At 31.7% G+C, this 72,089-nt stretch overlaps 3 protein-coding genes and 1 long non-coding RNA gene across 5 annotated transcripts; all 4 read right to left on the bottom strand.

The window, feature by feature from the left end:
- Positions 1-2,675: 2,675 nt before the first annotated feature.
- Positions 2,676-4,166, bottom strand: LOC124895747. Its single transcript, XR_007051868.1, has 2 exons — positions 3,535-4,166; positions 2,676-2,805 (listed from the first exon to the last, which is right to left on the bottom strand). It is a non-coding gene; the product is annotated as an uncharacterized LOC124895747 (long non-coding RNA).
- Positions 4,167-32,210: 28,044 nt separating this feature from the next.
- On the bottom strand, positions 32,211-33,685 carry LOC124895745. The gene is made up of 2 exons (XM_047406177.1): positions 33,347-33,685; positions 32,211-32,521 (listed from the first exon to the last, which is right to left on the bottom strand). The coding sequence occupies exons 1-2, from the start codon at positions 33,609-33,611 to the stop codon at positions 32,349-32,351; spliced, it is 438 nt and encodes a 145-aa protein (XP_047262133.1). The 5' UTR covers positions 33,612-33,685; the 3' UTR covers positions 32,211-32,348.
- Positions 33,686-34,455: 770 nt separating this feature from the next.
- Positions 34,456-35,442, bottom strand: LOC124895744 (putative glycine-rich cell wall structural protein 1). The gene has a single exon (XM_047406176.1). It carries the CDS (start codon positions 35,330-35,332, stop codon positions 34,631-34,633), a length of 702 nt encoding a protein of 233 aa, XP_047262132.1. The 5' UTR covers positions 35,333-35,442; the 3' UTR covers positions 34,456-34,630.
- A 19,895-nt stretch (positions 35,443-55,337) lies between these two features.
- Positions 55,338-61,734, bottom strand: LOC124895743 (glutamate dehydrogenase A). Of its 2 annotated transcripts, XM_047406174.1 has the most exons (9): positions 61,252-61,734; positions 59,272-59,385; positions 57,600-57,821; positions 57,420-57,494; positions 57,192-57,308; positions 56,848-57,098; positions 56,492-56,567; positions 56,328-56,414; positions 55,338-55,706 (listed from the first exon to the last, which is right to left on the bottom strand). In XM_047406174.1, exons 1-9 carry the CDS (start codon positions 61,357-61,359, stop codon positions 55,521-55,523), a joined length of 1,236 nt encoding a protein of 411 aa, XP_047262130.1. In that variant the 5' UTR covers positions 61,360-61,734; the 3' UTR covers positions 55,338-55,520. The 2 variants fall into 2 exon arrangements, with proteins under 2 accessions (XP_047262130.1, XP_047262131.1); XM_047406175.1 differs by lacking the exons at positions 59,272-59,385; positions 61,252-61,734 and adding an exon at positions 58,110-58,357.
- Between the last annotated feature and the right edge of the window lie 10,355 nt (positions 61,735-72,089).

The raw sequence follows: 72,089 nt of genomic DNA, 5'->3' as shown, positions 1-72,089 counted from the left end.
TTGAAAACCAGAAAACAATTGTTTTTGTTGTTAAACTTGTAGACTATTCTTCAACTATGGCCAACATACAGTACGCATACGTCTAATATATATATATATATATATATATATATATATATATATATATATATAGTAATACCGTGCATGTTTGTTGTTCTCTTGGATAAGGTAAAAAGGGATCTTTGTGATCAGTCTTTTTGAAGGTTTCTGGTTTATTTTTTTGAAGCCAATTTGAATAAAAAAAATAATGATGAAAGTAATTATTAGCCAGTCATTAGATATCCTAATGCCAAGGTTATGTTCTTAGGGAATTTAAGTGTGCAGAATCCTAAACTCTCAGTTAATCCATGCATGACCCTTGACAGTGTTCTTAAACTTGCGGTTGACATCAATACTCGATAATGTAAATTATAAATAAGCTGAGTAATAACTCTAGACATGTTCATATCCACAATTTTGATAATGGAGGTTTAGGTTTAGAATTTTTAGAGTGAATATTCTTGACTTGGGGCCGAATAATAACCCATTTTAGTTGAAATTTGACATACTAGTTCATACTCTTATGAGGGCTATGTATATTTGAACAGATTTTGAACATTCTGAATTTATGAGGAAGGACAGGACACTTGTGTACTAGTATCATTCGGATTCGTTGGTTGAGATAGGTTATGGTTTAATTGGAGTTTAGACTCAATTTAATTTTGTGTAAGCTCCTAAATTATATACTTGTTAATTGGTATTCAAATATGCTTGAAATTGTTGATGTTTGGACTGTTGATGCGTGTATAAATGATTATTAAAATTTTACTTGATGGAACTCTCTTATGACTTTAAGTGTACTTGTAAACTTGGTACATTGTGTTGTATGTTGTGAGGTTGTGTAAATTGATATTGATAATACTTGTTTATATTTATGTTGGATTGGGTACCACGCCGGTACGTTTAAATTTATGTTGGATCGGGTACCATGCCGGTACATTTATATTTATGTTGGATTGGGTACCACGCCGGTACGGATATGTTTATGTTGGATCGGGTACCACGCCAGCAAATTTATATTTATGTTGGATCGTGTACCACGCTGGTACATTTGTATTTATGTTGGATAGGGTACCACACCAGTACATTTATATTTATCTTGGATCGAGTACCACGCCGGTACATTTATATTTATGTTGGATCGGGTACCACACCAGTACATTTATATTTATGTTGGATCGGGTACCACGCCGGTGCAGTACGTGAACATAGATTGTTCCCTGCAGGTCCAGAGTATTTGGACAAAAATAAGTCCCATAGCATGTGTGTACGTATTTGTGTTGATTCTGTGGATGTTTATAATATGGTTGATGCTCTTGATGGTTATTTGGCTTATTTATGAGTACTGTTTGACCTGTTGTTATTGTATTGTTGATGCATTGAGTATTTGTTATGTGATGATGTCTGTCTACTTGTTATCTAATTTATGGTGTGTACATGCTATTAAATTGAGTTGGCCTATGATACCTACCAGTAAATAGTAGTTTGTACTGATACTACCCTGTACTCTTCTTTTGTTGATTGCAGAAATTATTCTAGAGGTTCATACCTGATCTCACCTCTAGAGTTTGATAGCAGATCTTGATCCAAGGGTTGGCACTCCGTCTCCAGGCTATCATGGGTCATCTTATTTGTTCTTTTCCATCTTTCGGGCAATGAAACATTCTTTACTTACTTTATTTATGAATATCTCTTTAGACACAATCTTTGTTAGTAGTTCTTGTACGATGACCTTCGGGTCTTGGGGATTTTAGTAAGTAGTTTATTTGACTTCTACATTAATAATAATTAGTCCTAAATTATTGTATTATGTCAATTTTATGATAATATCATCTTAATAATGACTAAGTGATAGGGTAATGGTTCAATTTAGTTAGTTCTCCCACAGGAAGATTTGTATGGGTGCCACTCATGGTAATTTGGGTTATGACAGAGGCCCCCACGATGAGCCCTGTGCCAGGACCATCGTAAAACTTTTGAGAAATTGCAAAGAAGCCACCTCGCGTGATTGAGAGAGTTCCATGTAGCTGGAAACCCACGTGGAGTCTGACGCCGCGAAGCTACCAAGGCGCAATGGACCTTGTCATACCCGATTTTTACCAAAGGTCAAACGAGCATGACATTATGGACTCAAAAAGAATTGATTTTGCACAGAGTCGCCACCTAATTTTTAAGGAAAAATAGGAAACCTACTTATTTGTTTAACAAGTGTGACTTTATTTAATCTGCGAAACCATTTTAGATTCCAGGTAAGGGTTAAAATTATTTCAAAGGGAAGGAATTAGGCACCCTTCAGAATCCACAAATGTGGTTTCTAGCCAGACTTAGGTTTATTAAAAGATGAAGGAAAAAATCGATGTTTAAAATATAAATATAGAATGCATTTTAAAATAATCTTCATTTAAAGTGTGTATAAGTTACATATGTCATTGTAAAAATATGAACGTGAAAGTATGTAAAGACATGCAATCAAAGTACATAAGAAAATTGTTTGAAAAATGAAAAAGAATTCATAAAAGAAAGTATTTTTAATTCTGTTTGATTAAATATCTAAATTAATTTAATTCTTTTTTGTATAAAAGTTAACGGCCTATGTTTGCATATACACGTGGTGAAGTTTGTATAAATAAAGAATATGCCCGTCCAACGCCCCAAAAAATAAAATTTCACTATGATAGTATTTGTACAAGTATAAAAATATAAAAATACAAACACAAAATTTAAGGTCTTCTTTGCATGCCATTCCCAACGAGTATTCCCAATAATCTGTATAAACATTTCTAATAACAAAGTTAGTAACAAATAACTAATTACAAAATAAATTATAAAGGTATGTGTGCATATATGTATTTAAAAGTATAATTTTTGTTAAAAAGCGGGCTCAGATAAATTTTTAAAGAAAATTATAAAAATTTCATCATTGCCCGAATTAATTTATTTTATTACATATTTATATACGTAATATCCGTCTCTTTGTTTGCAAAGGCCTCAAAAATCGATGAAAAATTTCTTCATCGTCCAAGTGTCGATCCTTGATATAAAATAATAAATTTGAGAAAATAACATCCGTCTTTTATAATGGAATGGCCTCAAAAATCTAACGGAAAGATAATGTCATTGGTCATATCAAATTAATACCAACGATAACAACATATCTTGAAAGGATAAATTAATCAAAACAATAATTGACACAATACAACTCAAATAGGATAATCAAAACTGCAAACAAAATTTAACAAAAGAAAAAATCTTACAATATAATAATTAAATAAACTAAAGCCACAAATAACATAAAGCTATTAAAGTAAATTGTTAATAAATGTCAATACAAATAAAGAAACAATTAGTAAATAGAGTCAACAATTCAAAACTAAGCCGAAACCATACGAAACAGAGGCACTTACTGAAAAATATTATCAATCACCACAAAATTCAAAAATATCAATTTAGATTATAGAACAAAATGACACGGGCAATTCAATAAAAGAGACGTACCAACAATTTAACAAAGAAATAGAATAACTTCAAATTGCGATGTCATATTTTGTATTGTCATAGTATTGTCGCCCAGATCTGAAAAACTGATAAATAAACCGACAATGGCTCATCATTTCCGATTGAGTTTAGCCGGAATCTGACATGGGTTTGTTCTTGGTTGGCCGAAATAGTGATAAGGAAGAGAAGGTGGTGGTTTGTGGTGGTGCAGCTATTTTAGCGGTGTTGGGTGGCGCGTAGCGGTGGTACGGTTGAATCTCGCCGGCCACGACCTTCGGCAAGGCAGCGCAAAAAAGGAACAACGAAAAGAGGAAAAATTGGTGGTGTTTTGCTAGAAAGGGAGACAAGGGGTGGCACTGATGGTTTCTTGGTGATTGTCAAAGTGGTGAGGCAAAGGAAGGGGGATTCCACCGAATCACCGTTGGTTCGCCGGTGGCGGTTTAAGGCTTTTGGGGAGTGAGAGAAAGAGAGAGAAAAAGGGGAGAAAAAGAAAGAAAAAGAATGGTGGAGAAGCAATAGTTTTTGTGTGTATGTGTGGTCTGAGTATTTTGTGTTTATATGTGTGGAGGTATATTTTTGTGATAAAAAGAAAGGAGATAAAATCAGTAGGTAGTTGAAAAATGCATCTCAATAATTGACCCCTTTTTCTTTATATTATAAATAAAAGTGACCCCATGTTTAACCAAAAAATAAAAATTGACCCTTTCTTGTCTTCTTAAGACTCTTCTCAGCCGTAGGTTATTGTTAGAGTTAAAACAATTTACTTATAATTAATTAATTATGCGAAGACCATTTAAAAATAGAGAAGCTTTTAGAAAAATTAAAGAATCTTTAATTAGTAACTATTCAGAATATATAAGTCTAAATAAAACAAAAGAAAATCCACAAAAATTAGCCTACTTAATTACATTAATATCTAGTATTGAATCAAAATTAATAACACATTTAAAATCCAGAAGAATAAAACATATACCACCTAATTATGATAAAATTAGATTTAGATATCCACCAAGATATTAGAAATATAATTAAAATGAATAAAATACAACAATATAAAGAACTAAAACAAATTATCTCTGAAAAACGTAAAGAATTAAAAATAAGAATAGAAAGACTACATTATAATATATTTGCCGGAGTTAGTAAAAATTCAATAGATACACAAAAAGATGAAATATCAAAATTAGAATCACAAATAAATAGTTTAGAATATGTATATCAACATGAACTATTCACAATAAAATGAATAAAGAAGAATTTATAATAGATGAAAAAATATATGAAAACTACGAAGGATCAAAAATAAAAATAGTATTTTCTAATCTAGGACGAAGATATAAGAAAATAGGCGAACATTTATATCTAATGTTAGAAAAAGAAGAATTAAAATTAGAAGATAAATTAACAGCAATGGTAAGAATAGAAAAAGAAAATGAAGAGATAGATAGGAAAAAAGAAATAGAAAAAATAAGACAACACACTACGGAAGAAATACGAAAAATAGAAGAAACCAAAAATAGTAGAATTGCTGAATTAGAAAAAGAATTACAAATGTTAAAAGAACTGTATGAACAAAGACAAAAAGAAAAAGAAGAAAAAGATAGAGAACAGAAATTACTAAATGAGATAAATCAATTTAAGGAAAAATTAGAAATAAAAAACGAAGAATTAGAAATAAATAATATAGATATTGAAGAGACAGATAATTATGAGTCCGAAGATAGTGAAACATATACAGAAATATTAACAAATACAAAAAATTTAGAAATCAATGAAGAACAAAAAGAAATTAATGAGGAAAACTTAGAAAATACCCACACAGAAATAAATACTCTTGATAAAAAAGAAAAAGGAAATATAATACCTAAAACAACAGAAACAAGAAAATCCATATATTATAAGAATAAGTTTAAAAAATATAATGAATATGATAAATGGATACCAAAACAAATAGTGAATAAAAATTATAACTTTTTAGATCTAGACTGTGTAATAGATTCAGAAAAAACAATACAATTATGGATAGGATATATGACAAAACAATTATTAGATAATAATATAAATATAACAGATGCACCGGAATATATAGAAAAAACACTAATAGGATCAGTAAAACTATGGTTTGCAAATTTAACCGAAAATAGCAAAAAAGTATTAAGAACTAATAAACCTATAGAAGGAACATCATCGACAACAACTAAACTAACACCTATAGAATTATTAAAAAAATATGAAACAGCTATAAAAGATGAATTTGGTAGTACGACAACAATCGAAGAAGAACAAAATGAAGAAAGAGATATGAATAGAAATTTAATGTTAAAATTAGCAATATGTAATATGTGTTATATAGATGAATATACTTGCGCATTTAAAAAATATTATTATAAAGGAGCATATAGTATAGAAGAAAGTAAAGAAATAAGAAAATTGTATTTTAATAAATTACCCGAGCCATTTAGTTCGAAAATAATAAAAAGTTGGGAAGAAGCAAAAATAGTAGATACGTTAGGAGCAAGAATAAAATATTTACAACAATGGTATAGAAACTTATGTGAAAAATATAGAGAAGAATTAAAAATGAAAAAAACATTAATAAGAAATTTAGCTTGTTGCAAAAATAAAATAGCACCCCAATTTGGATGCGAAGAAAGATATTATAAGAAAAGAAAAAGACATAAGAAATATAAAAAATATAAAAAATCAAAATATAAATATAAGAAACCAAGAAAAAGATATTATGTAAAAAATTATACACATAAAAGACCATATAGAAAAAAGAAATCTATAAAAGAATGTACTTGTTATAATTGTGGAAAGTTAGGACATTTAGCTAGAGATTGTAAATTACCTAAAAATCCAAAAAATAAACAAATATCAGAAATAAGAATAGATAATACAGAATATATGCAGATAGATTATATAGATTATGAATTAGAAAGTGAAGATAGTATATATGAAATTTCAGAAAACGAAACAGATAATGAAATAGATAGCGAAATAGATGAATCAAATGACTGAAGAAGATATAAAAATAATAACAAAGGAAGAATATTTAAATGATGAAGGAACGGAACAAAAAATAATATTTGACAGTAACATATTTGATGAAATAAAAGGGAAAGAATTAGATTTAAGTGTTAAAATACCAACAGTAAAAAATATTTTTATTAGGAAAAAAGATGAATATTATGTAGTATGTCAAAAAGAACATGTAATAGACTGCAGATATGCAAAAGGAAAAGCTAGTATACCACTAGTAACAAAAAGAATAATTAATAAAGAAATAAATGATATAAAAAGTAAAGGAGATCCAATAAAATATGTACACCTTGGAGGTACAGAGATATTAATAAAAGCATGTTTTAGGGAAGGAATAGATACACCAATAGAATTATATTTAGCAGACGATAGAATTATAAAACCTATAGAAAAGAGCATAATAACTGCCGTAAAAGGAAATCTAATATATCAAAAATTTAAATTTATAATAAGTGCAAATTATTCAGTAGCAGTAACAGATAGAAATATAGATAAATCATTAGTATTATATTGGAAAATATCAGGAATAGAATTAACCCCAGGAAGTAAAATATTTACAGCAAGATGCAAAAATCTATATGTATTAACAACAAAACATAAAATAACAGGAAAAAATAAGATTAACAAAATACAAATAGAAAGCCCATTCGAACAAATAGTAAAAACAATAGATTATAATGACTATACCTATAGAGACATAGATACAGAAGAAAATTTAGAAATAGTAAATGATAGAACAAGTACAACAAAAAGAATAGCTAATGAAAAACCAGAATCATCAAGCTCATCAAAAAGAACAAGTTATGAAACAAATTCAATAAGTAATTTAAACCAATATTACATAACAGGAAAAATAAATGAAAAAGAATACCTAATACTTTTAAATACAGGACAAGAAGAAAATCATATAGCAAAATATCTAGTAAAAAATGAAGAAATAAAAACTGACAATGATATATGCCCAGATCTACCAAGAAGTTTAATAAATAATAAAAATATAGCAGAAAAAGAAATAATATTAGGAGTGAGAAAAATAAAAATAGATTTCGAAATAAAGGAAGAAATGCAAAAAGCAGATATAATATTAGGAATAAAATGGTTAGAACAAGTAAAACCATATAATATAGAACATACACAATTAACCTTAACATATAACAAAGAAAAGTTATTCTTAAAAATAGCCTTAACATGAAATGAAGATATATGTATTAATGAAGATAGTAGTAGAAGGATATTACACTAGATATTATACGCCTATGATAGATACAGAAGCAGAAGCTAATTTATGTAGATATAATTGCTTACCAGAAAGCAAATGGGATAAATTAAAAACACCAATAATAGTTAAAGGATTAATAATGAAGGAAGCCTAATTACTTATAAAGCTAAGAATGTAAAAATACAAGTATGGGATAAGATATTAACAATAGAAGAAATTTATAATTATGAATTAACATCAAAAGATATACTTTTAGGAATGCCATTTTTAGATAAATTATACCCACATATAATAACCAAAACAGACTGGTGGTTTACAACACCATGTAAACAAAAAGTAAAAGCAAAAAGAGTTAATAATAAAATAAGAAAGAAAACTGATTGGATAAAAGGAAGTGAAAAATTACATAAAAGTTAGAAAATATAAAAAATACTGAAGATACAGTAGAACTAGTAGTATTTTCGATAAATAAAATAGAAATAACTACATTTTCAATAAATAAAATAGAAATAATTCAAAAAAAATTAGAACAATTATATAGTGAAGATCCATTAAAAGGATGGGAAAAACATAAAACTACTATAAAAATTGAATTAATAGATAAAAATAGCATAATAACACAAAAACCATTAACATATAATTTTGATGATTTAAAAGAATTTAAAATGCACATAGATGAATTATTAGAAAAACAATATATACAAAAAAGTAATAGTAAACATAATAGTCCAGCATTTATAGTAAATAAACATAGTGAACAAAAAAGAGGAAAAAGTAGGATGGTTATTGACTATAGAAATTTAAATGCAAAAACTATAACATATAATTATCCGATACCAAATAAGATATTAAAAATAAGACAAATCCAAGGATATAATTATTTTAGCAAATTTGATTGTAAATCAGGATTTTACCACCTAAAGCTAGAAGAAGAATCTAAAGAATTAACCGCATTTACGGTACCACAAGGATTTTATGAATGGAACGTGTTACCATTTGGATATAAAAATGCACCAGGTAGATACCAACATTTTATGGATAATTATTTTAAACAATTATCTAATTGTATAGTGTACATAGATGATATATTATTATATACAAAAATCAAAGAAGAACATTTAAAATTATTAGAACAGTTTACAGATATAATAGAAAAATCGGGAATAAGTCTAAGCAAAAAGAATGCTGAAATTATGAAAAACCAGATAGAATTTTTAGGAATACAAATAGATAAAAGTGGAGTAAAAATGCAACAACATATAGTACAAAAAATAATAAATTCGAAAGAAGAATTAGATACAAAAAAGAAATTACAATCATTTTTAGGATTAGTAAACCAAGTAAGAGAATATATTCCAAAATTAGCAGAAACCTTAAAACCACTGCAGAAAAAATTAAAAAAGGATATAGAATATAATTATGATGAAAAAGATAAAAAACAAGTTCAAAAAATAAAATTACTTTGTAGAGAATTACCAAAATTACAATTTCCAGATGAAAATAGAAAATTTATATATATAGTAGAAGCAGATGCTAGTGAATATAGTTACGGAGGAGTACTTAAATATCGATATGAAGCAGAAAAAATAGAACATCATTGTAGATACTACTCAGGTACATTCAACGAGACAGAAATAAAATGAGAAATAAATAGGAAAGAATTATGTTCATTATATAAATGTTTATTAGCATTTGAGCCATATATTGTATATAACAAATTTATTGTACGAACAGATAATACACAGGTACGCTGGTGGTTAACAAAGAAAATACAAAATTCAGTTACAACAAAAGAGATTTGGAGACTAGTTTTAAATATATTAAATTTCACATTTACAATTGAAGTGATCAGTACTAACAAAAATGTTATTGCAGATTACATATCAAGACAAAGCTACACAGACTGAAATAGTAGAGGAAGATACTCTAGAAAAAATACTTAACACCCTAACTACGCTTTCAATGAAAGTGGACAGTATGGGTAATGAGATAGAAAAGCTAAAGACTAATGAAGATAAACTGAAGTCTATAGCTACAAATCAGCTAACTCAGCAGTGTGTAGAGCTATGTCGATCGAAAGACATTAAAAATCCAGAGCTAGAAGGAGACGTTGGGACACTCCATAAAGCCCATAACATTTATCAATCTACTTCTGCAGGTACAAGCAAAGGAGTTAATAGACCAAGATACCAGAATGTAAATATGAATAAAATATTTGAAAAATCATTTACACCAAAAACACAAAAAGACCATTTATTCATACCCCCACAAGTTAACACATACCGAGATAGCCTAAACAAAGATAAAAAAGTATACAACTACACCGCCCAGAAATACATAGAAAATATATACAGAGTACAAACCTTTCTAAACCATAACCCCAGAGCTACAGACATCAAGGAACCAAATACCAATTATATAACGCAAAAATTACAAGGATATAATAAATTAATTGCACTACCCAAAACTAACCCAAGCCTAGTTAAAACCTGTTTTGACTATGGACTACTAAATACCATATATACCCAAGACGGAGAAGAGCTAACAACTATGGAAGAATTTTACAAGATATTCACTACCTACAAAAGAATAACAAAAGGAAATTTATTTTATATAAAGTGTTATACTGCACCAGCAGAGATATTATATGATGAAATAAAACTAGTTATACAAGTTGTAAAGATAGGACTAACAAGAGATATGATTATACCAGAAGATATTACGCAACAACTGGAGATACCCAGAATTGAGATACCAGATTTTTATGCAAATAAACGACTTATTGGACTAGCTACGATCATTCAAGAATTAGCAAATAATTATACTAACGGAAACCCAATATGGAGCTACTATTCAAGAGATCATCAAATGATATATTCAAATTCGAAAGAGCTACGACAAGCAGATATGGAAGATGTAAGACAATGGATAATGACGCTACTCAACCCAGAAAAACAATCTACCGCAAGAGCAATCAAAAAAGGATTTATTTCAGACGGACTACTAACAAGATACTGTAAAATAATTGGACACAAATATCCAGACCACCAATGTTCGAGGTGCAATGGAGAAGATAATATTATTCCAGAGGTACATCTAGAATAAAAATCAAGAAGACAAAATGCCAGCTGGAAAGATAAGATAAAGAGCAATAATGGAGCAGATACGACAACGGAAGATATTTGGACTTATTGTACAAATTTTTCTTATGATACAATAATGTAAAGCAATTATTACTTTTCTTACATTTATGACTTTTCTTTAGAGTAGGATAGGCCATAGGCCATTTTTGTTGACTTTATTTTCTTTAAGTTTTAAATTTTTAGTTTTTAGAAAACGTGTAAAGAAAGTTTGTAAATTTTCGTTCTATATATAACAAAGGCAGAAGGCATTGCAAAGGCAAGCCTTCATGCGTTGAAGCAACTTTCCTCTCTCCACTCCATAAAAAATATTTTACTCAGTTAATAAAATAAACATATTCCAATAGAAAAAGCTATGGAGCAACAAACTTCAGAAATATCAAAGCTACCTGAACAGGTATATCCATTTATGATTATGAATAGCTAATTTCATAATTCCCAACAATCATGATATGATAAAATAAATTCATACTAGTTACTTTATAGTAGAATTATTCGAAGAATAATATGTTAAGAAGTTTATTAACAAAGAGGAAACGGAGAAATATCCCTAAGTACTATGCCATCCTAAAGGTGAAACCAATGAGGCAAGAAGCCGTGGCGGGGAGTAACCAGAGTAGAGGCGTTGTTTAAGGGAAAAAGTATCCGGATTACCATGTTAATAGTGACGGAAGAACATATTATTTAAGAATAATCTAGTATATAGTAAGCTAAGATGACCATATTTTGTTATGTACATGGTTGAAGGAAATATTTTGAAAAAAGCAATTTTATGAAAATGAATGATAATTTATCTGATGTGATGGTAGATAAATTCAAAATACTTATTTTGTATGCACTTAGAAATATAAAAGTAGCAGATATAAGAAAAATCATATTAGAAAAAGCTTTTGGTAAATATTACATGACTAGAGTAAATTATATACCATATCTACCTAACTACTCTTATAAATACTTACGATGATAAGTTACATAAAATTTTTAGAAAAAGATATAAAAAAAATAAAAATACAGTTACTAGAAAAACAGATAAAAATAAATATAGATAAATACATGGAAAATAAAGATATAAAATTTCTTAATAAAAATATGCAAAAACTATTAAGGCTAAAACAAACAACTACAAAACACTATAATAAAACCAATTTTAAAAGATAGATTACCTAGATTATCTTAAAGTTTTAATCTTATATATACTCAAAGATATAGAAATAATAGATATTAAGAAAATAATATTAGAAGAGGTAATAAACTATGAAATTGAAACTACAAATTGTCTAGAACAGTTATACGAGGAAATTTACCCAGAAGGATATTATTCAGATTAAAAAATGTTAGAATATATTAGACAAACTAGAGAAAATCAAGAAAATCTAAATAATGAAATTAATTATAGAAACCGAATTAGAAAAATAATGGAAAACCTAAAAGAAAAATTAGTATGGATAGAAAAAACCTTAGAAAATTTAGATAAAAGTACATGTGATAGTTTATATAATTTAAAAAACTCACTACGAGAAGAACAACACAAGATAATAAATAACATTGAAAATCTAGAATTAGATATACATTATAGCACAGATAGGATAAATTATTATACAGAAATTTGTAACTCTGCAATTACTACAGGATAAAATAATTAATGAATATATCTTACGAAAAAAGTAAATTATTAAAAGATATTGAAACAAAATTTAAAAAATATCCACGCATAAATAAAAATAGATTCACTAGAGACCTAATCAATCTATTAGACCTATTAAATCCGCGCACCCCCCTACAAATGGTAATAATATCTACTGTAATATCCTTCTACTACTATCTTCATTAATACATATATCTTCTTTTAATCTATGTACAAAGACTTTTTATTTAATGGACAAAAATATCAATCTGTCACCTCAAGTGTCAACTTTTAAAAAGCAACGAGACCTTGACTTGATTTATCGCTCTGTGTATAAAAATAAGTGAACCGACTTACGTTTATGGATTATACAAGAATATGAATGACAATTTATAATTACAGAAAAATATAAATAATAAATAAAAAATATAATTATCTAAAAAACTATATTACACTATAAACATTTAAAATTATAATATGTAAGAAAGAATTGCAGTGTTATGCTATGTACGTATGTAGATAACTATGCAAATATATGATAATAAACTGATAAAAATTCTAAAATTTACGAAATTAGGGATAATTATCAATAAATAATGCAAAGTTAAAATATGACAATAAATTAATAAAAAATCCTAAAAAATGATTATTATCGTTAAAAAATTATAAAAAAAAAATGTGTGAAAAACAGCATTTTGTGTACTTTAACGATCACAAAGCCTAAAAGTACTAATTTTAAGTATGGAGAGCCAAAAATAGATGTCAACAGGCCTCACAGCATGAGGCAGCCTATTCTAGACAAGATTTCCCAAATTCATTTATTTAAAGGGCATTTCAGTCATTATACCCTTTTGAAATTGTTTTGTTTCCGAATGATAAGTGGTATTGTACCACTGTTCTGCCCCCTTTTTAAACTTAAAACAACTCGTACGACTTATGAGTTAGACACTTTGGGATCTTTTGTAAGATAATAGGGCGTATTAGTGTAACACCCCGTAGTTTGCCTAGCTTAAATTCGTTCCTAGAATGATAAGGAATAGCTTCCAAAAAGAAGAATAATTATTTCATATGGAATTTTCCAGATTTATACCTTCCATTATGTGGGAAATTGAATAAGATTTCCATCAATACCAAATTCTCCCAAATTCGAAACTCGGTTGAGGAGTTAGTGCATTTTTAAGTTGACAGTGTCCCACCTGAGCAACCACCGCATCACGGTGAAGGACAATTTCATAATTGTCAATTCCAGTAGACCTTCGTGATATTGGCACATCGCAGAGAGGTCCAAATATTCAATTTTCAATTTCCAGTGGCGCAACGCAATAGCACCGCGTCGCGCCAGAGTGGAAATTCGCACTCGTCCTTTTCCCGTGGCTTAACGTGATTCACTGCGTCGTGGTGAAGGTTTAATCGTCGTGTTCTTAATCCATCATTCGAAAATTTTTTCCATGACTTTTATCCTAAGTAAGTGAATTTCTTATTAGGTGAATAATATTCATAGAATTCACTTAGATCCAAGTGGAGCTAAGAACATTATATTCATTCAAAGTTTGGTGTTTAATTCTACAAGGGTCAACTTTGAAAGTGTATAGATTTTTATCAATGTAGAATCTTATATCTCAAGACCCACCAAATTTTAAATAATTGAATTATCTTTCCAACGATACCAATTTTGTCTTAATCCATCACCCGAGCAAAAAGTTATAGCCATTTTTATGTGAGGCAGTAAGCTGCCGCGATGATACCGCGTCACGGTGAAGAGCAAAATCGGGATACAGGTTACGAATTTCTGATTAAGATTAATGAGGGACAATGGGGTCTTCCATCCCCTCAACTCAGGTCGCAATATAGCAATAATAGCCGCCATTGGGGCATTATTTTGCCTCCATTATCCTACTTTACTCCCAAGAACAAACCTTAATCAATTCTCTTCGAGATTCATCCATTACATCACCTTCTATTCATGAAAACAATCAAGAATTAAGCTTTCTATTCCAAGAAGTTCAAGAAGAACATTCCCAAGAACATCAATTTGAGTTATCTTCTTCAAGAAACAATATTCAAGAACACAAATAGGAATTCAAGTGAAACTTATTCATCAATTTTTTTTCAAAAGAAAACCCTAAAGCTCAAACTTACTCTCCAAGAAATTCAATTTTCCTCATCAATTCTCCAAGATAGTTCAAGATTAAGAATTTCCAATTCAAGAACTCCAAGAACTCATCTTCAAAAGCATCATAGGAATTTAAGATTCAAGATTTCTTATCTAAGATCATCAATTAAGGTATGTGGGGCTATGAACAAGGACAATTATTTCGTCCTTGTGCCCAAAAACTTATTTTAATTCCAATTTTACTGAATTTTTATATGATTTCCCATGAAATTCAAGTTAGGGTTTATACCCATTATTGTTATTCACAAGCTTATGAGATTTCCCGTGATTTAGAAGTTAATTACATGATTATTTTCATATTTTCATGCATATTTAGGAAATTTTCAGATTTTGAATTAATTTATCAAATTTTACATTATCTAGCATGAACATTTTGATATTTTAACGTGAGTTTGATGCATGGGTCATTAAGCCCTAATAAAAGATTGCTATTTCAAGGTTGTTTGTGCTACGTGCACCCTATGATAAGATTATTCTCAGATTTTTGATAAAAATTTGACATTTGGTCCTAAGCTAAGATAAAGAATCCACATTATTCATATGACTTGAGATTTAAAGAAAATAAAGAGCATAATTGTTTTTCTTGTAGACCCTTCTGCTATTCTGAAGTGGATTTGCTAAGATCCTGAGCATAAGAATGGGAGTAGTATTTAGCACCGAGATGGGTATGTTATCAAGGTTTCATGCCCCAGAAATACGTTCCACGTTCCACTATAGGATTAAGATTATTCCCACTTCTATGTGGATGACTAAGATTGTGACCATTTAAGATAAAGGTTCTATTCCGATGGAAATGATAGAACAGCTCTCCCCAATGTGGGTAAGACGTTGGACTCCATGAATGCTCACATGGTTTATGTTGGTTAGAAGAACCTCCCAAAAGAAGTCCCCTACTCTTAAAGCAGTCTATTGGTTTAAAACCTTGAGATAAAAGCATGTATTTTAGAAGCTGTGGTTTTTTTTAGATTCCTAAAGCCTTAACATAAAGTGTTTTCCCTACAGACTAATGATTTTAGAAAAGATTAACAGAAAAGCTTTTAGTAAACTAAGTGTAAAGACTCACAAATTTTAGTCAGATTATGTTTTACAGAAAGATATTAGCTACAGATTTCAGATTCAGAAGTGAGCTTTTTTTTGCACTTAGACAGTATGATTTACACACAGAACATTAGTACATCTTTCAGAACTAAATATTATGACTCACTATATTTATAAAGTATGATTTTTTTCTTATTATTTTAGATTTTAGTATTTCAGATATTTCAGCTTATGTGAGTCATTTATATTTAGCATGCATTATTTTACGAATTATAATGATGAGATAATTTTTTACTTATGCATTCACCCCCATATACTCAGCATATCCTCAAAGTACTGATCCACATATATGTCTATGTGCTACATTATCTCATAATGTAGGTACGAGTTGTAGCACATATACCATATTTAGACAGTTGCAGATTTCAGCCAGCAAATAATGAGTCCTCTTTCTTCGGGACTTTAGTTAGATGTTATTTATATACTTTACTTTCTTACTCATATGTATTGATTAGTTGTAGTTAGAGTCGCATCCCAACTATATATAGCCAATATAGTAGAGGTTTCATAGACGTCAGTTAGAGTCAGTTATGTAATTCTAGTTCATCTTTTCAGACTTTATCAGAATGAAAAAGTTGTATCAGTATTGTAATTTCAAAGACTCCATCATTTTTATATTTTCTCATAGTAAACTCTATTATTTCATACCTATTTAATCAATTGCTTAAAAATATACCAGTCATGGGTTAGCTTGGGATTACTTGTGGTCCTAAGCACTGTGTGATATCTCGGGACATATTTTTGAGGCGTTACAAACTTGGTATCACAGCACAAGGTTCAAGTTTCCTAGGGTGTCTGTGAAGCCGTGTCTAGTAGAGTCTTGCAAAATAGTATGGAGACGTCTGTATTTTTCGTCGAGATGCTACAGGGTATTTAAGAAAAAGTTTCCCTTCTTTTTATACTCTAGATCGTGCTGTAAAGTTGTTCCTTCAGAAACTCCTGTCTACTCATGTGTTATCACAAATTTATTTATCTATGACATATTCACAAGATAACATGATCAGGAAGTTCCAATTCCTCTCCAAATAATGCTCTCAGATTTACTATCGAAAATTTCAGAAGTCATACAAAGGGCTTGAGAGGAGCTCTCTAGTGTTTCATAAGTCTTTCAAGTTGAAAGTTACATTCTCATCCTTATGAGTTGTCTAGCTGAGACAGAATTAGATATGTATTCAGATTGCCTATTGACCCTTTTCCATACAGATAGTGCTCATGAAAGTAGATAGTATAAACCTAGATTGTTAAACGTAGTGTGCATTTGAGGGATGTTATGAACTTTTTGTTATGATTTATGAATATTAGAACCTTATTATAGTTAGAAGTATGGGTATAGAAGAGTAGTGATAAGAAAAGTGGGAATGGCGATTGGTAGAAAGTGTAGAGGTAAACTTGTGCATATTATTGAGATGTGTTAAAGTGATATGTCCTTGTGTGTTATTTTAGTGGAGGATGAAGAAGGAGTTATTAGTTAATGTGAGCTATTGTTTGCTTGAAGTGCGGAAGGATTCATTGATGAAATTTATTGTGTTTAAAAAGGTATAGGATATCAATGAAGTATTTGGTGGTTTAGTATCATTAATTTAGGCTTCTCTTGAGGTTAAAAAAAAGAAGTTAGTTGAAACTTATAGAGCTATGATAGTAATTTAGATGTATAAAAGGGAAAATAGTAATGATGTGTAGAAGAAGGATGTGTTAATGGATTGTAAATAAGATAGGCCAAATGATTATGATTGGTTATTTGGACTAGTGTTTCTTGATGCTTTATTATATAGTTTCCCAGTGAGAATAGTATAGTATATGAGGTTGGGTTGGTACTCATGTTTAACACTAGACATTAAGTTTAAACAGTGGATGGTCATCAAGGAGGATGTAATGATTTCTTGGCTAGTGCGGCTAGTTGGAAGTAATCTAGTAGGCTTGAACAGTGTATGCAAGAGCTTAGGTTTATTTATTAGAAATTTAGTATGATGTTACAGGTATGATGTAGAGGTATGACCAAGGTGATATAAGGTTGCATTATTTTCCGAGGTTATTACGTGTTCTGTGTGCTTAGTAGTACCGTTGAGTTGTTAAGAGAAAGGAGACTAGTTATATAGTATATGATGTTCTTAATAGCTAAGTTAAGAGGTTATGGATAGATGATGTTGAACCTTGGTATGATCTTAATTTTCATGGTTTAGAAATATAAGTTTAGAGATGTGATATTAGTAGGCTATGACGGAAGCAGTATGGTTTATTAAAGGTTGAAGATATCCGTGTTAAGTGTTAGAATCTAAGTTTGAAACTTTGAAGATTGAGCAAATAGAAATAAAATTTAAAGCTCTAGATGGTGTAAACTTTGGATGTAGTGATACTCATGAAGACTCTAAGTAAGTGTTCAAGTTATTATGTGATGACTAGTGGGCTATAGAAAGATAGAGTTGTACCTCGGAAGGAATATTGTAAGTAGGTTTTACACTTTCAGGTGTAGTATTTCAGAGTAAGTTTGTTATTTACATGTCTTTTTGTGTTCCAGACTCTAGAGTGCAGTGAGTATAGTTCAGTTTAGAGTATAGAAAAGGGTTCCACATACTTAGAGTGATGGCTTAAAGCTAAGGGGGATATTATAGAGTGAGTAACAAGGTCATACTTCCAAATTATAGTGATGATGAATACTTGTGTAGATGGGAGAAAGTGAATGTGTTATGTTTGGGAAGATTGTTTTATGCTTATTTTATGTAGGTCTATAAATGAAGGATTATTGAGGTGAAGCTTTTTGTGTCTGACTTGGTTAGTTGGGAATATTTTATGTGTGTCTTCCTAATAATTTAATAGTGTAAAGAAGTTGTTATTGATAGAGGTATTAGAGAATATGAGAAAGATGCTCATAAGGATTATAAGCTAAATCAAGTTATTATGGTATTTAAGGGGATAGTATAGTTAAGAGAGTATTTGAGGAAGTGTTGCTAAGTTTTTAAGTAAGAAAATGCATTGCTTAAGGCCTAGTACTTCTAGCCTAACTTATGATTCATAAGTCTATGTTCCATGCTATAGATTTGGGGCAATGTTGTAATTTCCTATTCAGATGTCTTGCTCAGATCTTGCTCGGAGTCCTTTACTCCCTAATATTGTTAGAACTTCCTAAAAGAGTGTTGAAGAAATACCCTATTTGGGTGTGAGCATTTAGTCATGATTTAGTTCGTAAGTACCCCGCGTATCATCTCAGTCTTTTCCTAGGATTTCAACCAAATCAGTATCATTCGGGGACGAACGATCCATAGGGAGGAGATGTTGTAATACCCCAAGTTTTCCTGTCCTAAACCTCTCATTCTTTTTCTCACGAAATCAGATCCAGCCTAAAGTAATGGTTACTCATAAGTTGACGCTATCGTTTATATCTCAACCATATAGCTATTTTCATGAGAATTCATACACTAGAAGAGCAGTTCAGTAGCTCATTATGTTTAAGATTCAGTTATTCAGTTTATTTTAGTTGTGCATGATAGCTTATATCCTCAAATTCCTCAGTATTTTCAGCTTAGCCACATTCGAGGACGAATGTTTCCAAGGGGGAGATATTGTAACACCCCGTAGTTTTTCTAGCTTAAATTCGTTCCTAGAATGTTAAGAAATAGCTTCCAAAATGAAGAATAATTATTTCATATGGAATTTTTCAGATTTAGACCTTCCATTGTGTGGGAAATTAAATAAGTTTTCCATCAATACCAAATTTGCCCAAATCCGATACTCGGTTGAGGAGTTGGAGCATTTTTAAGTTGACAGTGTTCCAAAATAACCACCGTGTTGCGGTGAAGGAAAATTTCATAATTGTCAATTCCAGTGGACCTCCGCGACATTGGCGCATCGCAGAGAGTTCCAAATTCCCAATTGTTAATTTCCAGTGGCGCAACGCGAATGCACCGCATCGTGTCAGAGTGCAAATTCGCACTCGTCATTTTCCAGTAGCTTAACACGATTTCATCGTATTGCAGTGAAGGTTTAATCGGTGTTTTCTTGATCCATAATTCGAATAATTATTCCATGACTTTCATCCTAAGTATGTGGAGATCTTATTAGGTGAATAATATTCATAGAAGTCACTTAGAGCCAAGTGGAGCTAAGAACATTAGATTCATTCAAAGTTTAGTGTTTAATTCTACAAGGGTCAAATTTGAAAGTATATAACTTTTTATCTATGTATAATCTTATATCTTAAGACATACCAAATTGTAGATAATTGAATTAGCTTTCCAACAATACCAATTTCATCTTAATCCAGCACCCAAGCAAAAAGTTATGGCCATTTTCGTGTGAGGAAGTAAGTTGCCGCGATGGTACCGCATCGCGGTGAAGAGCAAAATCGGGATACGGGTTACGAATTTCTGCTTTAAATTAATGAGAGGCAATTGGGTCTTTTCCCCCTCAACCCAGGTCGTAATGTAGCAATGAATAGCCGTCATTGGTGCATTATTTTGCCCCAATTATCCTACTTTACTCCCAAGAACAAACCCTAATCAATTCTCTTCAAGATTCATCCATTCCATCACCTTCACCTTCTATTCAAGAAAACAATCAAGAATTAAGCTTTCTATTCCAAGAAGTTCAGGAAGATCATTCAAGAACAATCCCAAGAACATCAATTTGAGTTATCTTCTTCGAGAAACAAGATTCAAGAATACAAATAGGAATTCAAGTCAAACTTATTCATCAATTCTCTTTCAAAAGAAAACCCTAAAGGTCAAACTTACTCTCCAAGAAATCTAATTTTCCTCATCAATTCTCCAAGATAGTTCAAAATTAATAATTTTCAATTCAAGAACTCTAAGAACTCATCTTCAAAAACATCATAGGAATTCAAGATTCAAGCTTTCTCGTCTAAGATCATCAATTAAAGTATGTGGGATTATGAACAAGGACAATCCTTTCGTTCTTGTGCCCAAAAAATTATTTTAATTCCAATTTTACTAAATTTTATATGATTTCCCATGAAATTCAAGTTAGGGTTTATACCCGTTATTGTTATTCACAAGCTTATGAGATTTCCCGTGATTTAGAAGTTTAATTACATGATTATGTTCATATTTTCATGCATATTTCAGAAATTTCTAAATTTTGAATTAATTTATCAATGTTTACATTATCAAGCATGAACATTATGATATTTTAACATGAGTTTGACGCATGGGTCATTAAGCCCTAATTAAAGATTGTTATTTCAAGGTTGTTTGTGCTACGTGCACCCTATGATAAGATTATTCTCAGATTTTTGATTAAAAATTGAACTTTTGGTCCTAAGCTAAGATAAAGAATCCACATTGTTCATATGACTTGAGATTTAAAGAAAATAAAGAGCATAATTGATTTTCTTGTAGACCCCTGTGCTATTCTGTAGTGGATTTCCTAAGATCTTGAGCATAAGAATAGGAGTAGTATTTAGCACCGATATGGGTATGTTACCAAGGTTTCATGCCCTAGAACTATGTGCCACCATAGGATTAAGATTATTCCCACTTCTACGTGGATGACTAAGATTGTGATAACTTAAGATAAAGGTTCTATTCTGATGGCAAGGGTAGAACAGCTCTCCCTAGCATGGGTAAGACGTTAGACTCCATGAATGCTCACATGGTTTATGTCGGTTAGAAGAACCTCCCAAAAGAAGTCCCCTACTCTTAAAACAGTCTTTTAGTTTAAAGCCTTAAGATAAAAGCATATATTTTGGAAGCCGTGATTTTTTTTAGATTCCTAAAGCCTTAAGATAAAGTGTTTCCCCTATAGACAAAAAATTTTAGAAAATATTAATAGAAAAGCTTTTAGTAAACTAAGTGTAAAGGCTCACAAATTTTAGTCAGATTATGCTTTACAGAAAGATATTAGCTACAGATTTCACATTTCAGATTCCAGATTCAGAAGTGGGCTCCTTTTTACACTTAGACAGTATGATTTACAAACAGAACATTAGTACATCTTTCAGAACTAAATGTTATGATTCACTAGATTTATAAAGTATGATTTACTTCTTATTATTTTAGATTTCAGTATTTCAAATATTCCAGCTTATGTGAGTCATTTACATTTAGCATGCATTGTTTTACAAATTATGATGATGAGATAAGGTTTTACTTATGCATTCACCCCCATATACTCAGTACATCCTCAAAGTACTTATCCACATATACGCCTATGTGCTACATTGTCTCATAATGTAGGTATGAGTTATAGAACGCATACCATATTCAGACAGTTGCAGATTTCAGTCAGCAGATGATGAGTCCTCCTACTTCGGGGACTTTAGTTAGATGTTATTTATATACTTTACTTTCTTAGTCATATGTATTGATTAGTGGTAGTTGGAGTCGCGTCTCAGCTATCTATAGTCAGTATAGTAGAGGCTTCATAGACGTCAGTTAGAGTCAGTTATGTAATTACAGTTCCTCTTTTCAGACTTTATCAGAATGTAAAAGTTGTATCAGTATTGTAATTTCACAGATTCCATCATTTTTATGTTTCCGCGCAGTAAACTCAGTTATTTTATATGTATTTAATCATTTGCTTAACAGTATGACAGTTCATGGGTTAGATTGAGATCACTTGTGGTCCTAAGCACCGTGTGACGTCTCGAGACAGATTTTTGAGGCGGTACAATTAGTAATATGAGATTAGTAGTGTTGAAATTAGAAATACTGGGATTATTTTTTATACAGTATTTGATTTGATGTATTGAATATAATATATATTGTTATATTTAAAAAAGAATATTGTTTGTTTACCAAAATACCCTCGACATATAATACTTTTGTATATTTACTTTACAAAGCTTTATTATTCTTTTTTTAAAATAAAAAAAATCAACAATATAACTATAGGAATAACTTACTTTGGAATTTTAAGATTTAATCATTCACTTGCCAGATTTTTTTTTGTTATCTTTTCTTTATTTGTTCATCATTTGTTTGTTTTTCGCACTTTGTGGTGTATTTAAGTTGGAGGGGGTACGTGTTACTTTTGAATGAGACAATTGAATTGTTGTTAACATAAAATTGTGTTCTGTAAAGTGTTAAATCTAATAAAAAAATATTTTTATTTGTGATATATTCTATTTACAAAATGAAAGCTTTATGAAACCACGCAATTTATTTTCGAGCTTTGACCAGTAAGTATTTTTTAAGTTAATGGAATAGTTTTTTTTATGACTAAAATTATTTGGAGGGATATAATCATCTTGAAAATTAGACGAAATAACTCACATTGAATAAATTAAAAAATATTTAGAAAACATTTCAAAGAATTTGAGGCATTTTTGTCTTTATTCATATTTATCCACTGATTGTAATCCATGGATTACTAATCCCACCTAATTGGGTGTATTAGTTATACACCCTATGATATCATGCAGGGTGTATAACTAATCCATGTATTAGTTATACATTGCTCCTTATTTGGTGCCAAACAATGTATTAATTTATCTCACATTTTAATACATGAATTAAAAAAACTAATTCCCCCTATCAAACGGCTCCTTAATTATATTATTGGGGAACAATGGTAAAATAATAATAATAACAATATTATTTAACTTTTAACACAGTACTAATATAACAATAATAATAATAGCAGTATAATAACATAACAGCGTATAATACTACTACTATTAAAATAATAACATTATAATAGTAATATAATTTCTTATTGACAAATTAAAGGTACTGAATATTAAATAAATATTACTGCAATATTAATTTAAGTGATATATTAATTATACATGAGTCGTGCTAGGCACTGTTCTAAGAAACTATTTCAGCAGTGTAAAATATTTCTCTACGATTAAATAAGCACTTCCCTGATTAATTAGAGGATATTCTAAGTTAAGTCTTCCCTAATTAACCAGAGTATAGAGAAATCAACAAAATTATTAATACAAATACCAACAAGTTAATTTAGAAAATGATATAACTAATTCAAATAGAGCCCTTTTAATTAAACATATAATATAGCGAAGGAGTGAAAGAAATGAGAAAATAGAAGAGTAAGAAAATATGAAAGTTTTGTTACTGCATTATGGCAAAGAATGTTGCCTATTTATAGTGATTTAAAAGGCTCAACAAGTTGACAAGTGTCCATGTAGTTGTCTAGCTATCTCCATGCAAAATGACAAGTAGCAAGACAAGTGTTAAAAGACATGCATGCATGTTGCCAAGTTTCTTCCACTTTGCCATTTCTCCAAGTAACATATACACATTAATGACATAGCTTTTTCAATATATTTTTAAATATAATTTATTTATGAAATAAATACTTTTTTTCCTACAATCTCCACATTATTTCAAAATAATTTATAGAAAAAAGAGTTTTAACTTGCTGGATTTGTATGGATAAAATGCAGTTGGTTTGGTGTCTTCTGGACTATGAACCAAACTTAGTCCAATAAAATTTAACTTAGAGAATTATCGGTGAAATATAATATTTCTATGAACCGAATAACTCTTGTTGTAAGCCAGAAACTTTATCAATCACATTTTGACCGTAATTTTATTGTTCAACGCGGTTTTATGCCAATAGACCATGCGCGTGCCTGGTATTTATGAGAGCTCTAGAGAATAAGGCTAAAAGTCACATAGGAATGGCCTCATTCCACTTCTCATATAGGAGAATTCATCAAGTGTACATTGCTTTAAATACACCATCCATAAGGACTATGAATTTATAAAGAGTTTGTAACTCATCCCTCAATTTTAGTATCAGTTCAAGCACTCTCAATAAGTGCATAGAGTCAATATCGATTTTTTATTACCCATATGAACCTACTTCATGGGATCTCCAATCACATAGGTTGGGTTACCATCTCTATTGATAATCATATTGGCCTTAACCCCTATTTATTTTCAGGTTTGAAGAATTAATTTTCTTTCCATAGGTTTAGTCAGTGAATCGGCTGAATTCAACTCTGACTTCACATAATCAATGAGAATTATTCCATCTCTCAGCAGTTGCTTAACAACATCATGCCTCAATTTCATATGTCTACTCTTACAACTGTAAGATTTATTTTTCACAATAGCAATTGTGGCTTGACATTCACAATGTATATACACAGGAGGCACCAGATTATCCTTTTTTAAAGGAATATTATACAATAGATCATCTTTTTAAAAGGTCTATGATGCAACGGATCATTCTTTTTTAAAAGGGTTGTGAGGCAACAGATCATCCTTTTTAAAAAGGATATTCGCTAAGAAATTTTTTAGCCATTTAGCCTCAATACTAGCTAACTCCAGAGCTACACATTCTGATTCCATAGTTGATCTATCAATGATTATTTGCTTAGCTGATCTCCATGATACTGCACCACCACCTATAACATGAACACATAACCACTAGTGTATTTTGTCTCATCTGAGAGATCCAATTTGCATCACAATTTCCTTTTAAAGTAGAAGGAAATCCACTATATATAATATCATAATTTATGGTTCCTTTTAAATATTTCACTAATCTCATTAATGCAGACCAATGCTCTTTAATTGGGTTATGAGTATATCTACTCAATCTACACACAGCATATACTATATCAGGCCTGATAAAATTCATCAAATACATTAGACTCCTAATTATTTAGGCATATTTAGACTGGGCAACTGGTTCACCATGATTCTTTTTCAATTTAAAATTAGCATCATAAGAAGTGGCTACAGGAGTTACCTCCCAACATTCAAATTTCTTAAGAAGTCTTTCCACATAATGTTCTTGTGACAACATTATACCATCTTCACTCCTTGTAACTTTAATTCCTAATATCATATTCACTTCACCCAGATCTTTCATATCAAAGTTAGTTGACAAAAATAATTTGGTACATTCCACAATATTTAAACAAGTACCAAATATAAGCATGTCATCAACATATAAGCAAATTATCACATAATCATCGTCTACCACTTTTGTATAAACACATTAATCCACCTCAACAGAAGAAAAGTTGTCTTCGATTAAGAATTGATCAAATTTCTCATGTCACTGTTTAGGACCTTGTTTAAGGCCATAAAGATATTTAATTAATTTACAAACTTTATTTTCTTTTCCAAAAATTACACATCCTTCAGGTTGAACCATATAAATTTCTTCTTCTAAATCTCCATTTAATAAATCTGTTTTTACATCCATTTGATGGATAAAAAGCTTATGAATTGATGTCAAAGAAATTAATATTTGAATAGAAGAAACTATTGTTACTAGTGCAAATGTATCAAAATAATCAATATTTTATTTTTGAAAAAATCCTATAACTACTAACCGAGCTTTATATTTACCTATCGATCCATCCGGATTAAATTTCTTTTTGAAAATCCATTTACAACCAATTGGTTTTGCACCAGGAGGTAAATTAGTTAAAACCCATGTATTATTTTTCATGATTGAATCAAGTTCAATTTTTATTGGCTCTTTCCAAAATTTAGCATCAGAAGAAGGTATAACTTCAAAATAATGTGATGGTTCATTACCAACAAGAAAAGTTTGAAAATCATTTTCATAAGAAAAATATTCTTTTCTAGGCCTTTTAATCCTCTCAGTTCCTCAATATTAGAGGTAGATTCGTTTTCTCTTTCAAAAGGTGCATGAAAGATTTCATCACTTAGTGGAAAATACGTTCAACGAATTCAGCATTTTTTGTCTCAATTATAGTATTGCTATCAAGTACATCACTTTTCAATACAAGAAATCTATATGCAACACTATGTTCAGCATATCCAATAAGCATGCAATCAGCAATTTTAGAACCTATTTTTCTCTTTTTAGGCTCAGGAAGAAGAACTTTAGCAAGGCAACCCTAAACTTTTAAATATTTCAAATTAGGTTTATAACTTTTCCACAATTCATAAGGAGTCTTGCCAGTTCTTTTATGAGGAATTCTATTTTGTAAATGACATGCGGATAAAATAGCTTTACCCCACAAATTATCAGGTGCATTAGAACTAATTAACATTGAGTTCATCATTTCTTTCAATGCCCTAGTTTTTCTCTCAGCTACACCATTAGACTCAGGAGAATAAGGCGGAGTTACTTCATGAATAATTCCTTCTTTCCACAAAAAGCATTTAAAATACATATTTTTCACCTCTATCAGATCTAATTTTTTTTATTTCCTACTAAGTTGATTTTTCAACTTCAGTTTTATAAGAAATGAAAGCATCAAATGCATCATCTTTATTTCTAAATAAATATAACTTAGTGAATCTAGAAAAATCATCAATAAAAGTTACATAACATCTTTTTCCACCTCTAGTCATAGTCTGTTTTAAATCACTCAAGTCAGTGTGAATCAAAGATAATAATTCAGTTTCTCTATTAACTGAAAAACATGTCTTTTTAGTAATTTTAACTTCAGCACATATTTTACTTTTATCAAAATTATTTGAGTTTAAACCAGAATTAAACCAAGTGATTTCATATTCTTTATATAAGAGAAATTAACATGTCCTAATCTACCATGCCATAAAAAAATAGACTCAGTCAAATATGTAAAAGTAAATAAATTTTTAGAAATATCATTATGAGTTTTAAGAATAAATAATTCATGATTACAACGTTCATTTTCAATAATAATGTTATTTTTAGTTAATATGACCTCATTGTTTTCAAATATAACTTTTATTCCAACTTATCCTAATAATGCCACAAAAATCAAATTAATTCTGGTATTAGGAACATGCAGTACATTACTCAATGCCAAATTTTTACCAGATGTGAGTTTGAGAAGAACTTTACCTTTTCTAAGAACTTGAATAGTTCTCGAGGTCTCAAGATAAACAATTTCTTCTTCTTTTTCAACTTGGGTGTATGATACAAAATTATTTTTATTTATATAAATGTGCCTAGTAGCACCAGAGTCTACCACCCAATTTCTCATGTTGGTCTTAGTATTCATTTCTGAAATAACCGCAATGGTTATATCATCCGTTTCAATCAAATTTATTTTTAACTCAGCGGGATTGTCATTTCTTTCATATATTCTCTTGCATTGAGATGCATCTTCTATGAAGATTTTATTATTAGCATTAGATGTATAACCAAGTGTATTTTCATATCTGTATTCTGCAGTACCATAGTCTTCTGACAAACTAACTGGAATGGAAGCAGCCAAAGCAACACCAGCATTAGTATTATCAACGGTTTTAGGACCAATATTATATGGATTAGTTTCTTAGATTGTTGGGGAACAATGATAAAATAATAATAACAATATTATTTAAATTTTAACAATATAACAATAATAATATTAGTAGTATAATAACATAACAGCGATAATAATACTACTACTAAAATAATAATATTATAACAATAATATAATTTCTTATTGACAAATTAAAGGTACTGATATTAAATAAATATTACTGTGATATTATTTTAAGTGATATATTAATTATACTTGAATCGTGCTAAGCACTGTCCTAAGAAACTATTTCAGCAGTGTAAAATATTTTCCCAAGATTAAACAAGCATTTTACTGATTAATTAGAGGATATTTTTAGTTAAATAAATCTTCCCTAATTAACCAGAGGATACAGAAATCAACAAAATTATTAATACAAATACCAACAAGTTAATTTAGAAAATGATATAACTAATTCAAATAGAGCCCTTTTAATTAAACATATAATATAAAGGAGGAGTGAAAGAAATGAGAAAATGAAAGAGTAAGAAAATTAAGAAAATATTAAAGTTTTGTTACTGCGTTATGACAAAGAATGTTGCCTATTTATAGTGAAAGAAATGAGAAAATGGAAGAGTAAGAAAATCAAAAAAAATATGAAAGTTTTATTACTGCATTATGTCAAAGAATATTGCCTATTTATAGTGATTTAAAAGGTTCAATAAGTTGACAAGTGTCCATATACTTGTCTAGCTATCTCCATGCAAAATGACAAGTGTCAAAAGACATGCATGCATGTTGCCAAGTTTCTTCCACTTTGTCATTTTTCCAAGTAACATATACATATTAATGACATGGCTTTTTCAATATATTTTTAAATATAAATTATTTTTAAAATAAATACTTTTTTTCCTACAGATATCGATTAAAATCTCTCACTCCTCTCCCAAACTCCAATACTATGTCTTAAAAGAGTGATCAATGCTAGAGTTTCACTTCAAAAGTTCTTTCGTAAATTTCTTCTTCAAGGTATGTAAAGTTGTTCAACTTCATAATTCCTTCAGTTATAACCTCCTTATATCCATTTACGTGTCCTTTTGATAATCTAGGGTTATAGCCATATCTTATCTTAAGTTAGTTATTCAACTCATCAATTGTATTCAAGAAGACAAGAATGCTAATCACTTTGGTTCTTGTCCCATTCGATTGACCTAGTATATGAACTTTTTTTTCTTATAAAATTGAGCAAATCATAAACCCTACGAAATCACGAAATGTTATGATCCCTTTTGAGACAGTATAAAGTTTATGAATTTAATGGTAAATCGATTTTGAAAGTTCCAACACATGAAGTTCCATTTTCATAAAAAAAAAAAACCTTTTGTTTGTTTTCAAGGAAGCATTTTGTACTAATTTTCATAAATTGTCTAAGTACTATAATATTCCCGCAACATTCATAGAGTTTCTTTATATTATGAACTCATGAATTTATTAGTATGATATGAGGGTACTAACTTTATATGAAGCTTTAAAAATCTATTAGATGGTTGTTGGGTTGAACATGAATATAATATGGGCTTAGAGAATCAGATGGTTAATCGAGAAAGTGTGAGTCAAAGGGATTTACTATTCAATACATTTTGCGACGTAGGTATGGTTTGTTAAGTAATTTGAATGACTTCTCATAATCCCTCAATGAGGATGGTTTGGAATGACTTGACGCTGTTATATACATAAGGGTACAAATTCATGCGGCATACATGTTGGAGCTTAGTCGATCAGGTTTTGATCAGACCGACATAGCCCATGGTATCCAAAGTATTGTTGTTCCATCTACTCCTTCATTTCTTTCTTTCTTATCTTTCTCAAAATAATACTACTAATTGTCTAATCTACTGCTCCTAAATTCTGATTGAAATTATTTTTCAACTGTTTAGACCCTCATTTGTATTTCCTAAGATCCACCCTCCTAAACCCTCTATAATTCAAATCTCCAGATAATATTTTTGTTTCTTTAGCTGGTGAAGGTTATCCATACATTTTGGTTATGAAAATAGTACTAGTATTAATTTTTTTGTTTGTCTTGATATTATATTTATTAATCGGGGAAATCCAAAAGTTAAACTTGACGTGTTCAACATACTCTGTCAGTCTTATTTCATCAATCATTTTAGATCTTTTCATGCTTGCTAAGAAAATGATAAATACAAGGTATAATTTACTTGACTATGATTACTTTATAATGGTTGACTGATTTTTTCCTTTTAAGTATTGTGCATAATTCTGTAATGTTAAGGATATACTTTGAAAACTTTTGTCGATTTTGTTCCTGAATTCCTAAAGCGATAATGATTTTTAGATAATTATTTTAATCTAAGACGGTAGTTAAAAAGGGACAGAAGGAGTATAAATTTCTTAGAAATTATGGGTTCAATGTTTGTTGAAATTTTGGTGAATTTTCAAGTATATATTTCTAGACTAGCTTAGTTGAATCTAGTAAATGTGAGCTACATATATCTACTTTGATACCATGTTGAATTAAGCAAATCACCTCATTTAAAGTTTAGATTAGACAATTTAGGTACTTGTTATGAACCAATTGTCCCATATTGAAAAAATAGAGAAATGCTAAGGGGATTATAAGCCAAATAGGTTCTCTCACCTACTAAACTAGTCTTTTGGGTTGGGCTCTCCCTTTGATTTATAACATTGATGCTTTCATTGAGAGTGTCACGCGTTGGGTCGTGACTCAGAGTGATGGCCTGGACCCAAGAGGGGTGCCAGTCATGACCAACTGGGCATAGCCATGACCAACGAGGATCGATCCACGTGTGGAGCTATGCGCCAGGAGTGGTGGCCTATGCGCCAGGAGTGGTGGCCTGGACCTAAGAAGGGTGCTCTAGCCGTGAGCAACTGGGCTCAGCCGTGACCAACGAGGTCGTTGGTGTTCTCAAGCGGAGGCGATTGTTATGAACCAATTATCCCACATTGGAAAAATAGAGAAATGCTAAAGGGATTTTAAGCCAAATGGGTTCTCCCACCTATTAAACTAGTCTTTTGGGTTGGGCTCTCCCATTTGATTTATAACATTGGATTGTTATGAACCAATTGTCCCACATTGGAAAAATAGAGAAATGTTAAGGGGATTATAAGCCAAATGGGTTCTCCCACCTATTAGACTAGTCTTTTGAGTTGGGCTCTCCCGTTTGGTTTATAACAGTACTCAACATTTCTGCTCTTGAAATTGTGAAAGATGCAAGATTCACTAAGTTGTTTTATTTGTTATAATGATGATGTGAGAATTCATATGATCGACCAAATAGGTTGACCAACATAGTTGGTAAGTTACTAACATTCCCATTCGAGGTGGGCATTCAAGTAGGTTGTTTGATCTGGAATATTTGGTGAGTTAATCTTGATTTTGTACAATTTGAGTAAGTGACAATGTTCTTTCTTTTTTTCGGGAATAGAACCATCAATCATAAAGTAACTCTTGTTCCTGTTAATATTTTTGCTAGAATTCAACTCATATTCATGTAAGCAATTCATGATCAACTTAAAGAGTGTTAATCTTACCAGAACAGAATATAAGAATATCGTCATTGGCCAAGTGATTAATTTGAGGACCTTGTTTTTGCATATATCATCGACTGCAACTCAAGGGCGACAATCAAATGATGTAAATCTAACTGCAAAGTGCTTATTTATATTATTTTATATCACTTATTTAATAAATATGTAATTTCTTGAAGAAAATATTCACATTAATAGTTAAATTTAACATTTAAGTAATTATCATACTTTATCATTTTCTTATTTGATTGTTTGAATTGTTATTGTAGCTTGTGAAGAAGTGACGAAAGAATCAAGATTGACAAGGACTTGAATACTTATTTTCTTTTGTAAAAGTATGTTTGAGTTAAATGATGTTTTATAGTTTTAAATAATTTTGTTGAACCTTTGTTAACTCTATTCTCTAATATATTACATAATTTAAAATATTTTGCTATAATTTTATAAAATTTATATCATTCCTCAACTACATTTATGAATTACTTGCTATAATTTTTTAAATTTGTAGCAAAATATTAACTTTTAATAAAACTTTTATCAAACAGGAATCATTTTCTCTAAGGTTGCTTCTTTCCATGAAACTATAAAACTTTTACATTTCTGCTAGTTTTATTTTGTTTTTAAATAAAACTTTTATCAATGTATTGGCCTTGTAAATCATCACTCTAAACAAGCGAAAGTCAAAAAATAAGTGGTATTTCTTCATTGATGTAATATATAAATTTGAACCCTTCTAAAGGTAATACATAGACATAATGAAACTTTCATGTTGGTGTGATTATCAACAACTTAGTATCAAAAACAATTTCATGGAGAAATTATTTTTCGATATAGGACTTTTGGAGACTTTGACCTTGCTTTATCAAATCGACATCGCTCAAATCTAGGGGTAAATTAGTAATTTCTGTGCCATCAGGGTCGAGATCTCCTTCAAGTGGCAATCCTTCTATTGTTGTAGCAATAATTTCCCCTTTTAATGGTGCATCAACGTCTGTTTTACAAATAATTAAGAGACAAGTTTGTTTAGTTGATTAATTAATTAATAATTAAAAACACAGCCACAGTTTTTCATAATTAGAGAGAAATGCATAAGTTGTAGGTTAAATTCACTTATTTAATTGATTTTTTAAATAATGACAAAAAGTCGAGAAACTATTTCTTTTTACATAAAATATATATATATCACTACAAGAAAAAACAAGAATTATCATAGACCCATTTGACTTTGTAACAGATTTATGACAATTCTCAATTGTCAGATAATCGCTCATCGTAAAATATTTAGGATGGAATAATAACATTGTCACAAATATTTGTGATAAATTTCATAAATGATCACTTAGCCATAACTTCTTCTTCTTCGTTTTTTAACTGAAGTTGCATTATTATGTTTTCGAACATTAAAATCACAAATATATGAACAGAAAAGTCACAATTGCTGGAAAATTCAAAACCTTCCAATGAGTGAATAATCACAAAAAAAATAATTCATTCACCGTAAGAAAGCACGTACATTATAAAATTTTCATTCATCTAAATATAGGTTTCTCTGATAATTAATTACGGCTTTCGTTAGTATGGTGAAAGATTTATGATGTTTCTGTTAGAAAACATCATTGTATAACTTAATGAATAAAAAAAATCTTAAATATACAATCATTTATGAAATTTACCCTTCTTTTAACCGAAAATGTCTAAAAAGATCTGGGATTCGATACTGAATCAATCCTTAACTTCGTCTGAACTTAAACAATCATAAAAAAAGCTAAAAACAAAGGAGAAAATAGAATATGTACATAGAACTAAGTTATGTTACCTGGATTAGACACAAACCATAAGATAAATACACATAATAATAAGACAAGTGGTATAATATGAACAGCATTTGCTGCAAATTTGGCATGAGATTTTTCCTTTTTAGCAATATCAGAGAGAGGTTCATATATTGGTAATAATCCATTGGCTTCTAAAGACAATGTTCTTAGTGCTGGAGGCACTTTTTGTGATGAAATAGAAGATGATGAATAATAACTCGTGGAATAATCGTCTGAGAATCGATTTGTGCTTGATGATCTATGCATGTTTTAGTTTTTTTTTTTTTTTTTTTGCGCAATAAGCTATAGTTTCCCTTTTAATTCGAATATGTTGATTTTGAGATGACTAAATATCGGAGAAGCGAAAGAGGAAAAAAAAGTGAGAGAGTAAAGAAAGGCGAAAGCAATGAATTAGGATCTTGAGTGGAGGACAAGTTCTTTATATATTTATATAATCAGGTTATTTATTAATTACGATTTAACATATATATATATATATATATATATATATATATATATATATATCATAAAATTAATTAAGTTAATTCTTTACTTTTGTTGTTGTTATAAGAATTAAACTATAACCTTATATTACATGTGAATAACTTTTAGGTAATCTAATTGTGTAAAAATTGTTTAACCTGTCGATCTATATAAGTTAAACATGTTAGGTAACTATAGGAAATTTTTTTGATAAAAATATTACTTTAATATGTAGTTTAATAAATAAAAATGATAATTAATATGTTAGTATAAATTAATATTCAGCTATTAGTGTAAGAAAAAAGTTACATTGTCATCATATATAACTTAAATTCAATCTTAAATTACTAACAAAAAATTTGAGATTATGACCATCAATATTGATATGGTAACAAAATAGAATATTTTTAATTATTGGCTAAACTATTTTTTTATCCATGTAATTGTATAATTTGTAGGAGTCCTCGATATATTGATTATACATACGGTGTACACCAAGTATATCATCGACAACGACAAACTATACTATTAGATGGGTAAAACTCTTTTTGATTATATACACGACATATGTTTGCGACGTACTAGAATTAAGTAGTTTCGTTATGTCTTAGAATACAAACTCAAAATGTTATGCAAACATTTATTATGAATATATTATTCATTATATTCATTTACTATATTCTCATGGTATAGTATACAAGACATATCAGACTCTATTATAACACGTACATTAAAGTTCATAATACTCTTTATATTTGTAAACAAATAACATGTTGTAAGTAGTACATGACCAATATGTTTTATTAGCCACAATGATCTCTCTCATTTGAAATTGATGGCGTGGGGTCGCTACTATAGCCAGCTGAGCGACCATCATCACCACCACTATCACCATGACCATCAGAACCATATCCATTGCCAGTACTAGACCCGCTCCCAGACCCAAAACCATACCCCCAACCTCGACCAAATCCATTAGGAGACCTACTTGAGCCAGAACCATAACCCCATCCTCCTCTGGGGCTAGAACCCCAACCCCAGTTATAATCCCAGTTAGGTCCATGAGCTACACCAGTTTCTCCACTAGGGGATGAAAATGTTTCTGGCGAAGGCATCTCTCTTCCTCTTAAGCTACCACCATTACCACTTCCAGCTCCATAACCACCACCACCACCACCACTACCAGCACTAAAGCCATAACCAGTACCAGACTCTGTACTCCCAGACCCAAAATCAAAACCCCAACCTCGACCTAACCCATTAGGAGACCTACCTGAGCCAGAGCCATAACCCCATCCTCCTCCAGGGCTAGAACCCCAACCCCAGTTGTAATTCCAATTAGGTCCATGTGCTGCACCACTTCCACTACCACTAGGGGATGAGAATGTTTCCAATGAGGTCATCTCCCTTTCGTCTCCACCACCGTTGTTGAAGGCTAGATAATGAGGTGAGATCAAGAAAATGATCAAAAGACTGAAATGAAAAGTGTTATTTTGCACTATCATGCTAGCAATATTAGTGAACTCTTCTTGTTTTTTTGTTGTTGGTCCAAATTGTGTCTTTTAAGGTTTATGCATGGGATAGTGGACATTTATTTATTTATGGACCCGTGACGCTAAAGAAGCCCGTGGACCTTATAGATGCACTTGTCGAGAAGAAAGATAATGTGCACCTTCCACCCATGATTTGCACAACCGTCCCTCCCTAGCCTTTTCCATTTATAATTTAGTTTAAGCAAAAAATTATATAAATTTCAGCCTTTTCGAGCTAATTACTTTCTATTCTAATTTTCTACAAAATTACTAAAATATTAGATTTAGTTCACACATATATATCGCATTTTTCTGAATACATCACTTAATTTTACATGGATAAATCACATTTCACACGAATACAACATATTCTTCTACATCATATTCTTGTTAGTAGTGTATATAACTTTTTAACTTCTTTACTTTAAATTATTGGGTAAGATAGATCCGTGTATATGATACATGGATAGGAAGAATAGAGACATCTGATATATGTTTGTAATGAGAGAATGGTGGATCACTAACTGGCCACCTTATTTGTTAGGCGGCTATTATTTTGAATTTGCACCAAATAGACTCATTGTGCGGGTGAAATAATCGCTTTCAAGATATTCTTCACTTTTTTAATTTGAATTTGAGATCTTCGATTAAGAATGACGAGATTTGAGCAATCCATCATGCACATCTCGAATCTCAGGATGGTCTTTTGATTTTGCCTATTTTTGGACTACTAATGAATTTGCATCATATATAGATTGTGGGGCTTAATGCCCGTTGACTAAATATTTTTCATTTTCAAGATTTGAATTCACAATCTTTGATTAAGGACGAAAACATTTCATGCATCTATCAACACATCTCGCGCTACTCGTTATGGTCCTTTTTCCTACTTGTTGGATTACTAATTTGAATTTGTATTGAATAGACTCATTCAACGGAGAAAACGCTTATTAACAAAATATTATTCATTTAAAATCTGAATTTGAAACTTTTTAATTAAGGGTAGAATGCACACATTTTGGTGTGATCCTTTTGACTTATATGTCCAACCCACTATATGCACCACTTTCTAAGGTGCAAATAATAGCACTCATCACTTGGATTAAAACACTTTTAACTTTGTGTAGTTGGATAAAATTTCGACCTAAAAATTCACACACGTGTCATGAAAAGATCCAAAGAGAAAACAAAAGACTTGTTGAATTATTTTTTTATGAAAGAGATTTAGGAACTTGCCAAGTGCACATTGTCTCTTGATAATATATGATCAGTTGGATGGATATTCATGGGATATCAATGATGTTATTCGTCGATCAATCAAATATTTCAAATTGTAGTTGGTTGTTAAGTACTTCAAGACGAAATAATTTAAGACAGGCTTTTCAAAGACAAATTTAGTGGTTGGTGGCATATAAAGTTTAGGGGAAGTTGGCAAATATCCCATTCAATTTTGTAATTTAGAGTGCCCCTGGTTAAAAAAAAAAAGGGTGCATATTTATCATTTTTGTTCACAAATGTACCATTCAAAATACCTTTAAGCATGGCTTTAAAAGATGTATAGATCACATAAATCCCCTCCCAAGACAAAGTAATTACATAAAATCCCTTAAGGCCTTCTCTCTTTCGGATTTTAAAAATATACCCATACATTAGTATGTCCCTTATACATAAGTTGAATGTATGATAAAACTGTTAATCCTAAATTTAAGATAATAAATAAGATATTATCTTTATATTCCTTAATTATAGCCATTAATTAGCTAATATTATATAGTGTATGAGTAATTATAGTAACTGGAAGTTAATTCAAATATTTTGTTAAACCTCACAATAAAAGCATTTCTCTGTATATTTACGCTAAGGGAAAAAAAGAATCTTATACTGCGTTCTTCATTTCTGTAGAAAATAAATATGAACATCCTCATTTTATTACGTCATTCGGGTATTTGGGAGTCGCAAATTAATCATTTCGATGGTTTTTGGGTGTTAGTCCCTGGATTTGATCGAATTTTGGGAGGAAGTGGTCGGATTACGTGATGTCGAGGTAATTCCGATTAAAACTTCACCGAAAAAACTCGATCGGATCTGAGTTTACCTTTTCGTTTACTATTTGTTTCCTTTAATATTTTTCACTCACTTTTCCACTATTTCCTCTCGCCTTTCCTCTGTTTCACTCTATTTTTCTCTATCTGTGTGAGTGTGTAGATCACTGTGTGTATATCCCTGTGTGTGAGTGTTGTGTATCGTTGAGAGTGTGTGTGTGCTTGTTTCTATGGGAAAAAGAGGGAAAATTTTGAAGGGCTAGGAGAGGGGCGCATGGGAAAGGGGGTTGGGTTGGTGGGGTGAATTTTTCAATATTCATTCGGTAATGGCAAAATATGTGATATCGAATGGCTTCAACACCTTTGCTAAACAATCTAACAAACAAAGGTATGAACAAAATATTATCTTAATTTGTTGAAGGTTTAATGTATGTTTTTTTTTTTTTGTAATAGGTGTTTTGATGGAATTGTTGTTTGGACGCTGTTATCTGTTTGTTGAAAGACGTATAAATAATGTAAAATATGTACTTATACATTAGAACAAATGAATAATGAAACCGTAACAGGGACAATTCAGCATTTTAATTAAAATTAGGAATTTTATATCTATATTAATACATTGACTACCTGTTTATATTTGATGCATCTATATACTGCATTGTCGTAACAAAAGATGCAAATAGGTCCTCAAGGCGTCTTGTATGAATCATTCGGAACATCTGTATTAAATAATTTATTTCTAACAGGTTAAAGGAGTTGGTAGTTATCTTTACTGTGTATATGAATCAGGAAGGAGGTACATTATTGATAGTGATCATGGTACATGCAACTGTGGTCGATATCAAATTGATGAAATACCCTGTCCACACGCAATTGCCGTATTCAAAAGTAAAAATATTGATGTAAAAGATTATGGTTGTTACTGCTAAGAATTGTACAGGTCAAACACCATTGTCAAGACGTATGAACTTTCGATAGTTCCAATGCCAGACATGAAGGATTGAAATGTGCAGGTCACAACCGAAGAACGTGCGATTTCTTCCCAAAGAAAACGTGACGAAGATAATTGGTTTATCTATATGTTGATGCTTAGTTTGGTTTTTCTTGAATAATCATTTTACTTAGATTATGTTGACACACTTGTATAATTTTGAATTATGTTTTAATTATTAGTTGAAGTTTACTTCTTAATAAGTGTTTGACATTTTCATAACAATGTTCTACAATATACATAGATCAAATTGTATTGCTTTATTTATTACCTTTATAACTGACCACATGTACAGTTTTATGTTTGGAACAATAAAATTAAAAGACACACTCATGTGTCGTATTTTATTCAAATTTTAGTTGACATTCAATAATGTGTTATGTGTATGATAATGTATTATACTTAAGTATATATGTATGATATAAATTGTTTTTGGTATAACTTACTCTTATTTGCGTACTAATCATACATTTAATATTGAAAACAATCATAAAGTAAAAAACGTAAAATACGACAACGGTATGTAATTAATTTATGATATAGTTTTATACTTTAGTAATACGTATGATGTTAAATTTTCATTATTTTCTATTAAGTAAGAAACTTTTAACAATTTGTATGATGTTATGTAATACATAACTCTAAATGTATGAATTACATGTTCAATGTATTATTAACTTATAAAAGAATTTACATACTGAAAATAATACGATGCGTTACATTATACATAGATCATATTGCATTGCCTTATCTATTACCTTTATAACTGGTCACATGTACAATTTTATGTTTAAACAACAACGAATGTATTACGAATGTATAATATATTGTTATACATTCGAACGAATTTATGATGAAATCGTAACAGCCCCAAGATGGCAGTACTAAATAAACGTAGCTTGTGAAAAATTAATGATTTCCCAAGAGGTTAAAAAAAAGTATATGTTATGCATTTAAACTCAAGTATATTGTCAACTTCAATTACAAGAGTCATAAAAGGAGGAAACTAATTACATATATCAAAAGAAGTTAGATCAATAATAATATACCTGTATATGAATTTCAACAAAAAGAAATGAGTGCTTTAAAACTTTAGTCCTAACACCAAAAAATTGATTAAGAAATTTCAATTTTCTAACCAAGAGCCAGACTGAGTGTATTAACTATCAAAATTCACCCAGTCTTCACATATTAATATTTTTTCCAGAGTTTCTACTACAAGAATATTTACAGTAGTTGCTGTATAGCCCTGAAGATCACCTTTCAATAATTACAGCTCTGGATTTTCTACCATTTGATCATTTTCGCGATGAAATTATGCCATTATAACATTCATATTTTCTTTTGCATGAGCCATTACTTAGATCTCTATAGCTTCTAGCAAACTTGACAATATTTGTTACAATGGCATGTACCATGACTTCACTTTTAGGAATCATAATGACCTTCTTCTAAATAACTGCAGTGTGTCCGCAACTAGGATCCATAATAGCACTGTCTCTTAGATTCTGTAAGATGGAGTCTTTATCATCTCTAAACTCATCTGCTGACATCTGCGCGGTAAAATCAAATGTTATAATCACCCTTCAAAACAATCAGAACAACAACAACAACTACTTAACCAGTGTGATCCCGTAAGTGAGATTTCGAATGGTGAAATATACGCAAACCTTACAAAGGTTGTTTGTAATCGCCCCTTGGGACAATCAGTACCACATACTTTAGTGTGATCCCATTAGGGGTGTTGTTATACACAGACTTTACGGAGGTTGTTTCTAATAAGAAACTCGACTCAAGAAAAGCCTTTGCAGAATAAGCAACATTTTTCATAAACAAGCAGAGACTAGTCACATAACATAATAATAAGATGAAAGACAAATTATCTAATAGATTCGATTAAAGGGTCAGAGAAGATGCAGGGTCATCTTATCGAGGATGATCAGATCAATTGTTCTTGTGATGCCCACAAGAGAGTCAAAGAGGAGGACAGTCTCAAGGATAACAAGATTTTGAACAAGGAATGCATATGACAGTTTAGGTCAACCCACATAGGAAAGAGAGAAAACAGTGAAGTGATATAAAGACAATATACGTACACATGGTATGCACCTAGATGATCACATAGCTCAAGGGACAAATGTAATGCATGTCATGGTTTTGGGCTGTGACAATTCTTTACTGAAAAATATCAAGAACTAGACTACAAGTCCTGAATTTGTTGTTGGGATATTATATAAAATATTATCCAATCATATTTCTCATACGTCTCCAACTTCTGGTTTCGCAACTTATTTGATCAGTAATCAAAAAAGATTTCCATTAACTACAACAGCCAAGCATTAAGATAGCGCTGGGCAACATAAAAGTTGATCCTTTTTAGAACAATGGCCAATTCTAAAACTTTTTAACTATTCAATTACTATAACCAACATTTTTAAGTTGTCTCAAAGAAGGTTGAAGTGCTATGAGAGAAAAAAAAATAGAAACAAGCTACGTTGGCCGGACTCTTCAAAAATGTATGTGCCGGTCGGATCCTCCAATAGTAGTGCATTTTTGGAGGATCCAATATTATAATGCATATTCTACAGCATTCCAACTTCTATATTATTACTTCATATTTTAATTCATATGAAATATAAACTTAACAGAAGGTATAATATAACCTTATACAACATTAAGACTTTCTAGTTGTATAAAACCAAATATAACATAACATGGATCTTCTATATAATAATAACTTCTTAATGTATAACATAATGAAATATATATAATAATAAATTTATTATACATTGGTCGTTGTAGACACCTAATTTTGTCCCTCCCGAAGTCATTTCTTTTACTCATTTACCACTTTACCATACACCCCCTTTTAGTTGATAATTTTTCCACATAAGAACAAAAACTAATAACCAACCTTGAACAAATTCATAACAAAAAATAACAACCTCACCAACTAAAAGTGGACACCTTACCCCATCCCTAGCCATGTACACCCCCCTCCCTCGCTTTTTCTGTATTCCTTTTTGGGCACACATATACACAACTCATAAATTAACAAGGGGTCATATTTTTTTCATCATCACAACACACATAGGATCAGGATTCCATGAACATATACGGAGGTCAATAAACAAAAGAGGGGAGCTCCATTTTTCTGGGGAATAATACAACACATACACGGATAGAGAGAATGGAGGAGGGATAGGATTTCCAAGGAAAATACACACACAGAGACAGGATTTGGGGATTTTTGGGTTTCTTTTCTTGCTCAAAACACAGGAACAAAAAGAGGGATAGGGTTTCTTATTCTTCATCATCGTTCACACACACACACATATTAGGAGGGGTATTTATCGAAAAAGGGGAGGAAACTCACCGGATTAGGAAACATACACAGAAAACCATCGAAAGAGAAGATCAAAAGTAAGATCGAGGAAAAATGAATGAGAATCAGCTATGAATCTACTCGTTTTGATTTTTCTGACGAACCCTTCTCCAGCACGGTCTTTTTTTATCATCTTCAGGTGACGCCGGCTAGAAAATATTCAAATTTGCCAGAATCCGACCCTTCTTCTGTCAATTTTTGCCCTTCGTAGATCACTGAAGCTCTGATTTGTACTGTTTTCTAGTTCTCTATTAGATTTTAGGGATTTCATTTTCGTTTTCTTGTGATTCATCTCTAGTATAGTGCTTTTGGGGGTTTTCGATATTGGACAGAGACATTCTTTTTGAGATTTTCATTGGTTCTCAAATTTGTTTGGGTTGGATCTCTCTATACTGATTTTGGTTCGTTGTTTGAGGTTCTATTTGAGATTTTAGGCGCGAATTCTACTGAATTTAATTGAATAATACAATGAGTTTAAAAGAGGCATTGAGTCCAATTCTATCCTACCTCCCTTTACTTTTTACACGAATGTGAATGATTTGTTTGAGATGTTTGAATCTTTGTTGTATGTTGGTTTATGTTGGTTTCGGATTTTGAAATGTGATTAGATAATAGAAGCATGTGTTAATCATTGTTTGGGATAAATTAGGGAGAGAATTAAAACATTGATAAAAGTGAGTATTAGTTTTATGTTAATTCATTGATAGTCGCTTGATTCGGAATAAACATCGACTTTATTTAAATTTGATAGTCTGATGTTTTAAGTTGATAATTGTTAGGCAAACGATAGGGGTAGGCAAATTTAAGAACGTTAGATTGGTGAATGCTTGAAATGTGTGTTGAACGGTTCTGTTTCATCACTTTTGGATCAATTCTACTATTTGGTCGGGGAATGCCCCGAAATATCTGTGTATATTTATTCACCACGGAATGCCCCGAGGTATCTTATATACGGAGGACGTTCATGATGAAGGCCCGAGGCATCGGGTAGAGCATTGGAGCATAGTTAGGATTAGTGTAGGTTAGCGTAGGTTTATATTTTTACATTTTTATTTTGGATTGTATAATTGGACTGGGCACTAAATTTTGGATTGTTTTGTTTTGTTTTTCTTGATTGATTATTTTGCGTGCTTTGTGTGGTTTATACATTCATAGTAGCAAATTGGCTGATACGCTTCACTAAGTGACCGTGGTCAAACCGCGGGTCCAAAGGGTCAAAACCAGTTTGAAAATGATTTTCAAAGGTGACTTGGCAAACCGGATTATGCCAAGTGGTGACTCTGAGTTTTGAATATAAAAAGTCCTTTTTGGAACAAATCTTTAATTTGTCACTTAATAATAGAAAACCCTTTCGAAGCATTTAAAATCAATCTTTTTTTTTGTTAAAAGGGGTGTGACAGCTCTAGCGACTCTGCTGGGGATTTTTCAGAATTCGAGCTTATTTTTTGAGTTGTATCAGCTTAGTTTGACATTATGGGTGTATAAACATTATTTTTGTTATCGTTTGTGTTTATTTTATCATGGTTGTGTTCCTACATGCTACGTATTTACAGTCTTTCTTTATGTGTTATCACTTTATATCTGGCATCATTTGCATAACCCGAGTCAATTCTTTCTGCAACAAGTCTCGAAGTGCACGTCGTGTACACGAACTTTAGTTGAGTCATCCTTATTTTTAGGAGGGGGAGTCGTCGGCCGTATGGAGTGGGTGAAAAGCTGTCATAGCCACTATCGACGATACGCTCCCCTGAACAGCCTTGTTAGTGAACCCCAGCTTAGGTCAGCCTTTAGGTCATGCTTATATGCATCATATTGAGACCTAGAGGGGCCTATTTGGTCCTTTGTAAGAGACTCACCTCTAAAGCATGCCTATGTGGTAAATGTTGCATCTTTGAGGGTAATGTGGTCATTTGATGGACTTATTCGGGAAAAGCATGTGTTAGAAGTAAGGTGTATTTGAAAAAAAAAAAGAGAAAAAAAAAAGTGAGTCAAAAAGGGTTTCGTAGCTTTTAGTGTTCTTTATGACTTTTGTTTTTCACAATTCAAAATTTTAAAAAGATTTTTTACCTTTTGCACTCATTTTGTCAAAAACAAAAAACATTAAAAAGATTTTTATTTATTTCTTTAGTAAGCTTCCATAATTTGAAAATTCAAAAAAAAAAGATTTCTTTTAATAGGAGTTTTATAAAAGAAAATTCAAAAATGGTAGAAGTTTTATACATTTCATATAGCGAAAATGTCTCAAAAAAGATTTTTCTTTCTTAGTTGTGGGTGTCATGTGTCAAATTAAAAACCCCAAAAAGATTTTATTTATGTTCTTCACTCGTTTGTCTTTAGTCGTGTCTCAAGTCAAGGTTTTGTTTGTTCTTTAATCCTAAATTGTCCTATCTGGACGAACTACGCACCCCTGATTCTCGTCTCTCGGGAGTGAGATACGTAGGCAGCCTATTGTGGGTTCGGGGATCTTATTTCAAAAATCCAAAAAGATTTTCTTCACTCTTCATTTAGAGTAGGTGTTTCATATACATCTTCAAGAGAAAACTACAAAAAGATTTTCCTTTAATAGTTTCAAGTTTTATTTACGTATGAAATGCAAAATTGAAAATCTAAAATTATTTTTCTTTGATAATCATAGGTTACATTTTGTATAGAAATCTAAAAAAATTTAAAAAAGATTTTCTTCACTCTTCACTTAGAGTTGGTGTTCATATACATCTTCTAAAACAAAACCACAAAAAGATATTCTGTTAATAGTTTCAAGTTTCATTTTCATATTAAATTAAAAATTGAAAACCCCAAAAGAGTTTCTTTGGTAATCATAGGTTTCATTTTGTATAGGTTTAAATCTGAAAAATGCAAAAAGATTTTCATCGATTTTTTTGACAATTTATTATTTCCTTTTCTTTTTAAAGTTTCAAGAAAAAGAAAAAAAAGGAAAAAGAGTTTAGTTGGCCATTTTGGCAAGACTTCACGAACTACGCACACCTGATTCTCCTCTCTCGGGGGTGAGATACGAAGGTACCCTTCTTGGGTTCGGTGATCTTTTCAAGAAAAAAAGAGGTTTTGAAAAATTGTTGAACTCTAATGCATTTGCTATCTCTTATCCAGTTAGTTTAAGGTGGTTGGTTTGTGGCATTTTGGCTGATTCTCCATATTACACCAAGTCACAGAGAAATTTATGGACAACAAGGATACCGAGTTTGTTGTCACTAATCAGACAGGGAGTTCGAGAAATGAGAATTTAGGAGCTAATGAAGAGATTTAGAAATTAAGGCAGCAAATGATAGAAATGCATTGAGCTTAGGCTAATGGGTTGCCGCCTCCCGAAGTTCCTACTGATAATCTAGAATATCTTTCTAGCTTGCCTCCAGTGTCACATGCCCAATTTTCCATTTTTATTGATATGCCACAACATGCATCAGGATCAACTCTGAGGCAACAATATCCAACCACTTCCAATGTTCATTTCCTCACTCCCCAATCCAAGACTGCCACATACTCGGATCCACCTGTTGTTCATGTTTTTGTGGCGCTATCCCCACCTGAAGCTTCTACTTTTGATGTTCATCCACAAGTTGCGCCTCCCTACTCTACAAGAGAGTCTGTATTTAATATTACTGGTGATCAGCATTATACTTTTGAGCCTACATTTAAGTTAACTGGTCTTTACAGTGACACTCACCCGCCTGAATTTCCTCCTAACACGGAGAAGCCTATTATGATTGAAGAACAAGAGAAAATGACCAGAAAATTGAGAATTTTAGAACTGGCTATGAAGAACTTGTAAGGACTTGGGGGTTACAAAAGTGTCTCATATAAGGACTTATGCATGTTTCTAGGTGTCAACCTTCCTCCTGGCTTTAAAATGCCAAAGTTTGAGAAGTATGACGGACATGGGGACCCAGTGGAACATTTTAGGCGCTATTGTAACCAATTAAGAGGCGCTGGAGGGAAGGAAGAACTACTCATGACTTATTTTGGGGAGAGTCTTTCAGGCCTAGCTTCGGAATGGTTTGTTGACCAAGACATTGAAAATTGGATTAGTTGGGATGACCTAGCTAATGGATTTCTGCAATAATTTCAATATAATGTGGAGTTGATCTCTGACGAAAAATCCCTAAATTTTATTAAAAAATTAAAATATTGAGAGTTTCAGGGAGTATGCGATCAGATGGTGCGAACAAGCTGCTAGAGTAAAACCGCCAATGAATGAAAGAAAAATAGTGGAGGTGTTTATTCAAGTGCAGGATGAAACATATTATCAACACTTGTTACCTGCATTAGGCAAGTCATTTATTGAGGTCCTTAAAATGGGGGAGATGATAGAAGAGGGAATTAAAACTGGTCGCATTGTGAGTTTTGCAACATTGAAAGCGACAACTCAAGCAATTCAAAAGGGTTCAGGAAGTGTTGGGTAGTCAAAGAATGAGGAAGTTGCATCTTCTATTGTAGTTGGACAGCGGGCACGGTCAAGAAGATCCCGTTGTCGTCACTCTAAGGCTCAAACACGAGCTCATGCCCAAGATCCATATAATCACTCCCAAAATCCATTATAATCTGCTCTTCCATCTCCATATCTAGTATATAACACACAGCCACATGTTCAACCCCCATCTTACCCACAGTGGAACACACCAACTCCTCAGAGTCTTCATCTAACTCCACAAACATACCAAAACCCTTCTAAGCCTGATTTTTGATCCAAGCCAAATGATGAAATGAGGCAGAAGTCGAGAGATCACTTCACACTAATTGGAGAGTCATATGCCAGTTTATTTCAGAGATTGGTACAATGGGGACTGATCACTCCTCTCCTTGGGTGCACTCTTAATCGACGTTCAAGAAATTTTGATCCTAATGTACGATGCACATATCATTCTGATACTCAGGGTCATAGTATTGAAGATTGTTAAGATTTGAAAAGAGAAATTAAAAATATGATTCAAGATGGATCAATTATGGTGCAGAACATTGAAAGTGTGGGTAGCTCTAGTTATGCTGATATGCAAACCAGTGGCTAAGTTGTCAAGCTGAGCAATTGAGAAGTCATCCCTCTCCCTACTAAGAAGAGGTCTGGTAGTTTATTTTATTTTCTTTTATATTTTTTGAATTATTTCAGGGTTGTAGTTCGGGATCTATCTTGTTTTGTCTTTTTGTCATTTATATTCAAACCCTTCTATCTTTTATCTCAACTAAATGCATTGCCCCTTTTCCTTTATGTTTTAAATATGTGTTGTTTGTTTGTTTTCTTTATACAATTCATTTTATGTTGACTCTAGTGATATGACATGCTTGCGGAATTTTCAGCCAGATCTTAAAGTCCAATTTAACCATGAAACATGGAATCAGAAGGTTAAGTTTAGAAAAGCATTTGTGAAAATAGGTAGAGTGCTGAGACATTTGGTGACAAGTTGAAGCCTTTTCAGAAAATTAAGGCAATTATTTTGAGAATCACATGAATAACTTGGTCATCAATTGAAAAACATAGCTCAATTAGGTCAAACAGTGTCTGCTGATTCTATCAAGAGGAACAGAAAGAAAATCAACTTCACGAAAGCATGAGTCATTCAATGTGAGGGATGTACAACAAATATAGAGTTATATGTTTGAAAAGTATAGAAAAGAGGTGAAACACATGCTCGGGGCAAGTTAGTGTCGTAAAATATGTCATAAGTGATATTGATCGTGCACTTTCACATTGCATGCTAGGTACTAGTATTTTCAAGGATTGATATGACGAAGGCATTTTATTCTGCTATCCAAATATTGTGTCATCCTTTGTTTACCCCATTTGAGCCTTACTGTCATTTTATTTCATACCCCTCTTTTGGAATCAAGATAAAGCCAGCAAAGCTCAAAAGAAAAGTATCGAGCAAGAGAATAGAGTCAAAAGCTTCAAAAAAAAATATGTCCAAGAAGGAAGAAAAGAGTGTCAAGGAAATTAAAGTCAGAAAAATCACAAAGAAAAAAAAGTCAAAAGAAAAAAAAAGAACAAGTTAGAATCAAGCAAAAAAAAGAATAAGTTGTCAAAACTACACATGACTTGATTCTCCTCTTTTGGGGGTGAGATACGTAGGCTGCCCTACCCAGGGCTCGGTCCAAATAAATAAAAAATTTAGAGTCACCCAGTCAGAAGAAACTGGGGCATGAGTTAATCCTCATTGTTTGAGTCGATTCCAAAAGTTGTAAGTCATATCCCACCTTAAGTGTCATTTGGGCCCCATTCCATCCTTTCTTTCTAACCCGGTCCAAAAGCCAAGTTTCAACCAAAGAAAGACCTTCAGATCAATCTTTGAGAATGTTAAGGCTAAGCATGCAATGGGTGTGATGACGCATTTTGGGAACTACTTGTCTTCCTCAGCAGAATCAGGAGAGAAATGAAAATAAAAGTCTTATTAGTGAAAATTCTGATGGGCATCGTAAGATGATGGTAAGTTGAGAGAGATAAAATGATAGAGTCTTATCAGTGAAAACCTTACGGGCACTGTGAGACGATTGTGAGTTGAGAGAAATAAAAATAAGGGAATCTTATTGGTGAAAAACCCTCTCGGATACCATAAGGCAATGGTGAGGTAATAAAAAAAATGAGAGAGGCTTGTTGACGGAAACCCTTCAAGGCACCACTAGCCGAATGAGGTCTCCGAATATAATTGGCCCAAGGAAGCAACTCACTTTTAGGGTCATTAACTCAACAAAGATTTGTGAGAGTTTTGGATGGAAAGATCAGGCATTTTAATCTAATATGCATGTCATAATCATTAGAGTTGACTGTCATTTTCAGATAAACTTTTCTTTCATCTTTTTCAATGAGGACATTCATTGTCATTTCTTTCTTTTCTATAGTTATATTTTTATTTTCTTGAGTCAGTTATCCAAATAAAAAAAATTGTTGTTATTTTTCTCTTGTCTTTGAGTCAAGTCCATGTCAAAACAAGTGAGAAAGGATCTCAAAACTGGCTACCAGCTTCTTTAATTGCACAAAGCAAAACAAAAGGCCAGCACATAAAAGGCACATGATTGTGAGCTGAAATAAGGCATGCAAAATTTTTCTCAACAGACAAGTCTGGGGAACTCATGGAAATACCAAGGTTTAAAGGGTCTATCTGAGAAGCATGGCAAAGCAGAGATATTGTGTTTGTTTTAGTCACTCTTAATAATCTGAGTTCGAGTTAATGATTCAGCAAGTCAATGATATATGCTAATGGTTGGAAGCAAGGTTAAATGTGATGAGGGAAAGAGCGATTGCCGCGAAAGCTAAAGCCACAAACCAGCTACCATGTTTTAAACTCACAAGTTTTCTTTGATGAAACAGGTAACATATTACATTCAAAGTAAGGACTTCAAAGCATAAATATCAAGGGCTGCAATGACTCACTTTTACAAATGCAGAAAGCAATGTTGCTGCACAGGTTTAATAGTCAAATCATGGTAAAATTCACCATTCCATATCCCTCGGCGACCCTCAGGTGATACACTTCTTAAATTAAACCTTTACTCCTAGAAGACCTACCTTTTAGTCGAGTTATTCCCTTTGATTTTTATAAGACGTACCTTTTAGTCGAGTCATTCCCCTTAACCCCTAGAAGACGTATCTTTTAGTCAAGTCATTTCCTTTGATTCCTATAAGACGTACCTTTTAGTCGAGTCTGTCCCCCTTGATTCCTATAAGATGTACCTTTTAGTCGAGTTATCCCCTTTGATTCCTATAAGACGTACCTTTTAGTCGAGTCATTCCCCCTTGATTCATATAAGACATACTTTTTACTCAAGTCATCCCCTTTGATTCCTATAAGACGTACCTTTTAGTCGAGTCATTCCCCTTGACCCCTAGAAGACGTACCTTTTAGTCGAGTCATTCCCCTTGACCCCTAGAAGACGTACCTTTTAGTCGAGTCATTCCCTTGATTCCTATAAGACGTACCTTTTAGTCGAGTCATTCCCTTTGATTCCTATAATGATATGACTTTCATAAAAGTCCTTTTATGATAAATTGGGGAAAAATTTAATTCTTGCATTTGGAACTTCACTTTCCTGGAATATCAATTCTCTTTATAATAATATTGGTCTGGGATAATTTTATTTTAGTTTTGATGTGATTTCAGGAGCCCGCATGAAGAACAGGGCGAAAGAAATGAAAGTCAAGAAACAAAGTGAAGAAATTAAAAGACAACAAATGGAAATAGCAAGTCAGGAGCCAGACTATTGAATGGGGTGATAAAATGGTAATTCGGGAGCCCGTCTGACGAACAGACTGATGAAATTGAAAGTCAGGAGCCTGCCTGAAGAACAGGGTGATGAAATTGCAAGTTAGGAGTCCGTCTGAAGAACAATGGCAAATAAATGGAAATTCAAAGCAACAAAGTGAAGAAGTTGAAAGTCAAGCAACAAAGTGAAGAAATTGAAAGTCAACACATTGAAAAATAGAAAGTCAGGAACTCGCCTAGAGAACAGGGTGAAGAAATTAAAAGGCAAGCAACAAGTTGAAGAAATTGCAAGTCAGGAGCCCGCCTGAAGAATAGGGTGATGAAACTCAAGTTAAGAGTTCAAATGAAGCTGCACAGATAGGACTTTTCTAATTTCATTTATGTTTTAACTTGTAATTTTCATTTTTGATGTAATAACAAAACCGCAGACCGAAACCTCAATAGGGCCTTACTCGACTCTCCAACTCGGTATAGTCCTTCTCCTTCCAACCCTCTGAGATATTTGTGACTTGATTCCCTCATAATTAGGGATGAGTGTGATGTTTAAAATCAAAACTTGGTTTCCTTCCTTCCTTCTGTTTCTTGCTTTGTGAATAATGATCGGCACAAAATTCTATCTCGTTGTCTACTTCTTTGTCTGAAAATACTTCGTGTTGACATTCAAAGGGGGCATGTTGTAGACACCTAATTTTGTCCCGCCCGAAGTCATTTTTTTTACTCATTTACCACTTTACCATACACCCCCTTTTAGTTGATAATTTTTCCACATAAGAACAAAAAATAATAACCAACCTTGAACAAATTCATAACAAAAAATAACAACCTCACCAACTAAAAGTGGACACCTCACCCCACCCCTATTACGTACACCCCCTCCCTCACCTTTTCTGTATTCTTTTTTGGACACACATATACACAGCTCATAAATTGACAAGGGATCACATTTTTTTCATCATCACAACACACATAGGATCAAGATTCCATGAACATATGTAGAGGTCAATAAATAGAAGAGGGGAGCTCCATTTTTCTGGGGAATAATACAACACATACATGGATAGAGAGAATGGAGGAGGGATAGGTTTTCCAAGGAAAATACACATAGAGAGACGAGATTTGGGCATTTTTGGGTTCCTTTTCTTACTCAAAACACTGGTACAGAAAGAGGGATCGGATTTCTTCTTCTTCATCATTGTTCAAACACACATACACATTAGGACGGGTATTTACCGAAAAAGGGGAGGAAGTTCACCGGAGAAGGAAATATACACAGAAAACTATCAAAAGAGAAGATCAAAAGTGAGATCGAGGGGAAATGAATGAGAATCAGCTATGAATTAGGTCGTTTCGATTTTTTCAGCAAACCCTTCACCAGCACGGTCATTTTTTATCATCTTCAGGCGACTCCGGCTAGAAAACATTCCAATCCGTCGGAATCCAACCCTTCTTCTGTCAATTTTTTCCCTTCACAGATCACTGAAGCTCCAATTCGTACTGTTTTATAGTTCTCTATTAAATTTCAGGGATTTCATTTTCATTTGTTCGTGATTCATCTCTGGTAGAGTTCTTTTGGGGGTTTTTGATACCGGATAGAGACATTCTTTTTGAGATTTTCATTGGTTCTCAAATCTGTTTGGGTTGGATTTCTCTATACTGATTTTGGTTTGTTGGTTGAGGTTCGATTCGAGATTTTGGGTGTGGATTCTACCGAATTTAATTGAATAATACATCGAGTTTAAAAGCGGCATTGAGGTCCAATTCTATCCTACCTCCCTTTACTTTTTACACGAATGTGAATGATTTGTTTGAGATGTTTGAATCTTTGTTGTATGTTGGTTTATGTTGGTTTCGGATTTTGAAATGTGATTAGATAATAGAAGCATGTGTTAATCATTGTTTGGGATAAATTAGGGCGAGAATTAAAACATTGATAAAAGTGAGTATTAGTTTTATGTTAATTCATTGATAGTCGCTTGATTCGGAATAAACATCGACTTTATTTAAATTTGATAGTCTGATGTTTTAAGTCGATAATTGTTAGGCAAACGATAGGGGTAGGCAAATTTAAGAACGTTAGATTGATGAATACTTGAAATGTGTGTTGAATCGTTCTGTTTCATCACTTTTGGATCAATTCTACTATTTGGCCGGGGAATGCCTCGAAATATCTGTGTATATTTATTCACCGGGGAATGCCCCGAGGTATCTTGTATACGGAGGATGTTCGTGATGAAGGTTTGAGGAATCGGGTAGAGCATTGGAGCATAGTTAGGATTAGTGTAGGTTAGCGTAGGTATATATTTTTACATTTTTATTTTGGACTGTATGATTGGACTAGGCACTAAATTTTGAATTTTTTTGTTTTGTTTTGCTTTATTGATTATTTTGCGTGCTTTGTGTGGTTTATACATTCGTAGTGTCAAATTGGACGATACGTTCCAGCAAGTGACCGTGGTCAAATCGCGGATCCGAGGGGTGTCTAACACCTTCCCCTCGGTCAACAGAACTTCTTAGTTGGAATCTTTGTTCGCGGATCAGTTATAGAGTCAAAACCGTTTTGAAAAGGATTTTCAAAGGTGATTTGGCACACCGAATTATGCCAAGTGGCGACTCTGAGTTTTGAATATAAAAAGTCTTTTTCGGAACAAATCTTCATTTTGTCACTTAATAATAGAAAACCCTTTCGAAGCATTTAAAATTAATCTTTTTTTTGGTCAAAAAGAGGTGTGACGGTCGTTCATGATAACTAATGTATAATGTATGAAATATTATAAATTATACGTTAAAATACAATCTTTCATAATGTATAATGGCACATCATACATATAAACTATTCACCTTATACATAAATTATCTACAATATTATCAGAATGTATAATGTAACCTTATACAGTATTCATACATTCACAAAGTATAATTCCACTTAGAACCAAATTGCCTCATATATGTAATACGATTTCTTAATGTATAATATAATAAAATATAAAGCAGAAGACTTATATTATACATTAATCTTATAAATAAAGTAATGTATAAGGTATGAACACTGTATAATACGGCAATATGATTATCAACTTATAATAAATCAATTACTGTATTAAATCAAATAATATAAAATCAATACCTTCGAAAGACGTGGTTGACCAGAATCATCAATCTTCTTATTACTTGTCGATTTTGACGCAGACTTCTTCGACCTAGAACTGGTCACTTCCTTCAATTTCTCCATGGCTACCAAATCGTTTCGGTTCTTGGAACGATCTCTGCGAAATTGGGTTCTTCGCAATCAAATGTATCAGTAACAAAACCAACAACAAAAATATTTTCTTCTTGAGCATCTAACTGACTAAGGCCTAAACTAAAGTTAGGACAAGAATCCATTACAAAATTTATACTATATTGAATAAGAACTAACAACTTTAAAATAAAAAATACAAAGATCTGACTTTTAATAAATGAAAAAAACGATATTATCGATCTATCAAACTAGAATGAATTTGCAAAAGCAATTAATTTCATAAAAAACAAACATGCAACCAAAAATCGAACCAGATTGTGATTTGGTAAAGTTTTAAAAAGAATCAAAAATCAGTGAAGAAAATCAATAAGTTCAATAAATATTTGATAACTTACAAATTGATAACCTCTAAGTACACGATTGCTTGAATTTGGGCATGAAAAAAGGGATTCAATAATGGAGGAACAATCGGTTGTTTAATGGGAGAAAAAAAGGGAACAAATATGAGAAAGAGAGAAAGTAAAGAAACGAAGCCTTTTTTTTTTTTTTTTATGTATAAGAGGAATGAGAGAAAATAAAAAAATAGAGAATTTTAATAATAACTTTGGAATTTATGTAATTACTTTGTCAATATGGGATTTATTGTAATAAGATAAAGTTACCTTGGGTATATATGTAAATTTTAGTTAAAAGATTACCTAACCCATATATTTAACCCCTGAAGACCTGATCCAATGAAAAAAACTCAATCCTTGTTTTACTTAAGCCTAAAATGTATTTGATCAGGTTTGAATAAAAGAGAGATCTTTTTCATTTTCTCAAGTAAGGGGTAAAAAAATGGGTAAAGTAATTTTTTTTGAAAACAAATTTTAGATTTCTTTTTTTGTTTTTGTTAAACTTAATTTGTTAACGAAAAGGGTAAATATACCCTATTTGTTAGACAACAAGGTATGTATACACCATCTATTTAATGACAAAAGTATATATGCATCACTTTTTTAACGAGGGGTATATCAACTATAATTTGCAAGTTCAGGACAGGAGTGGAAGATGAATTGGAAACCTAAGGTGCCTTGAGAAGTAAACTGTTTTCTATGGTTACTAACTAAAGAAGCAGTTTTGACTCACAAAAATCTTAAAAAAAAAAAAGAGGTTATCAATTGGCTTCCAGGCGTTCTCTATGTGGAGAGCAAGTTGAGACAATAAACCATCTCTTTTTGCATTACCCATGGACAGATCAGCTTTGGAGAATGTTCATTTGCCTGAAAGGGATCAGGTGGGTGAAACCGAGGGGCATTAAGGGAGTTCTAAGTAGTTGGAACCTGGACAGAAATGCTTCAAAGGACGAGGAGAGATGGAAGATTGTCCCAGCATATATATGGTGGACAATTTGGAGAGAAAGAAGCAACAAATGTTTTGAGAATGTGCAGAAGATCAAAATGAACTGTCTAGACGTTTTTTATTTTTCGAGTAAACTTGATGCATTAGCTCAGACAGGGGCGGAGCCAGTGTGCTTGATTGGGGTTCGGCCGAATCCCCTAACTTTTGCGTATACCCTATATTTACAATTAAAAAATTTGGAAAATGTGTATAATTATATATGTCCGACCCCCGTACAAACATGGCTGATAGTCCAGTGGTATGCGCGTCACCTCCGCGTCCCTGAGATGGGCGTTCGAACCCCCAAGCTTCAAATCCTGGCTCCGCCTCTGAGCTCAGACAAAAGTTATCTTTGATGTGCTAGATTATTTATAAACACCAGTTAGCTCGAAAATGATATAAGTTGTAACAGTTTTTGGAGGGAAACTACACTTTTGGTTGTAGTATGCCTGTGAAATCAGGCAGGGGATTAAGCATGTGTTGATCATGGCCAGATCTAGACTAAGCTTATGGGCTCAGCCGAACGTGTTAACTTTGATCCACATTTATTATAAGAAAACTTCATTCAATAAATTTAAAATCTTGCAACTTAAAAAACTAAAATCCTAGACTCATAAGCTTCAAATCTTGATTTAGCCTCTCGACTGCTAATTTGCTTGGGCTCATTAGATTGTCAACAATGCCAATTCACCAAGTTGGCAAAGGAGATGCAACAATTACAACTAACACCACCTGCAGTGTCAGTACAAATTCTGCTTCAAGTGCATTTGATAGCTTTCACTAATGTTTTCAACAAGCTTAAAAGTACAACATTCCTGTTTATAATATTAGACCATTTCTTACAAGAAAAGTAAGATCATGTAAACATTCAGCTGAGGATGGAAAAGATTATTTGGCATCAAACAATATAGGCGAATACAATTACGCCTCCCAACCTCTCAGTTGTGTAGCACGTGCAACGCGATTCACCCCCAATGTGAAGGCGCCCATTCGAAGATTGCAATTATGTGTTTGACACATGTTCTTCAGATTATGGAAGGCTTTTGTCATGTATTTCTTCAGCTCCTTGTTAACCTTCTCTTCATCCCACATAAAACCTTGAATGTTCTGCTCATGAAAAGGTTTTCCATATGCTTTTAGGGACAATTAAGAATTGTAAGAGGACATATCTAATAAAACATGGAAGAGATTCACTGACAACGTTAGAACATGGGCACCTAATTCTAATGCAACAAGGGTGTTATTAGTACATGGCAGTTGAACACCGTAATTGATGAGAGTGGCAATGAAGACTTGTCGTCAATTATGAAACGGATGATTGTTGTCTATTTAAGTTGCTGTAACTTGTAAGGCCACCTACTAAACTATACTCTTACACGCGGAAAGAACTGCTTGATCTATATTAGACAATTCCAACTAAATACAGTCAAATCTCTTCATAATAACATCTTCTTTTCTGGATGTTTTTTGACTGCTACAACGAGATGTTATATAGAATATTATAATATAACATAATATGCAAGTCGGTTCCAAAGAAAACTAGGTTGTTATAGTGAAATGTTGTTATAAAGTATGACTGTTATAGAGAGGTCTTACGGTATACTTCAATATCTTAGCGATATGTCAATTTGAGCTTTAAGTAATCGTCAAAATAACTCTACATGTGTTTTATGCGGTAATATAAAGCACAAAGAGTTAGGATGTCACGTATAGAAAGATTTTTTTTACCTGAACCCACTCAAAATAACTAACGGTTACACCTCCGGCGTTGGCATATATGTCGGGAACTATTAAAACACCTTTCTTAGAGAGAATCTGGAGAAGACAAGTAATGTGTTAGAAATTATTATCATGCTAGTCAAACGGATTTGAAAACCGGCAAACAGTGGTACCTCATCAGCTTCTGGATCAGTTGGATGATTTGCTGCTTCTACGATGAACTTGGCCTTCACGTAATCAGCATTTTCTCTGAATAGACAAGGACAAATTAAAAAACTTCCGTGGGTATAATAAGTCCATATATACATCTTAAAATGATACGGAATAAGGAAGAAATCTGAGCAGCAAAGAACTCCAGTTTCTATATCCACACAGATTTAAACACAGAAGAAGATACCTATTTTTTGCCAATACTGAAAACTAAATTTAAATAAAATAAGTGCATACAATCAATTTTTAGAATGTACTAAGAATTAAAAAAAGAAATATTACGCAGAAGCAATATTTCATAAGCATAATGGGTTTGTACTTGTTCAAAACTCCTCCCAGGGCGCAGGGTATAAGAACATCACATTCGTGCGTAAGCAGTTCATCTGAACTCATTACGTCAGCACCGCTGAAATCAATTAGCTTCCCTGTTGCTTCTTTGTGACTAAGCAAAGATGGTATATCAAGACCATTCTGATTCTTGACTGCTCCAGTTATATCACTAACTGCAACTACTTTGCCACCCATCTCGTGAATAAGCCTTGCTGCCCATGATCCTACGTTCCCGAACCCCTTAGGAATGGAAAAATACATTTAGAATCATTTCAACTGACTTGTTTTGTGCAATATCATGGCTACTAGAATTGAACTAATTAGAAACTCTACCTGAATTGCAAAAGTCAAATCCTTAATCTGCTTCCCCTGCTCAGCAAGAAAAGCTTCTGCAGCATAAACGACACCACGCCCAGTTGCAGCTTCCCTACCCAATGAACCGCCAAGATCCTAGGTAAATAGTGAAAAAGGGGTCGTCAAATGACTCGTTTAATTCCGATAGGATAAGTTTGAGTGCAATAGCACATTAGGAATTTAATAATTTACTGAACAAAAACTTACAACTGGTTTCCCGGTCACAACTGCAGGAGAGTGACCATGAAATTTTGAGTACTCATCCAAAATCCAAGCCATGGTCTGTCGTAGGAAACACCACATAAGCACATTTGTTTGCTTCATAATCTGAAGCTCCACAAAGAAGAATATGTTCACAAAGTTACATCAGAGAACTATATCAATAACCTGAGCGTTGGTGCCCATATCAGGCGCCGGGACATCAGTATTAATTCCGATAAGGTCATGAATTTTCTGCGTGAAAACACGCGTAAGGCGCTCCAGTTCGCTCACACTTAACTCCTTTGGTATGCAGCCAATCCCACCCTTTGCTCCCCCGTATGGAATATCTACTACAGCAGTCTTCCAAGTCATTAGTTGAGCAAGGGCGTTCACCTCATCAAGATCAACCTTGTAAAATAAATTTAAACCATTTCAGCGCAAATTCTATTTCCTAAAACAACAAAACATTGAAGTATACAGTACAGAGGTAACCAGCACAACCATGGACCGTGGCGTACATTGAACTATAAGAACTATAAAGTAACATGTTCATGGAGATAAAATCATGAAATGATGAAGACGTCAATCAACGTTAAGCAATCGCTTTGAGGAAAACATTTTTCAAACACAGACTTACCAATAAATAAAAGCTAAACATTTTTTATGTAAAGACCTACTAGTATTTAATTTAATTACCCTGCAAGCACAGATAGCCAAGGTAATCTTCCCATTGAAGTTGGTGAATAAAGGTTCACACCTAGTGCTGCAGCTCAGACTCGAACCTACTAGTATTTGGACCATTAACTATGCCAACTGTTAACTAAATTTTTAATGATTAAACAAGATCATCCTGTTTTCTTAGAATGCAATGAAGTTACTGAATTTTAGCATTTTACAAGTTCTCATACTTTATTTCTCTCTTAGACATAGTAGAGGAAACATTTAGGTTATACAACAACAAACCCAATGTAGTCCCATAAGAGGGGTCAGGGAGAGTAGAGTGTGCACAGACCTTACCGCTACCTCATGGAGGTAGAGAGGCTGTTTAGAAAGACCCTCGGCTCCAGTAACACACATCAGAGCAGTTAAAAGAAAAATACAAAAATTAATAGGACATCGAAAATAATAGGGGAAACATAAAATAGCATTCAAAAATAGGAGCAATAACAATAATCAACTAGTGTAATAACTGAAGCACAGTAAATAACGAGTAAAAAAAATTGTAAGACAACAAAAGTCGTAAGACACAACTACGATAAAAATGCTACTTTTACTGGTTATACCTAAACCAATATTGATACAACACTGACTTTGAATCAAATACAAATGGATAGGTAGCTTGAGAGAATAAAAATTTGAAAGACCAAAAAAAGCTGTCAAATGTGGAGTGTCAGTTTTTTACCAGTTTCACAGACCTAACTGTATGTTTTATAGGACTCCTATACTGTAATTTGGTGAAGGACTACAGCTCTTGAAGTCTTGTGCAAAATGTGTATCTATTACTCTACCTTTCTAGTCAATGATTATCTAGAATCAGTAGCAGAGCCACAGGAAATGAAGAGGATTCAGCTGCATGGACTCTTCACTTTTGATGCCGCACACGTGTCGGATTCTTCAAAAATACATCATTGTTGGAGAATCCGACAAGCACCCGTTAACATTTTTGAAGAGTCCGAGCAGCATAGGGATTCATCATTGAATGTTATACTATGTCAATAGAGAACAAATTCGCATCACATGTGGCATCAAAATGAAAGATTCTTATTGCTAGAAAAACTCAATCAACCAGAAGAGAAGCAATAAGTTAAGACATTGAAGTAAAAGGACAAAATGAAGAAGGAACATGGGAAAAGATAACCTCAGGATGGTATCTGATTCCTCCTTTCATGGGTCCGCGAGCATTATCATGTTGGACTCTAAATCCAACATAGGAAACCAACGTCCCGTCATCCTTGGGAATTGTGCATTCTACCTGATCAAATACAAAATTCATCAACCAATCTGCTCCATAACAAAATAATAAACAGATATTTTCACCTACTTATAAGTTTAAACTTTGAGCAAAACAATTATACATTTCAACATGATCCTGTATCTCAACAAATAAATAAAACTGTCCACTCTTTGATGATTTTTTCAGACTTTAACACATTTCAGTAGTTTTAGAAATCTTGTTCTGAAAAAAAAGTTTTCCTAGAGTCGAGGATCTATCGCAAATAATTTTTCTACCCCACAAAGGTAGGAGTAAGAACTGCGTACACCCCACCCTCCCCAGACCCCACTTGTGGGGCTACAATGAGTATGTTGTTGTAGTTGTAGTAGTTTCTTCAAAATTTTGAGAAGAAAATAAATAGGAAAATTGAGTTCTTTGAGAACAAGATCACCCTTCTCCACCTTAGTTTCAATCAGAACAAAAAATTCTTCAAAAAAGATTGAAACTTTACACTAATATACATCACACTATTCATTCTATATACCTGTTCTTCAAAAAAAGATTGAAACTTTACACTTTTATACATCTCGTAATTCATTCTATATACCTGTTCTTCAATAAAGATTGAAACTTTACTCTAATATACATCACAATATTCATTCTATGTACCTGTTCAGACTCAATTTATGTGGCACCGCTTCAATTTCAAGAGTCAAGCAGTTTAATTTTGCTCGTGAAGTTGATCATGGAATTTTTAAATTTTTGAAATAAAATTCATATTTGAAAACTACATAAACGTCCTGTAAGTTACAATAATTAAAAAAAGTGCAGCCAGGTGCACTAAAACTCTCATTATGTGTCTAGAAAAAAGCCAAACCACAAGAGTTTATTATATGTAGCCTTATCCTATATTTCTTTCAAAGATTGCTTCACAATAATTGACAATTAAAAATATTTAAATGATATGTGAAAAATTACATCAATGAAAGACTCATTTGAATTACGAAATTGCAAAGGTGTCATGTAAATTGAGACAAACGAGCAATTTACATATTTAGGAACTACATGAAATAGTTCAAGTCACAAACAAAAACAACAACACATCAAGTGTATTCCCACAAACTGGGATACGGAGAGGGTGGAGTGTAGCAAGTCAATCAGTCACAATAATTAACAATTCAAAATATTTTAAAAAAATAAATTAAAAAATTATGATCAAATAAAGATTCTTTTAATCTTGAAATTACAAAAGTGTCACGTAAATTGGGATATAGGAGTAATTTATGTTAGAATTTTTCCTGAATTTGATCTTACCTTACTTGGATTCTACCATAATTGTGTTTCACTTTGGAAAGGACTTCTTAGTAGAAATCTCTTATTTCTACTAGGTTTATTCTTTCTTTTAACAACTATTTTCTCAAGTCATAACACAATAGCAAAAGTATAGGAAGATTTTATCTCTCATTAGTTTTATTTATTTTTTTTTAATTTAGGTTTTTAATATGTAAGCCAATTGGCCGAATCATATCAACAATTTTATGTTTTAGTATGTTTTTCTTGTCATCTTATTTATCGTCTCAAATAGTTTGCAAGCTACAAGCTTCCGCATAACGTCCTCTCAATTTTGAACCTTCGAACCTAACTATTTAGATATCTAGGAACTACATGAAATAGTTTAAATCACAAACAACAACAACTTATAAGTGTAGTCCCACAAACTAGACTGCGGAGAGGCTAGAGTGTAGCAAGCACTATCCATTACAATAATTAACGGTTCAAAATATTTAAGAAAAATATATTAAAAATTTACGATCAAATAAAGACTTGTTTAATCTTGAAATCACAAAAGTGTCACATAAATTGAGACAGATGAGTAATATGCATAACTTAATTCGTACTATGTACCTTAATTTCTCTGAAAGGGATCAAAAGACTCCTTTCAAGTTTGGAGTCCAAACCAAGAATTCTAGCAGCTTGACGAAAGTTCCTGTTTGTAGCTACAAGTGCATTCATAGCTGCCTTATATATTACTGGAAAAAATAAACAAGATCACCAAAATGTCTAGTAGGATCAAGATTATGAAAAAAATAAATAAATGGAATTTTCGTGATCTTGATTTCTTGAAACAATACTTATATAGTTATTAAGGATGATGACGACGATATTAGATGGGTAAGGAGGCAATGCTAATTACGATAAGATTTAATTAAGATGATGATGATATTAATGGGTAAGGAGGCAACGTTAATTAAGATGAGATTTAAGTGTAATGAATATGGGTTTAGGTTAATCACAAAAGAAGTGGTGATTATCGTCGAAGTAAATTTGAGTTTTTTCTTTTTTGTGAAAAAAAAAAGTTATAAATATAAAAATGGTAATTTTCTTAATCTTAAATTCTTGAAATAAACTACTTTTATATAATAGTAAGGACTCGTTTGATGTGATGAATAAGAGAAAATTAATTTTGAATGAGTTTATCTCATATTCATATTTGATAGAGATAAAATTAATAAAATACTTTATCACATGATTAATTATCACAGGTAGAATTAATTATCAAATTATTGAAATAAATTCGATTTTTTTTCCTGATAATTACAAATGGGATCACGAGCTCCTTGGGATACTGTACAGCCATATACCCCTCCTCTTTTTTCTCTCTTTTTTATTACCAAATACATGTGCCATTTTTGGCCTAAATCAATTTTTATTTTTATTTTAAAATATGCCATTTTTGGCCTAAATCAATTTTTATGGAAAATATAATCTATAAGAATTAGAGTTAATACCTAAAAAAAAATTATTCATATTTTATTGGTTTAATATTATTGAACTTTAATATTTCTGCGTAAAATTCTCTAAATTGTCAAGTGGCCTTGAGAGTGATCTCACTCTCCTTCATGTGTGAGAACTTAAAAAAATTGGGTATCTTTCAGAAATAGCACAATTTGTTATAAAATTCTCCTTTTATAGTCATACTTTACGTAATTATTATTTATAGTCATATTTGATTTTCAGTCGTTGTATTCACTTTTATTCAGTGGTCTATCTTCAAAAAAAACACATTATATATTTAGTCTGGCCAAAAACAATACCATTATTTTTTTATACTTTTTTCTTTTTCGTGTTTTTCATTTTTCTTCTTCTTTTTTTATTTTTTCCTGTTTTTTTTTGTTTTTTTTCTTTCTTTCTCTCGTTAATCCCTAACTTCTATTCTCTTTCTTCTTTTCTTTTCTTCTTTGATTTTTTCATTTTTTTTTTGTACTTATTTTCTTTATTATTTTTTTGTTCTATTTTATATTTTTTGTATTTTTAAAAAATATTACTAGCCGAGCACAAGTCATGAATGATAACGTAAATACCACAATTGTTTATCATATTTGTAATCACACCGTCATTTATATTTTTGTATTCATTGATACAACTGTATTTGTATTTTAAAGTTCGTGCTTTATTTATATTTTATAGTTCGCATTTGTATTTGTATTTATTAGTTTGCACCATCATTTATATTTTATATAATTCGCACTTATATTTTAAAGAACTGTTTTGTATTTGAATTTTATAATTTGCTGCATGTTATATTGGATTATGTTTATATTATGATTTTATTATGTTTGTATATTTAGATTATATTTGGATTATACTTGTCTTTGTATTTTATTTTCTTTGATTCCTTTTTATTTTTAAAGAATTATTTTGTATTTGTATTTGTAAATTGATTGCATATTGTATTTAGCTGTGACTATGTACAATTTATCATTCGTATTTGTATACTAACAAGTAAATGCTTGTATTTTATTGATTCTAAAATATATCAATATGTAATGTATCATTTGATATAAATATACCGTTTTGTATTTGTATATCAAAATTATCATTCAAATTTATAAATAAATAAATATCACTTGATGCAAATATAATTACAAACAAATGAAACAAATGATTTTACAAATACAATATGTATTTGTATATATTGCATTTGTATAGAAATTTAAATTATATTTATTTGTGTCAATAAATACAACTCGTATTAATAAATACAAACAAATATTTGTAGAAAGAAAATCAATCGTTCCTTTTCAATAATTAAAAGATACAAATGATAATTCGCACTTGTTTTTGTATGTTATAGTTCGCATTTATATTTGTATTTTATAGTTCGCACTTGTATTTGTATGTTATAGTTCGCATTTATAGTTGTATTTATAGTTCGCACTTGTATTTGTGTTTGCTAGTTCGTACAAATGAACAGAAGGAGGAAAAATGAAAAAGGAAAAAAGAAAAAAAAAAAGAGAAATGAGAGAAAAGGAAGGAGAAAAGAAAAGAGTAACAGAAAATAGAGGAAAAATACAAAAAAAAGGAGAAAATAATGAAAAGAAAAAAAATAAAAAGAAAATGATAAATAAAAAATTGAAAAAAGAAAGCGAAAACAACAAAAAAGGGAAAAAATTTGAAAAATAAAAAAAAAAGGAGAATAATAGAAGATAGAAAACGAGAGCAAATACATGAGAGAGACTATGGATTGTAATTAGGAATAATTAATATGCAAGAGGGGATTATGAATTGTAATTAATTGAAACTTAGATTAAATAAGATAATTAGGAGCCTATATTTACTGAGATATATCCCAAAAAATTATGTGCCATTTTCAATAATGAATTTATCAATAAGTGACCAATATATATTACTGCCCATTTTAATAACGTGAGGAATAACCACAAGAGTTGGTGTGGTGGTTCAGCACCTCATCCCTTAAGCAAGAGATTGGGGATTCGATTCCCACCTCTGGTGAATGAAAAAACTCTGTGACTAGTTTTCTATCGCTTAGTGCGCTGACAGTAGGAACGGAAGATTAGTCTCACGACTACCGACTGTGGGGATACCTTGAAAAAACAAAAAAAAACGTGAGGAATAAATTAAAGAAAAAAAAATTACTTTAAAATTAAGTGGTTCCATATATCAATTCATGCATTATAAATAATGAGAAAGATATTATTAACCAAAAAAAAAAGGAGAGAAAGATATCAGACAATCCCCTCCCACCTTCCCACACCCCTCCCTGCAATCATTAGCACACACTTTTTTTCATAAATAGAAAGTTGCGAATCCAATTTGGATATTATAAAAGAATTATCAAAATTACATGAATTAATGTAGCAAATTCTTCGAGTGCATGCCACTTATGGGTGTCAAGTGGGTCGGGCCAGGTAGCCGGGTTGTGGGTCGATTTGGGCCGGGTTATGGTTAGGTGGGTCGAACCGGGTCCGAGTTAAACAATAAATGTTTTAAAAACTATTATGAAACGGTCCACTTAGCCCAACCCGGTCTAACCCACCTAAATCCTGTCAAACTCGGTTAGAAATTCAGTCAAAATCAGTCAAAAAAATAAAAAAAAAATCCAATATATGCTATATATACCTATCTATATACATTTTAAATACATTAAACAATATATATACACTATATATGTAGTATATACTACATTAGAATTTAAAAAATATATACACATATACAATTACACGTGTAATCGTGTATGTGACTATACGTTAGTTAAATATATATATTACTCTAAATAAAACATATACTACAAGATATATACTACAATATAATGATATATATACTAATTTATAAAACATATACACATGTATACGTTAAATATATACGTCTATAGAAGATATATACACATATATACGTACCAATCAATATATACGTATCATTCAATATATACGTACTACTTTAAATAAAATATACTATAATATATATATACTACAATATATACACACACTATATATATATAGTTATACACTAATTTATAAAACATATACACATATATACGTTAAATATATACTATTTTAGAAAATATATACACTATTTAAAATAAAACATATGCTAATTAATATAATAAATTAATAATAGTATAATACTTAATAGTAAATTAATAATATATTAAAACTAAGTTTTTAATTTAAACTAGAAATTCAATTTAAATCATTAAATGGAAAAAATTACAAAGTAAGGACTAAAGAGTGAATGAATGTTGAATTTTATTGATTGCAAAATGATTCATAATTTACATGAATGAAAAATCTACAAATTTTGCATCATTTTCTCCAAATCATTCATGTTAATATTAGCGGGAACTTGCATAGGATAGTCAAAGTCAACAGGGGCAAAATCATGCATTGGACTTGATTCTGCTGAGTTCTCCCATGAAGTCATAACTTCTTCAAGTCTCTGCTCGTCGTTTGGCTCCACTTCCATTCCTTGATTTCTTCATTCGGCTCTAATCCAATCTCTGAGGCAAACGAGAACATTCATTGCATTGCTTCCCAATGAATGTCGGTTATCTCCAAGTTGCTGTCATCCTTGACTAAAAGCACTCTCTGATGCAACGGTTGACTTTGGAACATTCAAGATATCTCTAACTAATCTTGAAAGCATAGGATATTGTGTTTCATTACTCCTCCACCAATCCAACGCGTTGATTTTTCGTCTGCGATCCTCTATCGGCGACCGAAGATAATACTTAAGCTCTTCCCAATAAGTTGATGTGTAAGCTCCCTCATCGATACTGTTCCAACAATTTAAATCATAAAAGTGATCAGAAAAAACACTATGTGCGGGCCTTTTAGAAGATGATGACTCATCGGGAGGATGAGGAGCGACAGTTGTAGTGATATTTGTAGGTACGGCTAAATCAACTAAATCAACATAATGATTATATTATTTTTCTATCTATTCATTCGCATCACCCATAGCAGTCCACAAATCAGGTTGTACTTGTTGAAAAGCATTGTTAGTATTTATTTCTAAATTAGTATAAATAATAGTACTAAAGTGGCACATATTATTATATTTCATGCACGGATTAAGCATAGCACCAACCAAGTAAATAGGAAGAATCGAAAAAAAATATTTTTTAAATTTAGCAAACATGGCACCAACAACATCTTTGTTACCTTCTTTATTTTTATATTCTTTGAGTGAAATAGAAATATCGGTTATATATGCCAAAATATTACAAATAGTAGGATAATAAGCACCGGAAAATTCAACTGTAGCTATATAAATTTTTTTCAAAAACTTAACAAGATCATTAATTACAACCCAATTAGAATCATGTAACATGCAATCAGCAGATCAACAAACGAACCACAATATTGGTTAAAAGATAGTGTAATAGGAACTCTATATTTATAACAAGTTTTTAAAAAATCATACATAGCATTCCATCTAGTTTCACATTCTTCAGGCATCAATATCGGTACAAGTCTATTTTGTTCACTTTTAAGTTTAAAGTCTCTAATTCTACTTCTATGATTATTTCCTTGAATAAAACCAATGGCAAGCCAAATTTTTTCAATATAAAACTCAAAAAACTCAAGACTCTCTCTTACAATTAAATTATATATATGACATGCACACTTAATATGAAAAATTTTAGGAAACGACGGAGATAGCTTAGATTTTAATTTTGTTATAGCAGTCTTGTTGTTAGAAGCATTATCAAAAGCAATACATAAGATTTTATTTTCGATACCATAAAATTCTGCAACTTTAGCAATCGAATCAGCAATAAAATCTCCAGTATGTTTACGACCTTCATAATATAAAAACACAAGAATACGTTTTTCAATAATAAAACTATTATCTATCCAGTGACAAGTAATAGTTAAATAATTATTTTTATTTACAGCACACCCAAGATCAGAAGTTAGGGACATTCTACATTGAATATTTTTTAACAATGTTGATAAATAAAAATAATATTGTGAATGAAGTCTAAAAATATCAGCCCGACAAGTATTTCTAGGAATACCATTAAACATAGGATTATAAATTGCTTGAATATAATGAATAAAGGCATCAGAAGAAGGAAAGCTAAAAGACAAACAATCCACAGCTACCATTTTAGCTATTTCTTCCCGGTCCCTCAATTTATTATACTTCTTCATTACCTGATCGGTTGCTGGATCCATTCTAGTTTGCATTGACCCACCAAAATTCACACTACCTCGTGCAATATTTAACTCTCTTTCGTGAGCATAACCTATATGTCTCATTAACAAACCCGTACCCCCTTGCTTGCCTTTGCTTTTATGCTTATATATTTGTTGAAAAAAATTTCATTGCACCTCAGTATCTGATATACGTTCAAAAAATTATCATGCAATACCAGTTGTTTTACGAGCTCTTGGAACACGGGGAGGATGGGGAGGGAGATTAACCGATTCAGATCTAACGTTAGCATTTTCTACTGCGGGTGTCTCACCAATATTTTTATCATCTTTGTCTAAATTAACCGCATCTACTTTATTTTCTTCTTCTATACCATAATTTTCCTGAGCTTCTACATAATCCATATCGTGGGCACCTACACCTAAAGGTACGCCTACTTCTTCCTCAAAAGGTTGACTAAGAGGTGCCGAAGACACACGGGTATATCTACTACTTGAAGTACCTCTACCCTAGTAATTCGCTTTTTACTATCACTCCGCTTCTGGGACAAAAAATTTTAACACCTTTAGTAGCGAGGTTTCTTAATTTATTCATTATATAAATTAAACTAAAAAAATTTAAAATACACAAATATAATAAAATTAAATATTCAATAATTAATACACTGAATAAAAATTAAACATAAGAGATGGAACGACAATAACAAATTTTGGAAGTATCCGAAGGTTGCGACTTGAGAAACTTCCACTCGTACTTTGTAATCGCAAAATTAAAAAATTAAAGTGAGCACTTTAGGAAATTAAATATATAGAATGTTTGAGAATTGAGAATTGAGATTTGAGAGAAAATGAAAATTAAGAGAATGAAAAATTGTGTGAAAAATGATTTGAAAGTGTAGGGTATTTATCGAAATTTTTTTGGGGTTAAAAAATAATTTTAAAAGTAAAAAAAAAATCTTTTAATAAAAAATCCCAAACTAACCGTTTGGACCCAAAAACGGCTATATAGTCATTGGGCCAACAGCTAGTTTGGGCCCAACAACCCACTTTTTTAAAAAGAAAAAAAAATTCGAGCCAGTTAATCGGCGGACCCAGATCGGATTAACCGGACCCAACTAAAAAATAAATCGATCCGGGATTCGGTACCCTAAGCCCATGAAATGACCGGATTAGGTCAAATCGGGTCGATTTTCTTAAACAGGACGGGTTGGGCCGGATCAACTCGACCTGTTTGACAGGCTTAATGCCACTTGATCTGTACCTCTATCTTTCTTAAACCCAAACATGCTTAATATTCAGCACTCACTTCTAGTTCAACTATTCTATTAAAGTCATGTGTCAAATTTTCTAAACTAACACTATTGACCCTTAAACTCTTTAAATAATTAGCAATAAAAATCTAAATAGATGGAAAAGTAAACACAATTTTTAGAACCATTTTTGTAGTTTGATTAACAACTGAAATGAAAAATCACAAATGAAAGAAAATACCAGAATGGAATACAATTAATTAGATTTGTATCGGATCTGATTTAGCTTCATGCAATTGATATCTGGAGCAAAAGAAGAGAAAAGGAGGTGAGAGAAGAAGGTGATAAAAAAGATGAAGGCGGCAATAAAAAAGAGGGCGAAAAAGGACAATATTGTTAGTTGGAGGGCAATATTTCAATATTGTTAGTTGGAGGGCAAAAGAGGGCAATAGAAAAGAGGGCAATATTTCATTATTTAAGTAGACTCAGTATTTCAGTAGATGGAGTTAGTTGAAGATTGTTCCATTAACTCCACTTTCAGACAATTTCAGTTAGAGGCTTTTCAGACTAGTTTTTAGATAGTGTTCAATTTTATAGATTGTTATTTCAGTTGATACACATTATTAGTATTTACAGATTTTGAACCTTTTGGCATTTCAGCCTATTATTCTACATTTACTACAATATCATGTTTCAATACTCACATCAGATATCAGTCATAAGTTAGCTTGTGGTTCTTCAGGGTCGTAAGCACCGTGTAACGTTCAGGGTGTACTCTCGGGGCGTTACAAAAATAGTAAAGATAATTTTTTATATCTGAAGGAAACTGCTGATTATTCACTATGCTATAGTGGATCCGATTTATCCATAAGTGATCATATAGATGTTGATTGGGTTGGTGATCGGCATGATAGAAAATCAACCTCCAATTATACCTTCTTGCTAAATGGTGTTGCAATTTCATGGAAAAGTAGGAAACAAACTTGAACAGCCCTGTCAACTAAGAAATTCGAATTTATGGCTCGTGCTTCTGAAGTACAAAAAGTTGTTTGGTTGAATGGATTATTTAAGCATTTGAGCATTTGAACATCGCAAAGAAATTTAAGGGTCCCATAATTTTATATTGTGACAGTCAAGCGACTATCGCATATACGAAGGATCCTAAATATCACAGCAAGATCAAGCACATTGACATTAAATATAACTTTGTAACAGACATAGTAGCAAGTAGAGAAATAAATTTATAATACATTTCTACACGAGAAATGATAGTTGATCTCTTTACAAAGGCGATATCTAGAGACATGTTTGAGAAACATGTTATGGCTCTAGGATTACATAGGATATAATTGTATTTCTGTATTGTAAGATGACTTGATTGTAATTATTATCAATATAAGAGTCTTGAATTTATGTTAAATCTCATATGCAAGTGAAAATGTGTTTTATTATATCATGTGTCGAACAAGTCGCGAGTTTGGCTCTCTTACACGAGCAATCACCTCTTACGTTGAGGAACGTGAAAAGATAAGTTCCACTATCAAATTCTGACTTGTTTTGTAAATTCAGATGTGAGTTTTGCTAAGAATATGTATTTGAGGATTATTAAAGAAAGAAACTCGGGTTAGATATTTAGAGATGCCTAGATCTAGATCTGTACGATGTTGAATGATTAAAAAGATTAAGACACGCGCACCAATATAAGGTGAGAATATCGTAGAACATGTTTCATACCATGTGTGCTTAGCGACCAAAGGGTTAATGAGAGAATGAATCCCTGCTTCTTCATTGTGTGAGACCCTCAAAGTTGTTTTAACTTTTGATTGAAATACCATTGGACCTTTGACTGTTTCTTGAAGTTTTGATCAGTGTTGCTATTTTAGCATGTTACTAATAGCCATGAGTAATTCAGCAATGCGGTGTATGTCTAAGAAAGCAGTTGATTTGAAACTAATAGATTAGAATAGACAGGGAAGACGATTAAAATGAATAAATTAACTTGTCTACAAAAGCCGGCTATTACACTAACCATGAAGGTGTCAAGTGTAATTGTATATATAAAGTTAATCATGTACTCGATTTCACCTCTTTAAGAGGATGAGGAATCAGATAAGTAACTACTGAAGGAGTGGATAATTTCTGGGGTATTGTGAGTATAAGTATCCTCATATTAGTAGAGAATTCGTTCCACTTGTGATTGGATTCCTATATGTAACTTGTAAAACCTTATAGGTAAAGCTCGTGATGCTTACAGGTCACACGAACTATTTGTCGTATGAATTGGTGTCTTGTTGATGTCGTACTGGCTCGGGTTTTGTTCAGCATGTGCAAAGTGAGAGATGTTTGATTTTCGTGTGTCATGGGTTGCCCATGTATACCAAACGGACCCGACCCGTTTCTTAGTTAGAAAAATTGAGATTAATGGATAATCTCATTTCAAAAAAGGATGAAACGGTTATACAATAATAACTGTTACCGCCCCAAATTCCCTATATGTTCTTTCACTCTTCTAACAAGAAGGATATGAGAAGAATCGGGTCAGAAACAAAAGACAATAGACGAAGAAGACTTGGGACAAATATTTTTCAGTAGCAAATTGATTTTCGCTGCGTTTTCTTTCAAGGCACACTATCCATATTATTTTTGGTATGAATTACTTACACAAGAGCAAGCTCTTGCTCTTAATTCTTATGAATACGTGTACTACTTGGACATGATTCCTCTCGAACTTTCTATCAAAACAAGTAAGACGAAACTCTAGTTGGTTTAACTTCCACACATTAAATCCATGTAATAAATAAACAAGTAGACAAATCAATCTCTCAAGTACACCCGACGATAAAAGAATTGTGTTCTGTATGTGGATCGTCGACTACCCAAAAGTAGAAAGGTCGACTTATCTTAATTTCATCACAGTTCGGATCTCATATTATTGGAACTTTTTATATATTTTTTTGTCATTTATTGAAGTCTTTCTGTGGTGGAGAGGGGTTTGACATGACCGTATCGATTCATTTATAGGGGGAAAAAAAAAGTAGAACATGGATGCAAAAAGCCGCCTAAAAATTGAGGAATGACATGCCACCCCTTTACAAAATAAGGGTTGGGTACATGAAAATGTAAAAAATTAATTTGCAACAAAATTAAGTTAAAATTTTACAAGTGCTTTAAAATAACACCGTGACATCAAGGGCGACTCAAGTACGTTAGTGGCCTAAAGTCAAAAAGAAATTGGAGGTGTTATAATTTTAAAAAATAATTAATATTTTTTATATTTAGCGTTTATTCTTTAAGAGACAAAGTAAATGTATTTCTTATAAAAGTATCTTTTTACATTTTTTTTTTATAAATGGTACTCCTTCCATTTTAATCTATATGTTTATTCTTATTGGACATGGTGTTTAGAGTCTAAGAAAGTAAAGAAATTTTTGCATCTTATGTTTTGATTAAAAATATGTAGAATATATCAAAATAGTCATTAATATTATGATTTTAAACATGTCTGGTAAAAAAATTGAAAATAAAATATTGA

Source organism: Capsicum annuum, unplaced genomic scaffold, assembly GCF_002878395.1.
Source record: "Capsicum annuum cultivar UCD-10X-F1 unplaced genomic scaffold, UCD10Xv1.1 ctg995, whole genome shotgun sequence".
Lineage (NCBI taxonomy): Eukaryota > Viridiplantae > Streptophyta > Magnoliopsida > Solanales > Solanaceae > Capsicum > Capsicum annuum.
The sequence above is the reverse complement of the archived record's forward strand: the minus strand, read 5'-3'. Positions and strand labels throughout refer to the sequence as shown.

What these genes read in the sequence shown, in the direction of transcription:
- LOC124895745 (XM_047406177.1), bottom strand. Translation starts at nt 33,611, where the DNA reads ATGCATAGATCATCAAGCACAAATCGATTCTCAGACGATTATTCCACG. An exon ending in ATGGTTTGTGTCTAATCCAG is followed by an intron (nt 32,522 to 33,346) that starts GTAACATAACTT and finishes TTTGTAAAACAG; the next exon opens with ACGTTGATGCACCATTAAAA.
- LOC124895744 (XM_047406176.1), bottom strand. Translation starts at nt 35,332, where the DNA reads ATGATAGTGCAAAATAACACTTTTCATTTCAGTCTTTTGATCATTTTC.
- LOC124895743 (XM_047406174.1), bottom strand. Translation starts at nt 61,359, where the DNA reads ATGAATGCACTTGTAGCTACAAACAGGAACTTTCGTCAAGCTGCTAGA. An exon ending in CTGGGAGGAGTTTTGAACAA is followed by an intron (nt 56,568 to 56,847) that starts GTACAAACCCAT and finishes TTGTCTATTCAG; the next exon opens with AGAAAATGCTGATTACGTGA. An exon ending in GTTATTTTGAGTGGGTTCAG is followed by an intron (nt 55,707 to 56,327) that starts GTAAAAAAAATC and finishes TTTCATGAGCAG; the next exon opens with AACATTCAAGGTTTTATGTG.